The sequence below is a fragment of the Homalodisca vitripennis genome, unplaced genomic scaffold, assembly GCF_021130785.1.
Source record: "Homalodisca vitripennis isolate AUS2020 unplaced genomic scaffold, UT_GWSS_2.1 ScUCBcl_2878;HRSCAF=8015, whole genome shotgun sequence".
NCBI lineage: Eukaryota > Metazoa > Arthropoda > Insecta > Hemiptera > Cicadellidae > Homalodisca > Homalodisca vitripennis.
In genome coordinates, this window is record NW_025778992.1 from 1 (window position 1) to 61,099 (window position 61,099).

The 61,099-nt window shown below is 33.1% G+C and overlaps 1 protein-coding gene across 1 annotated transcript; it reads right to left on the bottom strand.

The window, feature by feature from the left end:
- Positions 1 to 17,725: 17,725 nt before the first annotated feature.
- Positions 17,726 to 48,706, bottom strand: LOC124372308 (putative neural-cadherin 2; the record flags this gene model as incomplete). Its single annotated transcript, XM_046830687.1, has 16 exons — positions 48,466 to 48,706; positions 45,537 to 45,770; positions 44,350 to 44,522; positions 43,966 to 44,115; positions 43,041 to 43,346; positions 39,948 to 40,221; positions 39,250 to 39,458; positions 37,943 to 38,260; positions 33,972 to 34,196; positions 32,986 to 33,170; positions 27,812 to 28,017; positions 27,234 to 27,370; positions 25,615 to 25,875; positions 20,842 to 20,935; positions 18,826 to 19,023; positions 17,726 to 17,899 (listed from the first exon to the last, which is right to left on the bottom strand). Coding segments are annotated over exons 1-16 (3,385 nt in total), but the record flags the coding sequence as incomplete, so codon positions are not given.
- Positions 48,707 to 61,099: the final 12,393 nt, after the last annotated feature.

Consider the following 61,099-nt stretch of genomic DNA (forward strand, 5'->3'; position numbering starts at 1 on the left):
AAGTCTGCAATATATCGTGTTTTAGTGTAGAAGGCAGATTTTTGAAAGTTGCCTAATTGGAATTTATTCACACTATGATAGTTATATAAACATCAAAATAATCTATACTAATATATTTTTAAAGTTATCGTAACTATTGGAATAAATCAGCAAAGTAACTCAATACCTACTTATTTCCAGTATCTCTTCATATCATATTCTAATAATCTATTAAATAATCATTCCACCACGAATCTAGGCAAGAAAAGGGAAGTATTTGTATGAAATATTAAATAGAATAAACATTATATTCTAAAATTTTTTTAATTTATTTACCAAAAAACTACTTAAAAACTTGTTTATTATTGGAATTACACCTTAACATTTGTAAACCATTTAACATAGTTAATTGATTATATTGAAAACAATATTTAAAGGTTGTTATTTAAAGCTATTTTTTTGTGAACAATAAAACTTCATAAGCCAAATTCCTTTTTTACCTAACGACTTTGGATATATAAAAATTTTATTATTATTTAATGAGTAGTATTAAAAATGTGTGTTTTTAAATATAACATAAAGCCGCAGTAACTCGGTAATAATAAACAAAATCTTATTTTGACACTAAATTTAAAAGAAGAATATTTATATATACCCTTCATATTTGGGTCTTGTTGTTGACCCTTATATATGGCATGAAAATTTATTCTATTGCTAGGGTAAGGACACACTCTTTTCAAGTAGCGGGGGGGGTTAAAAATTAAAAAAAAACACATTTTTTTAGGGTTGAGTTGTTACGATTGTCTATAGATCATCATCATTACGTTTAAAATGTTTTAACTAACATTACATCTGCAAAATTAAATAACAATTGTACTCGTCTCTTTCTTATAAAATTATATAATATGCAATGTTATACGTTGCAATCTATCTTAGTTATTCCAAAAAAGTCTTATCTCACTGAATCGGCGTACACGTACTCGTGTTCTATCCTAGAATTTTGTGTAAAACTGGTCCCTATGTAGGAAATGAAGTAATTTGCAAAATTTTAAAGTCTGAAGTTTAGTGTGGTTCTCTAGAAACAGAATGAAATACAGTTTCCCGCTAATCTCTTCTTGGTTCGCCGAAGTGATATATGTAACTTTAAATCGTGAGACATTAATTTTCATGAGACCCGTAAATGATAGGGCGTTGCTGCCCCGCTCAGTAGCGCCCATAATTAAAATGCTAATAAATGAGTATGTAATATATTAATAAAATGGGTTTATGGAATATAATTTATATTAAATTGATCATTTAATAAATTTAAACTATTATACATGTAAATAAAAATTATTTATATTATACAATAATTAGGTTTTTGCCTTGATTTCCTTTTTCCTCTTCCGCCTGTGGGTTTTAAAATTATTGCAGATACGTAACAAAATATATGACGATTGGAATTTTTCGATATTTGATTGCCCTGACCCTGGATAGTTTAGGCCACTATGCACCACTGTCCTAAGACGATATTTGTTTAGAAAAATAAGTGTAGTAGAATATTAAAAAATCGGTATTATCTAAACAGTTATATAATTAGTTTGTTGAGCTTTTAAATATTTAATTATTACGTCTGTTAAGGTAGAATTTCTTTTATAAAAATCTTAGTGACTCTATCACTGTGTTGGATAGTTTAGTTTATAGCTAGCGCTCCTTCAATTCTATCATACACAATATTATTAATCTAAATATTACAATTTAACGTAAACAAACCAAATTAAAAAACCATAAGAGTATAATTTTTTTTTAGGAACGGGCACACTTGTGGGTTGATTATTCAATGTCGAAAATAAAAAACTCCAAACAATGCTTTCATTGCCCCTTGGTTATGTAACTATTGAAAAATAGGTTTTAAATTTTTTTTTAAAATATCTCTCTCTAATCTAACTATACATTGATGATATTTAAATTAAATTAGGCCTATTGCCACAGGATACACAAATTTTATTAATGCAAACATGAACATTTCAACAGGTATTTTTTTATCTTCCGCATCATATGTTAGTTTTAGTTATTTTAAAAAAAAAAACACAATATGTAAAAGAAAAGAACTCAGGCCAAATACAAAATTTAATTTGGAAGCGGAACTATTAAGGGCTCTGTGGTTGTAAAAATGGTAGCACAATCACCCCCCGGCAAGTGGGAGATCCGGTTCGAGGTCCCGGCGAATATTTTTTGTGATTTCAATGTTTATTGAGAATTAAATTAAGCTAATTGCCACTCAACACTAAATTTTAATGAATAATGAATATATATATACTATATAATTATTTTATATGTAGTATATATATTTATTATATAATAATATATTATATATATAATATATAATATATATTTTCTTTTATCTTCCGTTTTTAAATTCAGTATATACAATGCTCGAGTTTATATTCAGGGACTGAATAAATTATTATGTCAACGAATAATAAATAATTTTAAATGAAAATGTTTCAGCACAGTGCTGAATTCGTTAAATCGATTATCCTTTTATAAACAAATGGAATGGCTAATAAAATTAATCATAATTAAAAACATCCTTAACCTTTATTGGAAGCCTGTAAAATCCATGTGTTTTAAATTTCGCAAGAAACTTATTTACTATTTTTATATATCGGATTTTTTTTTATATTGAAAAAGTTGTTATCTTAGAGGATCTTCTATATCTTATTAAATCAATCTTAGAAAGGATCCCGTTTGCATGACAGCTCCTTTTCCTGTTCAAAGTCACTTTTTTAAACACAGGAAGAACATTTGATATCAAATAAGGATCATAATTAATACTTCTTCCTCATGTATAACGATGTGCTTCCTTCATTGAGAAATGTTGTACGCCAGTGAAGTTCAATAAATACTTCAGCTGCTATGTAAGTTCCTATTTAATATATTTAATTCTTAAATATTACTTGGAATACCGACTAATATTTTGTGGTTGTTTTTTAATTGCCAAAATGAATTTATTTATAGCACAAACGTTTCCTCTAAAAATAATTTCAACCCCCACCTCTAAAAGGGTTTAAGCTTCATTTAACTTATATTAATAAGATTGTGCTATTCAAATCAATAGAAAAAAATTGTAAGCGAATCTTTAAAACAAATCTATTTTAAACAACAACACCACGTTTTCAATGTTTGAAAGCCTTTATATTTTTACCATCCCTTTTTATTATTAATCACACGAAACCCATTAAATTATAATTATACTAAATACTATATTTTACTTTATTACCAAACTAAACTAATAAAACCTATGTTATTTACGTGATATATTTACCACGCTAATAATGTTTAGTTTGTCCATCTTGTTTCTCGATAAGGTCATATATGGTTAGCGTGCGTAGGAACTGAGAACCTGTAAACGACGGCTCTTAAGGAAATCCTATCCTACTAATTATGCTATTTCCAGGAAAGTTTTTCCTATTAATGCGTTCGAGTTTAACTTTTCCCAACATAATCCGTTATTATTGTTTGTGTTTAAAAGTCTTTTTGTTGTTTTTTTTTTGGATTTAGGAGGAGTCGGTGAAAAAGCTTATATTTGGTTGAGGTATGTTAGTGTTTATTTCCCTGTTTCTCCCGTGTTACATTCACCTATTAAAAATAAAATGGCATATTTTAAATATCCAAGAAAGCCCACTGCTTTAGAGGACCTTGTGTAAGAAAACTTATCACTAATTTACTTATTTTATGTTGGTTTTATAAACAGTGTTAATATAGTTACTTACAATGAATTAGCTAATTTTAAATAAGGATATTGATGTAATGTGGGATAAAAAATTTAATATTAACGTTTGTATTTAATATCAAATTACAATCCTCTTACAGTATTGTATTCATTTATCCATATTATATATAACATTTATATGGTAAACAGATGTTACTTCCCCCCTACTTGTATAAGTTAATACTGAAATTGTTAAATAAGATGGATTATCTAACCACAACATACTACTCATTATTTTAGAGTATCAAAATATTTCAGGGTAACTTTTTTTATCTTTTTTTTCAAATTTTTTTTTAAATTATTTCCCTAATCAACTTTCCACCTCTAAACTTCAAACGAACTTATATTACAAATAACTGAATTGGTAGAGAGGTTTTCGAGATATTAGCACTTAGAGATATTAATGTTTGAAAATATTTCATTTTATTTATAATAAAATAATTGCAAGTATTATTAATTTATACATTATAACGTTTTGTTTACCCATACCATCAATGTTATAACTTTGGTAACTAGTGTTTGTTTGTTTAAAAAAAAAAAAAAAATGTTTCCAAATATTTGTATTGAAAGAATGAGAGAATTCCCTTAGACGAGTAACATCTGAAACATTCCAAAGAATAAGCTTGTGATTCATTACATGATAAGGCGAGCTTATACCTGAATACCAGTGTCGGATGAAAGAAAGAAAGTACCTCATGCTGTGGTTTTTTATTTTATTTTTCCCCCCTCGCCGAGCTCCTGCATTATAACCTTCGGTGTGACAAAATAGGCTGAAAAAGTCTGTCAAAAATGTTAGATAATAAAAATCATAAAGAATAATTGAGAGGTGAGACGGATATTACATACACTAGCGTATGAATTGTATTTAATCAATCACATGTCATGAAGTTCCATAATGAAACTTTTACTTTGTACTCCCAGTAGCAAGTATTTTATAATTTTTTTTAAATTATCCATAAATACATCCGTTTGTCTACACATACAAAACATTTATGTATAGTGGATTTTTGTCGAACGTAAAACACCACCCTTGATTTTTATTGCATTTTTACAAACCATGTCATCTTTATAATTTAATAATAACTATAAGAAATTGTTTTCTCCTCAGTATAACAGGGAGCCTGTAACAATGCTTGACATACAGGTATGTCATACCAAAACAATTGTCAAAATTGAAACATCACCCAATTGTCAGAAATTCGAAACATTTATAAATTCGTTTTAATTAAAATATAAATTAGTATTGGTATGTTAGAATAAATAATTTTATTTAATCTCTAAGTTGAAACAATTACTGTAAAATTCTCTAGGGAAGGCTAAACCTAATGGTGATTCGGGTTATGAGATTTTGTTTAAATTTTCTTAGGAGTTAGTTCCTGGTTGGCATGGCGCCTGCGTACTATGATTTACCTTTTATATAGACCCTTATTATTGTATCCCATATTAATAAAAAAAACTTTTGGCATAATAATATAATAATTTCTAAAAGATTTGGATATACTAATAAATATAATACACTTTCCATATCATAGAATGTTTACAATACTTTAAAAATCAAAAATAAATATTTAAAAATGTTGGTGAACATAAAAATTATAAAAAATAAAATATACAACCAAACTCCGTAATTCTATGTAGGTGTTGATTCGGACCTCTTTTTCACTTACGGAAACCTTCAAAAATTAACGTCTATTAGTGTACTTTGTTTTATGCAATTGCTTGGAAAGGGTTATCGCCCCAGCATTTCGTTGTTAATAAATTTAAATATTTGAGTTCTCCTAAATGACCGTTAATTATACGTTTGAGTTGGAGTTGAACAATTCTCTAACTGCGATTACTTATTTACCCTTGTCTTTCAAAATTTTTTTGGCAAGAAAATTTTAAATTTCTAATATATGACGGTGGATGTTTATAAATGAAAAATTTAAATAATTCATTACAGGTGGAGAATTCCGTTACGCAAGACAGTATTTTCAAAAAGTAACGATAAAAAGCAAGTTTGGATGAACTCCAGGGACTCAGTGAATATGTTGATTTATTTTAATCTCTAGGATCTTAATATTATACACTTCACACTCCTCAAAGGATACTAAAAAAGTCCTTTTATCATGGTTAATAATTTTCAGGCTCCTGTGTTTTGAATGCCAGAATTAATATCAGTAAAGATTTCTTTCTCATGGATAAATGAGGGTAGACAGATATTTGATTCCTGGAAAATCTGGAATTAAATCACCAATCTGAAGGAACTACAAAACAGTTTGAAAACGAATGAAGCTTCAAAATGAACTCTTCTTTGGTGTATTTTAGATGTCTCTCTGATGTCATTGCCAATGTAGAGAATTTGTTTTTGAGCTTCGTTTACCATCTTCTTTCATCCTTAGATGTACTTAATTTTTTTTCCAAATTCCAGGAGTCCAAATCTGTTCACAGACAGGGCAGTAGAACTTCAGTACGTTTGCTACTAAGTTAAAAAATTGAAATGGAAGCTGAACTTTAAAAACATTCCTTTCGAGTTTTTTTTGTTCGTAATTCTAACAATACGCTTTAAGACCTCGTGAATTTTTTAAGAAAAGATTATTTTTAAAAAAAACCCGCTAATACCGGCAACCGGTCTACACCCAGTTGTGTGTGTTTACCAATAAATTATTATCCAATAAGACAACAAAATGGATAAAACAAAAAAAAAATAGCACTTGTCGCCGGATGTAAGGCATTGGATGGCTAATAAAGTTAGTAAACATAATTTACCCTTGCTTTCTATATCTATTACCACTTTAACATCCATTATGTTTGCGTTCTCAAAAATACAGCTTTTAATACATTTAAGAGATCATCGTTATAAGGTTTTGTGTCGCATTCCTCCTTAACTACATCACAAACTGAGTAGCTAAATAAATCTACTTACAAATAGCCTAGAATAACTTGCCTCCTTCACAGGTTTAAATAGGCCCGTTTGAGTAGCTTCTTGTAGTGTTAAGTATATCAATCTCATTCACAAGCCCTCCCTCCCCCCCCCTCCCGGATTCACTGAGAACAGCAGGTTCTGATAGCTCAGCTCTCTCTAGTAATAATAAACAATAATTCTTAAATTAGCTTTTTATAGTGTATTAATCGTTTTTTTGTAAGCTTTAAATATATAGGCCTAGATTGTTTGTATTTATTGTAGGACAAAATCTGTGTTGATGGTGACTACGTTAAAATTTGAGTACACTAATTTATGAGGGAAAAATAAGAGCAACTACTCTATTAGATTAATAATAGGTGGTAATAAAAAAAGGCTAATAAATAAGTGAAGATATGTGAAGAAAAATAAAGTTAATCCTATAAAATATTCAAAGTATATAAGTTATAATAATATAACCTTGACACAAGATGTACCCCTCTATTGAAACTAATGAGTTAGTTTCTACAACAACGTTTCTAAACCTGTTTGTATTTTGTAAATAATAAATGTACACTGTATTAAAAATAATATATTAACCGGCACATGGTTACCTTGGTAGTGTATCAGATATAATAAAAATAATAACGTGTTATAAATTTTATTATTATAATATATAGGGCGGACTTTTTACAAGAAATGAATATATTATAATAAAAAAATTCCGTTTTTAATAGAGAGGATTTTTGGAAAATTTGCCAATCTTTACCCAAGATTCCAGGTTCAGCGCACTGTGTGATATCATTATATGTTGGACATTTTAGGTAAGTCCACCATTCTGATTTTTTTTATAAATTAATTTACAATATAAAAATAAAAACAAATTTAATAAATATTTCATCCAAATTAGAATCAAATTATTAATTCTTTTGGAAATGGTTTCTATGGGTATTAGGTGTATCGTGTAATAAAATAAGAATGTAATCCTACCTATTATAAATATATCTTGCTAATTTGAAAGCACATTTTTTCCTGGGCAGTATCTGAGGAGGACCATTGAAATATTATCGATTTTGATATTTTCTCTATAGGTAATTCGACCATACACAGCAATTTTTTTAAATCTTTAAAGAGCTTAAAATTAGTGATGGAAGTTCTCTGTGGATAGGAACACAGCTTACTTAGGAAGATCAAAAACAATTTTTTGACAAAGACCAATATTTCATTACATTTAAAAAAAAAAAAAACCCTCACACCCTAATATAATATTACAAACGTATTATAATATGTTACATTAATCGTACGTTTAGTAGAACATGATAGTGATTTGTAGGGGAGAATAATTCTTATACAAACACGCCATCCGGCTCGCCTTTCCAGGCCCCAAAAGTAAGTGCCCCTAAATAACATTTTGGTGATAAAAATGGATTTGGTAATTCCGTTTTAATTTAATTTCTTTTAATTATTATGTTCCCTGCTGTATTACTTCTCGAGAATTGTACAGGTGGTAATGGTCGCTACACTCGGCCTAATGATGTGTTAAAATAACAAAATATAATTAATATGGATTTCGTAAAAAAATAAAGTAACATGTTATCAAAATGAATAGAGAAAAAAAGCATTTTAGTGGTAACTAACGTCCAAGGAAGAGAAAAGTAGACCTTTGCTTGTTACTTTTTACCCAATTTTTTTTGAATTTGTATTCTGTTTGTGCTTAACCGTTTTAGAGATAACGCGCAAAAAACAAAACTGGACCATTAAATTGTCGGGAATTGAAAATTGAAAGAAGAAATCGTAAAAAAGATTTTCTTAACTACTGTTCGAATTTTGAGCTACAAACCACTGGTTTCAGCCGGAAAAGAGCGTTGGAAAAATGACTGCACTGTCAGAAGTCTTTCAAGTGTCTATTAGCACTTCTACAAACTAGGTTATAATTTGTATCCATATAGGCCTACGGCTGGCCAAAACGCACCTCTGTCCCTATCTATCTAATTTTCCAATTTACTGAAATTTCGAATTGTTTTGAGGGTATATCATAAAAAATTATGTTTTCAGACATTTGCTTGCTGGTGGCTTCACGGGGCGGTTGAGAAACCGCCAGCGGTCGTTCTTCATCGCTGGGTCTTCTTTCACTCTCTAGTAACACTTTTAACGTTGGGAATTCTGCCTTTTAAATCTTTCTTTTTATGACCAAGTGTTTATCTTAACAAAATCTGGGTGTCATTGACTCTTTTTGTATGTAACCTCATTTGAAATGTGCCTGAGATGCTTCGAAAGTCCTTTCATAAGTGTAAACACGTTAATTAATAATATAGAATGAAGGAAAAAACCCTTGAAACATATGTGCACCGCATGCAAATTTAGCGTGACTGATCCTTAGCCCATCTACGTATGGTCACCAGTCGACTCCCTGGAAAGCCTTGATCGAGCCAAGCTCTTCCTGTTTCGTGTCTTTGGTTTAAGGCGAGATCCAAACATTGGTGAGTTAACATCAATTCTGTTACATCCCCTACCGTAATGAATATTAACCTCTTCATTATTCTATCTACGTGTTTTTTAATCTGTAAGTTAATTTTTACTGTCAACTTTGTAACATCATAAAATCTTTTTCCAAAGAACGGTTTGTAACTTTATTTTATTTTATTCTTAATATTTACAATTTTACGAGCCAATATTTTGTTGCCCTGTTCGGATTGTCCAAATGATCTCAATTTTATTAATATTGATAATCACTAAATAAGTATGAAATTTCATGATAAGGTATTTATTGTTCCATTTAAAAATCATCTTTCTGTGAAATATCTTTTTACATATATAATGTGCCTGATAAAAACAATAATACTTGTGACTATTTTTAATAACAAAATTTAGGTATTCAGATTGTACTAAAAATAAAATTTAATTTGCTAGGTGTATATGGTTATTAGTATTCATGAGTAAATAAGTGTTAATTTAATATAATTATTCAATCACACACATAAAACGTAATATATATGAATCCACAGCAATTTTTTGTGCTGGATTTGACTAATACTATTTCCGAAAAATAATATTAAACGTAAAAAGGGTTTAGGTCATACAGACCCACAAAATATGTCACCAGGGTGTTTAATTATAAATTTTCAAACATTTTTTATCGGTTTTATGAAAGCTTTATTATCCTTTCACGAAAAAGGATATTTTTCCTATCATTAATATAATTGAATGAAAGTATATCACATATACAGACTACCAGAAATAAAAACCCAAATAATATCTACTTAAATTGACCTTATTTTATTGTTGTAAGTGCTACAATTACTTTTTAGGAAAACTGCAATAACAAAACCAGAGTCAAATGAACAAAAAATTAGTTTTATTCACTAATTAGGTACAAATTTATTTAACATTTTTAATACATAAATACAAAAAACAACTTTTACACATATGTACAATGTTTAATAAAACATATATGTTACAAAAAAAACATTTCAAATTAAAACATGTTTACAAGATGTAACATTCCAATCTTGTAAATATATGACGACCAAGAACTTTAAAAAAATTTCCTAAATTTTGAATATAAGTATTATAAAGGCAATGAAAATTGCATTACAGTGTAAGTATAAATCAAGACGTTATGTTTTTTTAAGTGGAGTTTCTAAAAGAAATGTAGACGAATAAATAATTTTGATATCGAATCGTATTATTCCGTCCAAAAAAAAATTTACATACATATTGTTTTAAACTTTATATTAAATATAAAATTTTATAATAATTTAATTATCTCCTTTTAATATATTTACCTGTAGACTTAAATTTTTTAATCAAAGTAAGAATATTTTTTCAATAATAAAACTTCACGTTCTGCAAATCTTTTATATTACAGAACCAGAGCATTATCGTAAAAGTTTTATCACAAATTCAATTGAACTAAAAAGAAAGATTTATTCATTTAAGTGTAGATGTATAGTCTCACTCTTAACCAAACTTAATACTTTTTATTATACTAAAAGTTTAAATTTCGACCTCAAATGTACAGTGTTTTGTAAAACACTTTATACTAAGTTACAAGTAACAATTATATAAAAACAAGTTTCTTCTAAACAGTAGCCTCTAGCGTTGAAGGTCATCAGACATTTCAGGTGAGCAGAGTAGATTTCTACGAGTCCTCGCAAACCGAGGGGCCCCGAGCACCACGTATCTCACTGCATCATCGGCAATCAGAACCTGCAAAAACCATCACAATCATCACTTGAAAAAATAAAATATTTAAGTAATAATGTTTAAAAACTTTAATACAAAACGTGGTGCAAAACTGAAATCGATAAGCAAGAGAAAATGTAAATAATACACTCAGCGGTTCTGACTAGGGTTAAATATTATTAAAAAATGTACGTACATTTGACTGCCTAATTGAATATGCAAAGTATAACCCTCAATGGGTAAACAGATTATAGACTTGTATAATAGAGAGCTAGGGTTTTTTAAAGCGTAATGTTTGTAAGAGCGAATTTATAATTTCCTTATAGCAAGTCCCCATATAATTTAGAAAGTTATAATTTTTATATTTGCCAAATACCAAACAACTATAATTCTTAAAGTTTTTTTGCTGCTCAAATAACCCAAATCCTAAGTTTTCTGCATGTAAATGTTAGTACTATAGGCAAAAGTAAAATAAAAAAAACGTATTATTTAATGTTTTTTTCTATTTTTATTTTTATTCCCAACTGTTCTCTGAATAGAAAAAATATACAACTAAGTGACACACAAAGGAGACAGATAAAAATCCAAGCATCTCTGAATTATGTTTGTGTTACAGTTCTGTTTATATTGTTCAAATGAAACAATTCATGTGCGTCATTCTGTGCATTGGTTAACATCCCTAAAGTTAAACATTCATCAGTCTACGTGTAACTAATTAACGAGATAATGTATTTGACAAATCACATCTTCAAGGAAAGGCATGTATTTATTAGAATAATAGAGCACCTACAAAGAACTACAAAAATAGTTTACATGCTTTCAACGAAAATTACTTGTTATATTCTTAATATTCTCAATTAAACTTATGCAAGGATCTAAACCCTTAAGTTATAAGAGTAGAGTCATTAGAAACTCATGGTTTTATTACTGGTAGAGATATAATTATTTCATAAAATGTATCAACTTGTGTTAGTTTGAACACCAAAAAGTCCTAAACCTCCGAAACCTACGGATCCGGCTATCGATAATATAAACGTTTAATCTGAAAGTGAGTGAAATAGAGAGTAAACTTATTTATCAACAAAACTTGAAATAAAAAATAGGACATCTTAAAAAAAAAGAAGGGGATATATGAAACATCTTTTGCTGATTCTAAAATATGTTTGTGGTACAACATAGATGGATGGTAGACAAAATTTAAAATAATAACTGATGTAATTGAAGCAGAACATGGTGTTGGACAAGGGTACAGTACATCACCCCCCAACTTAATAATAATTGAATTTAGAGATAAAAAAGTTGGTTAGGTTACTATAAAAGCAATAAACAACCTCTGAATAAAATCCTCTCTCTCTCTCTCTCTCCCTCTCTCATCACTCACACCCACACACACACACACACACACACCACACACAGTGCACACCAACACACACCACACAACACACCCACACAACAGCACACAAGACACACACACATAATAGAATATGGGAATTTCTTTAGTTTTAACTAAAAAACAATGCTTTATGCAGATTTACTTATAATTGTATATTTATTTCTTCTGTAAATATAATAATTTATGCTCTTAAGTACCTTTGAATTCAGATTTAAGTACACTTTTTTCAATGGTGCATTACCCATGGCTTAAAACTTAATATGGAAAGTGTAAAAACCAATAATCCTTGGGTACATGTAGATTATTAAAGGTTTTAAGAATAATAAATAATTTGCCATGGTCAGACAAGTAGAATTACATACAAAGTGTTCCAATGTTTATATCAGTTTAGACGTTTTATGTTTTAATTTCCAACGGAGCTCAAAATGCTTCTATAAAAGATTTTATTTTCAAACTAAGATTCAATCAACATGTAACTACTTATTTATAGGCAATATATATTTATGAAAATAAAAGAGAGATTAGAGTATAATACGCAGTCTTTAGATTACAAGACAAATTAAAAAAAGAGAAGAGTCCAGGATACCTATATGAGAGGTAATAAATTGATGAGAGACATTTACGCCCAAAACAAGATTTGGTGAAAACACCTTGCAATATCCTTTACATAGAACAGTAATATATAATTTTTTTTTTTTTCATACTCAATCAATTAGTTATTTAACTCATTGGAAGATAGTTTCGGAATTTTTAATATGGAAAAACTGTTTTAAAGAAAAATCAAAAGTATGTTGTTAAGAAGGTAGATGATTTATGTAGTTAAAAATAAACTTAGTAATATTTTAGTACATCAAAATCATGTAAAGTAGAAGTAGTTGACTTTGATTACAAGTGAATGTAGTTGTAGAAGTTAAACTTTTTAATAAGAATAATAATCATTATTCTAGAATTATCCCTTTGAGCAAAAAACTTTGATTGGAAATATTGTAAGCACAACTTATGTGTATTTGGTGGATGTATTTTGTACCTGTTATGATGTAGATTGGAATAATGGCCTAAGTCACAGCAGGAGGAAAATAAAACAAACTACTAGGGAGAATGCTGCCTGAGAAACTTATCTCGGACAGTTTTAAAAAAAGCCCAAATAAATGTAGCAAAACGCAGGAAAGAAACTAAACATTGAAGATGGAATAAGCTGTAAGTATCAAGCATATAAATGTATGAGAAAACAAGCTATATTGAAAAAATACTTGAAATGAATTAAATTTTAGCTTACAAGACTCCGAAAGATTGAAAGTGAACCGACTACGCTATCACAATTTCCCTCGAAAGGCGTAGTTACGAAGGGTCATCGTAAGGCGGTGCTGTGTGCTCGGAGATCAGCTCTTTTTCTGCGCGCCCATCTATCCTGGCCTCTAGCCCGTACCTTCAACGAAGTTCTGGGACTGAAAGGAAAGTTGCATACGGGTTATACAAACTATCCAATATTAATGAGTCCAACATATCCTAGATATGTTTCCTTTTAGTTTAGGATTAATGTTATACTTTGAAATCACTATTTATTTTAGTTGACAAATTTATGATTAATTTTTAATCCAATATAATCATAAAATAATCTAAACTCTGATAGATTTTAAAATTTTATGGAAATTTTATGAACAATAAGAACTTGCTATACAATGTCATTTAACAGTTACATTGATCATTAAACTTTGTATTAACAAACTATTTTAACAACAAAACCAGTCCATGGAAAGTGAACTTAAAAACGAGTCCGCGTTGCTCGGAAAAAGTACACAACCACTATAAATGAAGAAATCAATTCTCTTCAGTAAGAAACCTTTGAATCTCTGGACTTGCCCTGAAAAAGTTTTCCTTAATTACAACTTGCCTAAGCCACATTGTGTGTGCGGCTCAGATAACTAAACACACCTTGTTGTTTTTTGTTCTCTGAAGCTCAACCCCTTTAACAGGAACCTTAAGTGGTAGAAGATCAAAAGCGTTCAAGTCGTCCCTCCGTCCTCCCTTCCCCACTCATTATTAACTGATGATATTCTCCCTGACGTCATCGTCCGGTCCGGGCATCTTCATTGTAAGGTGCTTCCCTTCGTCTGTTGTACGCCACAATACCAGAGCGAACCACCACTGAAAAAAATAGAATAAAACTGAATAATACAAATTTTTGATAAATATTATGGAGGAATATCATTATAGTTCATTATTCTTAATATCATATTTTTCCAAAAGCCATAACACCTTAATTCAAATATTAATATAAGCTTTTTATATTAGGTTTCTAAGATACGTATATTATATATATATATTATGGAAAATTTTTCTTTATAACAAGAGAACAGTCTTCTTTACTAAAAACATTATTTGCTTTTACAGTTGGATCTTGGAAGACAATTTATCGCCATTGCGGTTAATTATGTCAGTTATTTTATACTACAGTGTAGTTCCCTTGTTAAAGAATGTAAAGGAATATTACTATCCAAAAACTTACTAAAAAAAAAATACAACAATGCGTACGTGAGCGCGTGCTCGGCCGGCGCGCTTGTGTGTGTGCGTGTATGGAATGATAGTAATAATAAATATCTATCGAAACTGACTCTCGAAAAAAATATAATAAATATTACATATAGAAAAACTTACTCCAAATATAAAATTTACATAATGTGTTATGTGTGCGTGTGTGAGAGAGAGAAATGCTTAAAAAAAACTAAGCAAATCTTGGGTTGTTGCCAATTAGAGAGGACATTTTCAAGGTGTCGATTATGTTGCATAAACATGTGCAGACACGTTTTTTTTTGGATGTCGAGACATTCAAGCCCAACAATTGTTTACCCCTTAGGGAAGTTGATGTATCTCCATTGAAGTCTTTTTAAGGGCCTGACTTGTTTAAAAAGGGTTAATTTACAAACTACATTTTCACTGTTACAAGTGATATGAACTAAACAACATATCATTATTTCTGGAAGTAAATCTCTGTAAAAATGTGTCATAATGGCATGTGTGATTTAAATTTTTGATAATCGTAAGTTATTTTGAAAATATTTTGGAATAAGTAAATATTTTTTTATTATTGTGAACTTTTAATTAAAGTTTACAAAAAGGTCTAGTTTTTAATGCTTTATTTCAAAAAATTTGTTTTAAAGTTGTGTTGGTGGTTTTATTTATTTCCATATAATTATGTTTAATCCAGAGATAACTGAATCAGAATTTTTTCGGCTTTTTTATTTTCCCAAAATTTAAAAAACATGGTTTTGGTTACTGGAATTAAGCAATTCAACTATTAATCAACTTTATATGGAGTATAGCTAATGTTTCTGTTAATTAATAAATTTTGTCATTAATGTAAGCTAATATGTAATATAAATTGTAAAAGTAAATTATAGTCTGTATATAGATACTCGGCTCTTAGAGCAAGATCCTTGTAGACAAATTTCTTGCACTAATGTCGATGGCAGAGTTGATATAATGGTCGGATATACTATACTAATTTTCACTTTGTCATGATTTTTTTATTTTTAAGAGTTCGTCTAATGATAAAAAAGCTAACATATTTTTGTGATAGTTTCCAGGTGAAATTGAGAAAAGAAACATAATTTTTATTCTTTTAAAAAAATAACTTTAAAGATTGAAATTATTTTAATTAAATTATTTTTTTATATAACAATTTTATAAAATTGCATCTTATGAGCTTCATAGCAGAGAGAATCATTGAATCTTACGAGATTTTTTTATATCATTTTGGTTTTATTTTTAAGTAACGTAACAGTTAGCACACGGTGAGAGTTAACGTAAAATTTTAGTCAAAAACCTGCAAATTTATAAATAGTTAGTTATGTACAAAACATACAATAGAGTTCCAGTATTTATTTTTAAATTTATCAGGTTATATTATCATAAGACTCTCAATATTGAATTTTAAATATTATAATCATTAATCTATAATTAGAAATAAAAAAATGGCTCTGTATTATAAAAAAAATGATTTGCAAAGATTTTTATATGTACATTATATAACAATATATGATCACCTAGTATAAAGAAAACTTGATGAAGCCAACAATGGTAAACAGTGCTCCGAAGCCAGACGCATGAGACTGGCGCTCCTGGGCCAGTTCGCACTTCTGACCCCAGAATCCCTCGGGGCACTCGCCAACGATACCGTATTCTGCTCTCTTGGTTTACACAGAAGCCACCGTCAAGCAAGGGTTGTCGAGGCATTCATCTCTATCTTCACATCCCTCTACTTGTCGACACTTTTCCCATCGCCACATCTAAGGCATTTGATAATTATTATTAGCTTTCCCATGCTTGTGGTTTTAATAGATATTATAGTTACGGTATAGACGTATGTTGTGGTTATCCAAGTATTAAGAAACGATTGGTTAGTACTGTTGGCGAGGAGAAAAGAAGAGACCTGGCCCATGCCGGCGCAGAGCTGTGTACTAGTGTGTTGCCGCGCGCGGTAATTTCAGGCGCTTCCGCCCCACAGGCCAACCCTACAAATTGTTTATCATAGCAATGGAACAGTGAAACAATAATGGAAATTACGAAACAAGGCGCGGGGAAACATACTAGTAGTAGCGCCTGCAAAATTTCAGATAGGCCAAAGAATCCAGGTCCTCTTCTTTTCTCTCTCGCACCGCGAATCAGTAGAATAAAAACCACACTATCTTATTACAAGCAATAGTATTGAGAGTAAAAGTATTTAGGAGTAAAATGTTTACTATCTTCTATTTATGTCATTCGTATTTATCAATAATAAGAGATAACTGTATAATATTTCCAATAATATCAGGTCATACATTCTTTACAGACATAAAAATTCAGTATGTTAGTCTTTTGTTAATTCACTGTGTACGACTTTCTATAAATTTACTCAATGTTCCATTTAAACAAACTTGCAACAATCTTTCCACTTGCCATTTACATACTAGAGTATATTTACATTTTGCAATGCTTGTATAAGGAAATAGCATACAATTTTCCGATAAGATGTGGTTATAGTCTATATAAATTATACTCATCTGTCATCTAAGAAGAAGCAACATGAACCTTTGTGGTAATGAGTAACGTAGTAGCATCTATAAGGTCCATTGCGAGTACCTAAGGAAAAGTTAGCTTAGTATGTAACCCCCAAGTTTGTAAATAAAATTGAGCCCCGCTAGGGAAATGGGGGCAAATCAATATAAACGCGTGAAAATGATACTGTAATTATTTTAATGATTCAATAAAAAAACTGGTTTTTAGTAGTGCAGGAACTAAAAAATATTGAGTCTTATAATTGCGTTATATTTAATTTTTAATTAAAAAAAAAACGGTCTCCTCAATATTTTTGTTTTAAGTTTCCCCCAATTGTATTAAACTAGTATTCATACGTTAGATCTTTACTATACTATAATTAAATAGATCTAATAGAAATAAAACTACAGAAAATTATTATACATTCCAAATTTATTTTTAAAATCGGTGGCTGCAAATAACTTAACGAGCAGATGTGATCATCTCCAGATATCCTGACATAGGAAAGTGTCTGGACATTTCACATCGCACAGACATTTCTGGGAATGGCAGTGTCGCTTGGGAGGCCGCGAGTTACAGAGGCTTGACCCCACTACTGGGTGTCTCCCAATTTGGTTCCTGGTGGAAGGGGGAGCAGACGGCCATTCCAGTCGGATATCGTCTATGACACAACCTGTCATCGAGATGTTGGGCCTTTAAATATCAATGAATTTTTTACAAAACTCTTTGTACTTTGAAAAGCATCTAACGTTTTATAAATCCTGTAGTTAAAAGTTTTTTTTTTAAAAAATCAAGCTACTTATCATTAAAAAGAAAACAAAATCTGAATATTTATGTTAGATTTTAGGTTAATAGAGTAACAGATTTTAAAAAAAATACCTATCAGAGAATCATTTGTATTTACCGATCTTGAAACAAATAACAAGTAGTATGTCCCAAATATATATAGTAAAAATTTAATATAAGGTTTAACATCATGACTTATCCACAGTTAATTTGCCACACTAAAAATATTCTTATAAAACAAGTTTAAAATGAGACTTAGCAAAAAGGGAATAATATATTCTGACGGAACAACAGATAAATGTGTAAGTAAATATTTTAAAAAAATTCTTGTTCTGATATTTCATTAAAACACTTTTTTTGAACGCCTCTTTTAAACCCCACGTTTTAAAATGAAACTAAGCAAAATTATAAATGATTGGTTTATGTATGAGTTTTTAAAAGAATAAATGTTTGTAACTATAAACTATGGTAAAAAAATAATATAATCATACAAGAAATAATTTAATAAATGTGAAATACCTTAAATCTAGATTGCCTTATACGGTAAATAAATTGTTATGCAATATATAAAAAATACAGAAACTAAAACCCCAAATTCTCAAAATATTGCAAAATGGTTTGGATCAGTCATAATAGTTTCTAATACATAAACAAACAAACGATACTAAATCATGTGATAAAAATTACATTATAAACATAACTCGAAATTTGTTTATCAGGCGTTTCATGATGCTGTTCATAAATAACGCTTAAATACCAAATAGAAAGGTTTAATGAATAGTATTTTTACATCGTTTGATAAACCGGCCTTACCTTGGTTGAATCCAGTCAGGGAACAGAGTTTAAAAACTTGGCGCCTAGCTGGTTCCTTTGGGTCCCCCAAGCGTACACCCCCTCCTGTTTGTCGAACTGTGAAGAGTTGATGTCCCCGGAAACGGCAGTCTCGTTGTACTTCCGTCCTTCCCCTTCCATCTAGCTGGAGCATCAGTGTAGATCCGTGGGCGACTGAACCTAGTAGAAAAATTACAAATTTTTTTTGAAATTCACAATATAACTTAGTAGTACTTTTTTCGTCGTTATGAGATTCAACTAGCCTTTGTTCCATTAATAAAGTAAAAGAAAATCAAGTATATTAAGCTGCACAGATATTTCAAACTTTTAACCTCTTTAAAAACTGCATGCCACGCTCCATCACTGACATTTTAACATGATCCAAAGCTGATCACATCCCTTCCTCTCTTGGTCCTTAAACCGTGTTGTAGATTCATCCTCACCTGGATTGTTTTGTCAATTATCTAAACACAATACATACCCCAAGATAAATTTACAATAATATATAAGTACTAATTATGAAACTTTCAATAATTTTTTGATTTTGTAGATATTTTTCCGTAATAAGCACGATGTTTTTATGACATTATAAGCAGTACTTGTATTTATAACCTATACCTGAAACTGAGATAATTGTCGGAAGAGGAGAGCATTCCGTGATATTTTTACCTGAGAAAAACTGCAGTACAGTGATTTGTAACTTTGTATGAAGAGGTGAAGCATAGACATCATTTAAAAAAAGTCGTCACCAACCGAAAAATAATAAATGATAGGGTGATAATCCCAAAGCAACTCCCAGTTTTACAGACGATAGACCGTAACGTAGTAACTCTTCATGTCAAACATGAACAATTATCTAACACGCTGTAATTGGTTAAGTGGTGTCAATTACTGTACCAGTAAACTATATCACTATTGACAACGCCTGTCTGCTGGGAGTGAGCGTTGGAGTCCAAAAGAAAGGATCAAGAGCTGAGGTTTAAAAACCACAACACGTGGCTGTTCAGATTACTTCTCAACTCACTGTGGAACAAGCTGTTGGTTAATTAGTACTCCACAGGGTTTATCCAGTTGGTTCTTAGACTTTAAAGTCCCTGTTTTCCTCATTATTTTAACTACTGACCCTGCACTAATTTATAATAAACAGCTAATTCTCGACTAATTATCATTTCTAGTATATAAGCAAAAAAATTTTCCTAGTTAACCAAATATTTGTTCCATTGAAAGCAGTAATTTTACGTGCTCTTGAATTATATTTACACCTGTTCTCTTTAATATTTTACATGTTTTATTTAAGATATTGTAAAAGTGTCTAGATATTTAAATATACATACAAAGTATACACTATAACCCTGCTTATCCGCGTGAATGGGACCGAAACTACCTCGGTTACGAAAAAACCTCGGATAATCCAGAGACATATAATTAATAATATATAATCCATAATATAATAATCCATTTGCTCCTAAAGTACTTATGAAATATATTTATTACTTCATATGGAATAACATATTATGTGATATGTAATACTTACAAGTAAATTTAACACGTCCAGGAAATAGAAATTTACTAGTTCAATCGATCTAGGAGTAAAACGAAACGTACGTGGTAGCCTGAATTATTAATCAACAACAAGGAATAGGAATATGTGTGGATTGCTCTTTTAACCTAAAAATTTTCTTAGATTAATTATTAATGAAAATATCAGAGGTAATAAAAAAACATAAAACTAGACAGACACTAACCTCTAGAATTATATACTTCGCGATGGTGTTTGATCCACCAGACGAAATAGTTCTCCAGTCTCTTCTCGCGTGCGGGAACGCAGCTGGAGGGTGGTTTGAGAACCGACGGGGCTCAAAGTTTAAGAGCAAACTTCACGAAGCTGTCCCTGAAGAAATGTTTGAAGGCAAGTAGGCGAGGAGCATGAAGGTTCCCGAATAGCCAGGGCGAACATCCTACACCGATGGCCGGAAACATAAGAGAAGCTTCGCATACGCGCACAAGGTGAGCATGTCCCGCATCGGGCTTGAGTGAGAGGACATCCGGCTGGAGCCTTTTGAACAAGAGCGGGTGCAGCCAAGTCCACTATCTGCAACAAGTTATTAGCTGATATAATAATAATAACAGTTTCCATTGATTTCTTTTTAAATACCCAATTTTCAGATAGATATTACTACAACGGCCAGAGAAACAACTATAAATAGTAACATTAAATTTTCGTTTGACAGGAATAAACATTTAGGAGAAAATGTCCTTAAGATTTTATTATTTTTTATTTTATCAATAATGCTGGCGTATTTCAACTAAATACACATTTGCATTAAATTATTGGAATATAACATTACATTTTATTTCTAAATACATAACATTTTGAATGATAATGTTTACCTTGCTTTACATTAGGTTTGTAGGTTTTAAATGTTGTGAATTTTAAAATAGTTTAAAGATAATCTTATATTAAATGTGTCTAAGGAGACAGTATAATATATACCTAACTTTCATTAGATCATGGTTAGCTCTTCACTTTTTCACTATAATTGTGTTATCGAGTTGGTGGGTTGGTGGTAGTGGTTGGTTGGTGGCATTTATATAAAATTAACTTTTCTCTGGGAAAACTTATTATAGAATTCATAATTTCTTGAAATATTATATTTGAATGACAGTATTAAATGTTTATATAATGGGATAGGTAAGCTAAGAAATTAAATTCTAGTCTTCACCCATCCTCTCTAACTTAAACACTGAAATAACACTAAATCAATTCCGAAAACTTGGTGTAGGCGAAAAATTATTTATCACTAACGTTTATTTATTTTATTGAAATTTGGAACAAAATTTTATTGTCTTTTAAAAGGTATGTTTTATTTTCAACACAGGCTATTAGTGTTTATTCCGTGAGTTCCATAAAAACCAAGCCCACGGAGAAATTAGGAAAAACTATTTCCCCATGGAACTCCGCAATTTATTTGTATTCTTTGTTTTACTATAAGATTCATTTATTTTATTTCCAACGTGTTACGAATTCCAATACTTTGCAACTGTTGTAACGTATACAAAGACACACTACGGAATTCCGTTGGTTTGTTTTAAAACAGTTTTTCGACAAAATCAGGATCGACAAGTATGCTTATTATATGTTATATAAAACTACTTTCATCACTTTGTAACAAGAGCACTAACGTTACAATCCTATTAGCTTGAAAAGACTTAATCTTCTAGAGAGGGCAACATATAGCGTCAATTCGCCTAATGAGAGCATCATCCGTTATATGGCAAATCTGAAATATAGATATGGGAATACAACCCTTATAAATTGTAGCCTGCACAGTTTTATTTATGCAAATGCCATTATTTGATCATCAGTTATATTGTTATATATTATCAGTAAGATATCAAAAGTTGTTCAATTATCGAGAGTTTTTGCAGCTGTGAAAAATACGGCAAACATAACTACTAATATTATCTAAGACTTAACATATGTTTCAAATTTTGTGTTCTGCATAAAGACGATATGATTTGTGTCTAAAATTGCAGTACGCGTAAAATATGTACACTAATACTTTATACGTTCTAAATTAAGGTGTGGCTTATTTCACACCTATCCTTATATAAATTAAGTTTAACGTTAATATATAGGATTGCACTTACTACTGGTCGGATATGCATAGCTACTAGCACACGCACGTATAATTTTCTCCCCATTCTCCGGTTGGACGGAGATCACCATATGTTTTGCACAAAATACTGCCAGGACCACCCAGGGGCTGTATTAGAGTCCCCTGTGGCCCCACCTGGCATTCTACTGCAGGCATTCCCTTTCTAAGTTCCGTAATGTTTACACGCCCCGGACTCCCTGGAGGTTTGTGTTTTTGTCCGTCTTGCTCCCACCACTGCACACGTTTACAACGTTTCATGACACGAACCCATTTTTTATTTACGTATGTGCCTAAAAACCATCGCTTTAACATTCCATTGAGAAGATGATTTGTCTGAGTGAATTCCTCATTTCAATACAATTAAGCAAATTTAGAAAACCAATAAGGGTTTTTGTTGAGGGAGAGGCAGGAAAAAATGCAATTACGCACGCAGGTGGCCAGCCTGTAGTGTGGGACTCCCCTAAAAACGGGTTTACCCACTAAAAAACCTCCTCTACTCTTTTAAATTCTAACCTGGGATTGTTTATCACATTACTTCAGGCTAGGCCTAAATTTGGCTTAAGCCCATGGGGCTCGCTCCTTATCCAGCCGCTCGGTCAAGGGATCTGGGCCACTTCGCGGTCCAGATCGGGTTTATTTTCCAGGAGAATGCCCCGGACGAACTGTGACAAACAATCCCAGTTCCCCTCATCCTCCATTAGGGGTTAGGCAAGGATCTTTAACTTCTGTAAATAGTTACTGTTACTGACACAACTTTCACTTTGTTGCTTCTAGTTAACAAAACTATATCAATATTTTTAATATTTTTTAATACTCCCGTATACAAGGATAAATTGTGAGTTCTCAAACGTGTTGTTTTTCACACAGTATACTTTCAACTATTCATTAAACATGTTTGTTTAAATCTGGCCCTGTTAAACATGTTTGTTTAAAAACAATGACTGTAAAATTCCAAAGGTACAATTTATCCACATTATGGTACTTATAAGCATAATCGATTTAGTAATTACTTACATTTACTATACCACTTTATATATCAAATTATGTAATGCTACCATATGATGTAAATTATGTATACGCATTCCGTAAAAAAAGGAAGAAACAAAATCAAAAGGTGCAAAAATATCATTAACACTATCTTTCTCAACACAAACAAATTTTTTAAGTTTATAGTGTTATGCGTAGCGTATTAAATACAAAAGCCTATAAGTACGGTAGCCACACGAAACACCGGAGTGTTGGGAGGGGAGTCAATGTGACCGGCCATGTGATATTCAGCCTTATTACCATCGGTCTGTGGCTTCGCCAAAACTCCGCCAACCAATATAATCCAGTTATATAGTACACAAACGATGTATAAATACGATTGTAATCTTTTGTAATACGTTTTTGTGATTACTCCGTGCTTGATGTATGATTAACTGTGTTAAAGCATTAATATTGTTTATATTTCATGTAATGGGACTACATGAATAATAAGTTAGTACAAGGAGTGAAGTATATTTGATCGAAAAGTTAAAGACCAGTTTAAATTACTTTTTTTTGCCTTACAATACATACAATTTAATATACCTATTTACTATTTAATGCATAGAGTATATAATATATATATATATATATATATATAATATATATATATATATATATATATATATTATATATAATGGCTTAAATGTTGCACCCATAAAAGCTGCACCACAGCTTCCTAAAATCAGTTTCTTGATATATATTCTAGATTTGCAATTAAATATTATAAACGAATAGTAATTATATTGATTTAATCAACGAGCATATAGGAAAAGCTCAGATAGAAATATCCAGGGTTATTTCTATTTGGGGGACATTAGAAAGCCATTCCAGTAATAATAATTTCTTCCAAATTTATTATAAGATACTAATGATATTCTCCTATGCAAAATGTTACCTGTAAGGTTTTAAAGTACACTAGGGATAACCTGTTGTTGCCATAAATTTAAATTCTGAATATAAGATTAAAAGACTGAAAAACCCGGATTTTGATACGAAAAAGTACAAAAAAACATCGCATACGGAGATGAAGGGTAGATTCTGTATACAAAAAATCCAATATCTGAAAACGTTTCTTTTATTTACAAAAACTTAAAAACGGTATTTTCAAGGACTAGGTTGTAAGGATCGAAGAATATATTAGATCTCCAGGGGCTAAATTATATCTGAAGTTGGCGGTTACGTATTTTGTACCAAAAAAACGTAAGCCTTTTTCATGAAAAAAGGATGAAAAATGATTTTAAGGGAATAATTCCCTTTCAATAACCGTCCTAGATCCACAGGCTTTCATATATCACAAGATTATAAAAGCACCCACTTTCAAGAAAGTGTTCATTAATGAAATTATCTAGAAGCCATTAGTATATGGGTATAACCTAATGCTAGGAATTGCAAAAGGGCAGATTATTTATTTGACCTAGGATTTACTTGACCTCAAAGAGGGAAACCCCAGATTGTGAAATGGATGAAGATATAGTATGAAATATTTATGAATAGTTTTTCGTTTGAAATATGTGTCATCATAATTAAACCTACAGCAATAACTTGTTAATATATACACAATGTATTCATGTCATAACAATTATAGGAACTGAAATATTATTGCACAAAATATAGGACCAAGTCTGTTAGAGAGGTAGCTAATGGAGTGAAATAATACTTGTTTCTTTGGTGTGATGGTAAAACATAGAAGGACATCTGTAGCTTTACATCATGTTACAGCTCATCGATGTATTATACAAGAAAACATCCACCAAATACGTTATCGTCTAAAACATATATTGCTGAGCAAAGAGTTACTACGTTACTAAAGTAAACTTAAATAAGTTAAACTGACATAGACGTCATACAACTCCTGAACAAGTATCCGTTTCCATCTTGGAAGTCATTTCAGAATATTTCAAAGAACATAAATATATTCCCCTTCACTTAATACTTACAGAATTAAACAACAAAGGATGATGAGAATAAAAGAACAATCATGTAATCTCACTAAGGAATGCAAGTGGGAAATCTACAAAAAGCTATACAACATTAAATTAAATAACGTACGTGCTTATTAATTATTGTAAATTCAAATACTTACTTGACCATTGTAGAATATATTCTTGATGCATCCATTAAATCCAATCCCTTTAGGCGCCGCGCTCCAACCATACTGTCCGGGGAGGAACGGTTGGATCCGCCAACCTCCGATCTGAAGCGGAGTGTGGACGTTGAGCTGACTGCTAAATGGTGGTAGGGCGGTGACAGCCTGGCACTCCGTAAGATCATCGTCTGTCACCTCCCGGTCCATTGCATCCGTAACGTTGCGGTTTCGACATTGGTCGACAATCAGACGCACCTCCTGTGTAACATATTTAGTGACTGATGCTTAAGTGTATACATATATTTCCTTCATATTTCAAGATAATTAATAACTATTGAGTTTTAAAAAGTGAAAGAATCCAATCCAATTTAAAACGAATAATATACATATATACATATATATATATATATATATATATATATATATATATATATATATATATATATATAAAATATTCTCCTTGCCATCAAAAACTTACGAAATCCAACATAGTATGACTTGCAGTAAATGTTACTAAATCAACACTTTTCCAATATTATTGTTTTATGCTAGTCCTCACGAAATGATACATTTTGTATTACATTTCGTAATTTATTTTTTATTATGTATTATTTACGTTGAATGTTTTATATAAATTTAAAAGTATTATATACAGTGCAGTAAGAATCTGTAAAATACATAAATATTTATTATCTCCTAGTTGAAACACATGTGTTTCTTTTTGTAAAAAATGTATTCCAAGTCAAAGACAAAAACAACAAACGAGCATTTTTCTAGTTAGTTTATAAAATAGCTTATAAGAATTCTGTTCAATTCTTGGCATAGAAAAAAGAAAATAATCCCCATTTACAGCGTATCCGTAAATTTTATATGATAATTGAAGGCTAGTTGCATTTTCAACATATAGAATTAAATTATATGAACGTAATATTATATTGGTTTCCAATACCTGTTGGTAGTCATATAAATTATGTATAAAAATTTCACTAAATCAGGTTATGATGATACATTAATATTATTCAGCATAAAAAAATTTTACAAATATATGTAAACGTTTTATTAAAACCCAGTTATATGTATCCAAACTTTAAAATTTTGTATAATAAGATATATGTTGAATGAAATGCAGTGTTGGAAGAGACTGATATTACCGGTGAACATGTATTTAATGATTGTGTAAGCTTTAAATCGACATCAATGAACCGACAAAGCATGATGTTTGCCCTGCAGAGTTCAATGTGTTTGATTATTTTATTATATTTGTCGGTGTATTAAATTTTTAGAACGTTTTTAATCAAGTAAAAGGATTAGTCTTAGCCAAAGTTATAAAAAGACATAGTAAATGTATAAAAAAAATAAATAACGAATATTATAAAATAATCATTATTTTATAAAGTGCTGACATGTATAGGTGAGTTACTGAAAAATATAAGAAGTTCAATTTATCGTTAATTTTCAGTTGCATGAAATATTTTATTTGAAATGGTTCTTAGAATTTGTTAATATTAACGAATTATTTCTAAACATGTTACAGGAATAGTAATAAAATAATATTAAATAGTAATAGGCTAACTAGTTAATAATAAATAAAAACTAGTTCAAATTAAAATGATTACCTCCGAATCCCACATAACGTCTATGCGGTGCCAGTCGCCATCGTCCAGACGTGATCCCAGTTTTAGCTTGACAGTCCCAGATCCGAGATCAAGCAAAAGTTGTGGCATCCCGTCCACTAGCTCCACTGAGATAAAATCTGGAAACGAGTACCCAAATCATGACTTACGAAATTCACAGTTAAAGAGTAGGGATTACATTTAAATAAATTTACAAAACTTTGAATACTAAAACAATGACAATGAAAAACATTGAAACTAACTATCTAACTATTCTTTTGGCTTAAACGCTATTCTAAGTAATAGTAAAACGAAATTAAAACCACAGTCAGTTCAAAACAATCTCCACGCACAGAGTAGCTTTGGTGGGAAGAGCTGGTTTAATATGATTTTTTTAATGCAACTCCTTTTAAAATTCCGCTATAAATATATTTCATTGAAGATAGCTACAATATGATGTGTTGAGAATAAAAAGTTTAAACACTAGATTCTTACTGACGTTGGTCAAATTTTAAACGTAAAATTAAGTCTACATATGCTTTTAAGAGAGCCTGAATAATGCAAATTCTAGGCATACGTACCAGTAACAAAAAAGCTGTTAGGGTTTGGAGGGCCCAAAGGCCCATTGTAGAGTAGCTGACCATGCGCTGCTGTTGTAAGAAACTCTAGGTTGAGATGTGACGACAAGCAAGCCTGTAGAGAAGGGTACCAAGCCCATCCATCACCCTGAAACCCTCTGGTCATCTGCTGGCACCGTGGACCATCGTGATACTCGGGGCAAGAACACCTACAGGTAGGTAGTCAAGATGGTTATTTGTCAGTTAAAGCCTACTTAATTAGAATTAAAAGTTATAACTAAATAATAAATTATGTATTCGTCAGACTTTTAAAGGTTTTGAAAAAAAAAACTAGTTTTATACATAATGGAACACAATATACAAACATATCTGTTGAATTTTAAGGTATTTTCTCACTCCTGTGCATTTGGGTGGATTTACCTCCGCTTGGCCGTATAGCTTACAACTGAAAAAGTTACAGGTTTTAATTTAATTGATGGTTTCAGCAATATTCAACATATGTAAAAGGAAATTGTGGCTGAGAATATAAGAAAGACAATCAGTTTAAGGGCTCAGTCTGAAAAAATATGCAATTTTGATCGAAAAATTAATGAACGGTACAAGGAGTGCCGCTTCTGAAAGTGAGATGTAACTATTATTCATACAACTATTTGGATAAGTACCCTACCACAGGTGAAACGGGAGCAGTCTACAGCTTTCACGTACTTACCTAAAATTAGCCAAAGAACACAACTTTTACATTGATTACTCACTGGGACAGCATTGCTGGAGGAGAGGACCACGTGACTAAAAATAATACGTTTTGGAAGTGGATTACTTTGCTTAATAAAACACAGAATCGATGAAGACATCATTCTTTTTAAGTATTGGGCATTTTCTTGACTTAATTTCCAAAAAGAAGATATTCGATTTAAATACAATTTAATAAAATAACTGTATTTATTAATATTTAGAATTAATCTAGAGCTGTACGTTTGATGTTAAAATCGCCTTTTAATTCCTCACAAATCCTAATATTAAGAGTAATTCTTTTTTGAACAGAACAGACTGGCCAGAATCCTGTTGACCATCTCTCACAATCGCTAAAAATATAAATTACTAAATCTTTTTGTGGGCTATAGATGTGTTTTGCACATGAGAAATATATTTGTTTTACGTCACGCTACATCACGCTTGTTTGCTCATAAGCTGCTAGGGGCGGGATTATCGAGGCCATTTTAATGTCAGGGCGTTTCTCCTTTAGTCAGGGGCTATCCAGACGTGCTAGAGAGAAGTTAATATTACTCATTTTTGAAGAGAACTTTTGGCGGTCTATAGAAGTATGTTTTGCACTGGGAAAAACTTTCGTTATACGTCATTCATGTTTATGTTTCCTACATCTTTTAAAGTAGAATGACAACTTGACCGAATCGTAAAAAAATCGATGCATAAACATCTAATCTGAAATAACAAAAGTTGACGTTCATGAAAAATCTGTTACGAGACATTAAAAGGGAAATATAATACACAATAACATAGAATATTATGTATAATAAGGGAAATAATGAAACTCTTCCCTAAGCCAGTAGAGTTTTAGAATGATTTGTTTTCTAACTGTTCGATAAGTTTTTCTCGTGTTATCACGGACGTAAATGTCGTCAGAAATATTTTATCATCTGGACCTATCACTGCGTCTGCAGAAACTTTCTTTTTATATAGATGTTTTTCAGGTTGCGTTACTTGAGCTCAAATTTAAAAGCTGTAAAAATTTACAAAATAAATTCATATTCTGCTATGAGTACCTATGTTGACTTTAACAACCCAAAAAAGTTTCAAACGCCAAATAATTATAGCAAAGAGACAAAAATATATAGTCAAATACTGATTTGAATAAATGCACGAACTAATCATTTATATAATAACGAAACCAACGCACAATTGATTAACTTATTGCGTTATTAAACGCAATTATTAACCTCATGGTACTCTTTATTAAATTTCAGCACGGCTAATATTAATTCATTTTCCACTTCACTACTAGTTTCAAAAAATATTTGTCCGTTAAATTCGCTTTAATTTCATGTATATAGTTTTTCTATTTTAAACAATATATATATATATATATATATATATATATATATATATATATATTTAATTTCAATAAACATTGAATCGCAAAAAGTACTTGCTCCGCCGGGAGTCGAACCCGGATCTCTCACTTGCCGGGTGAATGTGCTACCATTACACCACAGAGCGCTTACTTTTTCCGATTCTATTATTTTGTATTTGGCCGTATCTGTCACATATGCGTTTAAAATAAGCAAACTAACATATGATCGGAAGACCAAATACCTGTCAAACGACTTTTATTTACATTAAATTGTATAAATGGCAATAGCCTTATTTAATTTCAATAAAAATTGAATCGCACAATATACAATAAATATTATATATATATAAACGTGTCTATAGGAAGGTTAATTTCTATAAACCAATTACAACTATTTTTGTTTTAGTATATGAGCGATCAATTGGGTTGTAAACTAATAACCCTTTATTTTAACAAGTTCAAGTTCCAATGGAATTCAATGATTAAACTCAGTTTAAATTAATTGAAATTTTTAATTAAAAGTCAACACCCAAAAATAGATCAACGCCAAGCTATCTTTTTTACATTTAATTTATTCTCACTATTTATTATTTATAAGCCATCAATGTTCACATGTCCAGCTTAAAAATTAACAATGAATCAAATCATTCAATAATTGTGTCCTTCAAGTTCTCAGTGCTAATATTTTCAACACAGTCAAAATAAAAATCTTCATTAAAATTTCAAAATAAAATAATCTTCTTCAAATATAAAATGAAACAAATAATAAAATAAGACTTCTGCTCAAAATAAAAATTAAACAAATTAAGGTAATATTAATAATTAATATATAACAAAGACAGTGTCCAATCAGTTAAAATCAAGGTTGTATCAATTACAAAGTACTTATTTCCTGTAAATTTCCAATTTACAAGATTATTGAACTATCCAGAATGATCTGCTTGGCTTTGAATATTAAATTTAGGAACTTGTAAAAATATATATAGAATCTCAGAACATAAAATAAATTTTCTTTATCAGTTGGCTATTCCTGGTTTAACTAACTTGAACAGGAAAATATCATCATGCAAGTTTCTATTTAAATGTTAAATTCTAACTTTTCACAGTACACGGGTAGCACATTCACCCGGCAAGTGAGAGATCCGGGTTCGACTCCCGGCGGAGCAAGTACTTTTTGTGATTCAATGTTTATTGAAACTAAACAAGGCTATTGCCATTTATACAATTTAATGTAAATAAATAAATAAATATATATATATATATATATATATATATATATATATATATATATATATATATAAGGGTTGTGACTAAGCTGAAGACGTTATATAGATGTGTAAAAATACTGCCAATGTCTTCTAAGTTGGAAATTGTCCACTAAGAACTTGGTCTTACTGTTTAGTATGGTCCTCCATCTTTCGCTCGTTATTTTCCTTGGAAAATTGTATGATTTTCACTAGATTGCAAAAGAGAGTGTTAAGATTTGACTACAATTCCAACAGATTGTATGATATTAGTAAATTTAGAAAAAGTTCTAATCAGGGATGAATTTACATATGGGCTAAGGACCAAGGCGTCAGAATTCTGAAGGCGGCAAATTTTGGGATAAAAGAAAAAAAGCAATCATTCCAAAAGTTAAAGATATGTGAAAAAATTACTTGTAATACATTTGTGAACATAACAATTTGTAAATTAGAATTGTTTAAACAATCATTCGCTTAAACATTTATTATCATTTTAATTTATTATCATCATTTAATATTTATTATTATTATTATTTATTACCATTTATTATGATCGTTTATTATCATTCGTCTCCATTTATTTCGTAGTCGTAACAAAAAAATTATGAAATAAGGTATGTTCCATGACGCGACAGTATTCGCCCGCAAGAAGTCAGCTGATTGCTCTAGGTCTCTGGGACTTGAAGGTATCGTTTGAAGTTGCCGCATCCGCCGGCGCCATCATGACTGATTGCCGTCCCATACCCCACTGATCCGCGCCATGCGCCTCCGCTGTTCCGAAATCAGTAAGTTCAGTTTGAATTGGGGTTTAGCTCAGATTTTGTAGGTATTGTTTTCTTAATCACTTTTAACTGCAGATGAGATAGTTAAGTCAAAGCGTTTTGTACACAATAATTTTATATTTATCGATGATTGAATGTATTTATCCCTTTTCACTCGGTATTAATTTACACAATTATTGTATTTGCATCGTATTTATTTGAGTTTGTTTACTAGCGTGGAGTAGCTGCCTCGCTGCCGCCGACATTGCGTCGACCCAACGCGGTACTAATGGTTGGTGGTGAAGGGGAGGGTGGCTAATTGTGTATAGCACTGGGCGGCAAATCTTCAAATCCGCTTCTGGTTCTAATGTTTTATTGATTAAAAATTGGTGCAACTTTCAAGTGCTCAACTTATCTACAAAGTCCTTCAGACTGGCAAGCCTAAATATCTTAGGGCATTAGCTTATTTTTAGACATGAAAAACTCGCTGTACTCGCTAGGATGGCATAGTTAATTTGCCAAGGGTCAATCTAGAAATCTAGAAAAATCTAGATTTAGATACTTTTGACAGGAGATATAAACTGCTTTGCCACCTGCTTTGGAGAGCCTTAACTACCGTTCGTTTGGAACTCATTTAAAAATATTTTTATATAATTTTATTTAGTTTTACAATGATGATTATTTATCTGTTTGGTATGAAATTTGTTTTTTAAATCAGTATGTAATTTTGAAGAACGCTTGCTGAATAAAGCCATTATGTATTTATTTTTGAATAACTCGGTCATTTATGTAAGGAATTGTGAAATTCGTTTTATTTTGCTTTGTAATTACATATTTCTTAAATTTATTAAATTAATTAAATTTTTATATCTTATTAATATTCGATTTTTTTCTCTAAGCGTATTTATTATTAAAAGAATGATAATTTAAATTATATTTTATACAACTTTCATTATTTTTAACACAATAATCCACATGCTTGAGCCTTACCTCGGCCCTTGCCTCGTATCGTAGCACGTGCCGCGCCGTTTAGACAAGAGTGCGAACTGCAGCTCTCCGGGACACTGAAGTCCCTGGCGTCACAAACACACTCCGGCCGTCTCCTCAACCCTCGGACCCGCCAGGACGGTGGTGTTACCGTTCACTATGTGCAGAGCTGGCAGGATATTCCTCCTTGTTCTACATCCACTGTCTCCTTCACACCGCTCCTCGTCTTGACATTGCTCCTCTCCGATAGAAAATATGTTCGCAGAAAGTGCGCTTTCTATCTGTAATGATAATTTACACGTTTTAACGGGAGGATTTATTTATTATTAAAACAATCCAATAAAAAACGTCTACGTGAATAACACTGCCTTACATAAATGTCGCATTTGAAAACCAAAATTTTATAAAATTGTACATAATAATTCAAACATGTTCCTTTATAACATAAAAATATATAAACCAAATTTTTATTTTGAAACTAGAGATTCAAGAAGACGTAGCCTATTAATGGGTGGTAAAAATTTTAGAAAATGATTTCACGTATTGTTTGTGGTGTGTCATTTATACTAAATCATGAAATAAATAAAGTATGTTTTCAATAAAAGTACAAGTATAAACTAGTGCGTGTTATTAGTAATAAGGAATTTATTTATGACAAATTTCATGAAATGAAATATTTCTTTATTTGAGGCAAAAATTAGGGCCTCATGGCCCTTTCTTACATTTATTCTTACATGATGATTGATTTTTTCATGATGATTTCTGAATTTATTTTTATACAGAGTGTTCTTAGAATCTGCTAATGTAATACAGATTATATAAGAACGACATGCTGCATTATTGTAGGTGAGAACTTATCCTTCAATGTAAACTAAACACATCAATTATTTGTTACGAAATTACTTAAAATTAATAAGATAATTAAGTATGAAATTATTTACTGTGATTTCTACAAATGTATTAAAAGATATCGTACACTCTTCTCAACTCATAAACATCCAAACTATTAAAAAGTGCATGATATTTTATATTTGTTAAATATACGAGTTTGAGATATGTGAATTTAAATTTAAACGACTCACTGTGTTTCTGTTCAACAACATTTCCCCGAGTAGTCTGACAGGCTTAAAGTATTCTGAGTGCTCCTTGACACAGAAGCGGACTCCGGTGTATAGCTTGCCGCCTCTACTACTGTCCCCAGGGCTGGGCTGTACACTGAACACTAACACGTTATCTGTATCTGTCTCTAGTAACTGTCCGACTACCTCTCTGAATGTTTGCAGCCTGCTTACGGTGGAATTTCCTTTCTGAAAATCAATAACAGGATTTAAATATTTTCATTTTTGTATCATTAAACAGTTATTTAATAAAAAAAATATATTTCTAAACAGTTTTCAAATAAATGTTTTCTGGTAAAATATTTTTGAAGTAAACACATATTTTGGAATGATATATTTTGATTCTCGAGTCACACATGAACTAGTTAATATACAAAAATAAATATTGACTATTACACGTTGCCTTTATGTATAAAACAAAACTATGGTGTCTTTTAAATAACAGGAATCTTACAACTAATGTGGATCTAAAGAACGATTTTATGAAATGTAAAAAGTTATTTATATAATATTAGTTTTAACTCAGTACATTTATATTATATTTTATTTTAATATTCCGTAAATTTACTAAAACTATTATCCTCGTAAATAAGCACTGGAAACCTAAAAAAATACCCTCAAAACCAAAAGGTTGAGATTCTAATAATGAATTAAAAGTTTCTTTAAAATTCAATCATATAACCCAGGAATACTATTTTTTTTGAATACTATACACATTATAAACTTATTATTATCTATTTCACTTAGGTTATTAGGCTTTAAAATATGATAGAACTATATCTTTTCATATTGTAAATTTAATTTTAATTTTAAATATTAACAACTAACACTTTTCACTTTTGAATGCTAAACATTGTTTACTAAGTTATTAGACTTTTTAGAAAAAAATAAATTAACAAATAATATGTCCAATAATTACATTAAAAATTTAAACGTGTGTATAGGCTATTTTTACAAAAAAGGTAGAAAATTGTGAACCGAATTTGAACGCGTCGATAAAATTTTTTAAAATAAACGTTTAAATACATTTCATTTTATACATTTGTGTTTATTATTTTCTCTCATTAAATTGTTAACAAAGGCTAGAATTGCCTAGTTTCCTAGTTGAACGTATTTTATAGTTTTAAGTAACTGCGGGTTTTCAGTTAAATTATTTGTTAATCATCAGCAGTTAAATGGATTCAGAACTTGACCGCGTTTATCCTTCTGTGACGCAATTATTTTAAAGAATAAACGTTTATGTGCATTTTTTTATTATTGGAAATAATAATTATAGTTTATTTAAAATGGTAGTTTTGTTGATTTACATGTAAGAAAATAGTCTACTAGTTTTGGTTGGTTATGTAAATAATAGTTTTGTAAAAATATTGGATATATTATTGAAAAAATGCTTTTTGAGATAGTTAAATTATTCTTATACTCCTAAAACTGTTACCTTAAATTTCGCAAGATGTTTTTAAAAACAAAAGTCCGTAAAGTACTTTGTAAAAGCACTAATGATGTAATATAATGGTCCCCTGCGATATTTTTTAAATTAAAATAGGCATAAAATGAGTCACATATTTATCAGTGTTCATGGTGAGACGATCAAAGGTTAGACTTATTCTTATATAAGGTTTGGCGTATATCGGATAGTTTCGGTTTAAAAATAAATTATACGTGATTTCCGACGGCACATCTGAGTTTGCCTTGTTACCCTGATCAATATGTATCAAAATCCTATATTAACCACTCATATGTGTAATTGAAAATTTTAGACATTCAAAACATTTACAACATTAAAGCAACAAAACATTAACTATTAAATCTGTTATAAGTTTTTTGTCAAATTTATTATTGGGTCCAATCCTATATAAAGAGGCGAGGTGTTATACGTAAAAACATAAAAGGATTATCTAGAAACTGTGAACATGTAAGAGTTTAAAAGCCCTTAAAGGCTGAGATTGGTTTATCATGTTCCATATAATACACTAGCTTTATTCGTAAATCCTATTATCCTTTACCTCCAGTGACACCTTTAACGACTGTGAATGAAATAATCTTCATAAAGCTACAGAAGGATCGTTTAAATATATGGAATATACTATCCTGTATTTTTGAATAAGATAGATTTAATATATCTATGTAATCATGTGAGTTTCAATATTACGAATATTAAAATTACGATATCTATTAATTCGTTCTCTACAAAGCATAACTATACAATAAATCAAGAACTTTTGCAATCAAAATTATAATTTATGTGAAGAGGTTTATTAAATTTATTTAAATACATGCATATGCAATGTTGCAATGGCTGATAAATCTGAATAGGCAACATCGTGAAGATTAAAATATATTAAGATAAAAGCATATTTAGATACTCAAATCCAATACGCAAAGCACATTCATCAGCTATTTTCAACACTTTCTGAAACTAAGAAACATAAGAATTACAAAAACAAACAAAATATCATTTTGACGTGACAACGTCTTAAAATTAGTTTGCGGCTCGGAGTCACTCATGAAAAAGTGTAACGCCCGGTAACGTTACGATACCCGTTCCAGTGGGTCCGCCGCACGGGATCCGCACGGGATAAAGCAGATAACTGTGGGTCCGCCGCACGGGATAAAGCAGATAACTATGTTTATTCGTGAAAATGTGGAGTGCTTAGATTCGTCATTTACAACAACTACACAACAATAAAGGTAAATAATTGTACACTGATATTTCATTATCGTAAACTATGATTGATTGATTAATTGTTAGATTGACACAAAAGTTGAGCAACTGAGTTTATAGGTTATGTCATACTATTGACAAATGTTGATAGTGTTAAGTAAATTATTAGTTTAAATCAAATCAATCGTAATTCAGTCGATTGAGAAGAAACAGCGCGTATTGCTAGTCAAACATTTAAAATAACAAATTATAACCTCTAACCTGTCATAACAGTGCGACCAAACAAACGAACTAAACCGACCAATCACCACGCGCGGAGTTTGTGTTTTAGCAAGAATTTCAAATTCCAATTTTAGTAAATGTTTTATTCAACTATACCATTTACACAATAACAAATTTTAATTAATTTCAAATTATGTACAATGTTTTAGTAAACAAAATATATTTCTATAGTTAAAATTTGTGCAATTCTTATTTTCATTCAATTCCTTGTTCCTATTGTGCAATTTAATAATATTCATATCAATAAATATTCTACCGAGAAAAAGACGTTGTCACGTAAAATCTTCGCCCGTAAAACCGACTTTACAGGCAACCATCCATTTTTTTTTGACTAACAATAAAAACTTAAGGCCGAATGCATCTGCTTGTTATCCCTCCTCGCAATCATTGCATCACATTAATGTTTGTTTTATATGACGTGTATAGAGCAATTAGAATGATTTTCGTACAGTCTCTCACCTAATATGTTGTGTGCAGTACGTGTTATTTATCCTTATTTCTGGAGTGACGTAGTTGGATTAGTCTTGACGTGATATACATGCATAAGTAATTTAACAGGGACAGCTAAATGATCATACATTTATTATATATATTTTTTGACATTTTTATTTCACCTTAAGCATTTAGTTTTTATTGACAACTAAAGAAGAGGATTAATTTCAAACCATAATTCATAAAGCTCTCTTCTTGTTACATAAAACGATGGCACATATTAGTCCGTTTAATACTTCGTTACAACATCGTTCAACATTACTTTATCCCTTTGAAGACACTCGCAATTGCTTCGATTAAGCTTGATGCTATAACATAGGAGATTAACACAGTATTTGAATAATAAAATGATAGTACTATTCTACCCATTAGGTTTTTTTTTTAATAAGGAACTTCTACTATTTACATTAAGTATTGTACGTAAACATTGTTGTTCAAATATTTATGTACATTACAGTTATTATATTTATGTATTACAAATAATAATGTATCGCCTCACCACAATGAAATCCCGGTCCGTGACTCCCTGGAAGGTGACGACCTCTGAATGGTACCAGTCTGCCATTGTAATCTGTCTCACCATGACAGTGACTGAGGAAACGACTGTGTCCAAGGAGTGTCTGGAGTCCCGCACCCTGACCCTCAGCCGGTAATCCCCCTCCGCTGTATCACCGGATATCCTGAGGGTCCCAGTCTCCTGGTCCAAGTGGAACTGTGGAGACGGGCTCGACTCCCAGTAGAAACTCTTGTCTGGCAGGTCCCAATCATCCTTATCCTCTACGTACACTCGGCCCACTTCCATGTCTTCTATGCTTCCCTTGAATTCAGTTTATTTAGAAAATAATTATTAGAAAAGTGTATTATTTAGTTGTTAATAAACGTAAACCACCATAAGCTTATTTAATTTAATGGAAATACTAATAATTTCTCTTATATCATAATATCACTAAACTACTTTGTCGATTTCACTGAAATATATGCAAACATGTAAAATGTTTGAACTAAATGCTACGAACAGATCTAACCTAAACAAAACGATAAATGTTGATATACTCGGAGGCCGCTAATTCGGCTGAAACCTAAATCAAGCGCAGCTTTACTAGAGTCCCAGACTGTAGGTTTCTCAGCTGGCCAAGCCACAACAGTGAATGGCTGAGGTCTGTGAGAATATTCGGCGTTTTTGTAACCACGCACTTTTTATTAACTCAGATAAAATTGCCATTATTTTATCTTTGGATCTTTAACTGTGATTTAAGTTAAATGATCTATTAATAATAAACTTTTTAAGATTCAATGTTGAAACGTTGGTATTAGTCTTTTATATTTTTTATTTGGATGAAATTTAAGTTACAGGTCGATTTGTTTTAAAGTGGTTTTAGTGTTAGTTTTTTCATAGTAAAACTCAAGTAGGTCTTTAGTACTAACAGAAATCAAACTCATTCCAATAGTTTGAGCTCCGTCTCCACTAATTGCACTAAAATATTTAAACTAAATTATAACATACGCTATAGCAACTACAGCTATAGCGATATTCACATAAAACCTTATTTATGAGCGACTTTCTGTGGGCTGCAAGTAGTAGCCTTACAAACTGAAATGTAAATCAGTGAGGGCCTCAAGTTGTAGCCAACCTAGCTGAGGGCCAGAACGTGGTCTTAAATCGGTGACCTGATGAAGAGAACAGCCATAGTGATCCGGAGATCTGAGAGGGCAATCATATAAGCTTAATTCCGATGGCAAAGGTCTAATGCTCAATAGTATGCAATAATATAATTGATATATAATAATGTATAATGGCCTACTCACTTTTAACTTATATACAAGAATGTCCGTAGTCCCAGCAGCCATTCTGTTGTCATTCACATCACCGATGACGACAGTGAGAGTAGATGTGCCTATCATTAACGGATCTCCGGAGTCCTGTATGGTGATGGGTAAATGGTACTCTTTGTGGCGTTCACGATCAAAACTGACAAGAGATGACACAATTGCCACGCCATGGCCATTGTCTCCTCCTGAAATTTGTAAATACTAATACATAGCTTATAATAATTGAAAATCATAATTTTGCAAATACTTTTGTGTAATGATTTTATAAAGGTATATTAGGATGCACATGGTCCTCTATTATTAGAAAAGTATCTTAAATAAAACTTCTGTGGTGGAATAGACGATAAGTAGAGTTAAGAATCGTAAAATGTATCTAAGAATGCCTTTAACTGATAATTATGTGTTAAGGCCTTTAGCAAACTAACTTTTAAAGCTAATCAAAGTAATATTTTGTTACCAAATTATTTAAAAAATGTACTTATAAAATATGTAATAACCTTTAAGAACCTAGGTTTAGAATATAAATCTACAGCTATTACAAGTTAATGATATAGAGCTATTTTTCATGGTATAAAAATTGTGTAGCGGCTAATTGACACAATTTATGTAAATGGTTTATTTCATGCACTATATGTAATATTAATTCACTGATCAAAGCCAATTTTATGACTAACTCGGATTAGTATCGACAGAGAAGAGCCGGTTCAGGGAATGGTTAGCGGCAGGGTCCAAGTGAAATGTATAGGGAGGTCCGTTCCCTTTGGCATGGTCATCCATATCTTGAGCGAATAACTCCAGCAGTGTGCGAGGCGCTGTGTTCTCCAGGAGGATGGGACGATATTCTACGAGCAGACGAGGAGCATTGTCATTTACGTCCAAAACGTTCACGGTAAGAGTGGCTGTCGTCGTCCGCGGTGGGTCTCCATCATCCGAAGCCGTGAGAAGAATCTGAAAAATTATATTTTTTATAAATCTATACCTGTTGAATTTAAAAATAGCGGTGTAAATAAATTTATAAAATATTCGATTATCGGTTGTACTGATTTTCATGATTTTCAGACAGAGGCATAACACTAGAATGTAACGTTGATATTATATATTGGGATTATTTGTTGCCTCTTAATCATTTTTTATGTATATATCATAAAACCAAAATGGTGAATTCATATAAATTTTTGACCTTCCAGAATGATATTTTACATTTTGTATGATAATAGCAGTAACATTATTTACAGACACAATAACTAACGTATTATAAAATATTTAAATATAAATTGTATTCCACAAAAAATATTTGAGCATTTAAAAATGTGTTTTATAAAATTAAACCTTCGTATTATGTAATACGGAATATGTAAAATTTAAATCGAAAATTTTTTAAAGTTGTACAGCGCAAAGTCAGTATATCATTCAATTTAACATTGATTGCACGAAAATAAAAATAATTGATTAACTAGCCTGGAGGTTCGGTTCCAAAAGCTATATTGCCAAAATATATCACTCCATTATTAGTAAGAATGACCAATCATAAATTTAACGTTTTTTTTTGTAAGAATTATGAGAAACCATTATATGTTCATATGATCCAACACAATCAAAATGAACAACAAAATTGTTTCAGCCGTTTAGTTCTAAATTCCTTCAAAAGTACTATTTTTTAATTTAAGAAATATTGAAATTGCATACCAATAATTTAAAAATCAAGGTAACCAGACGGGTATAACCGTTATAAGATAATTCTCCTTCCCTGTTTTTTCTTAATTTTAGTTCTGTATATCATTTACTAATATTCCACAAATAACTGGCTAGAAAGCTTTTGCTTATAGTATAGTAAAAGATGTGCTCCTTCTATATAACTATATACTGCATCTATAAATATTTATCGAACACTACGTATACATATTGAACATCACACAAAGCTTTGAGAGAGCTGTTGTGGAATTAAAGTTCCGATAAGGTACCGGTCTGTTGTACAGTTTAAGCCCGTCACAGTAACATGTATGACAGACAAGGGAAAGCCTCCATAAGCTCACAAGAGCAGAAGGCTTACCGATGCAGAAGCTGATTACACGTTGACCTTTGGAGTTTAGTTTCTCATCAACCACAAGCGACCAATATCTTTACGTAAAAATGACCGTTCATATATTTCAGAAACTTAAGTTCCTAACATGACAGCTTAAATTGTGTGCTGCTATAATCAAAGTTAAGTAGTTATTCCTGAAATAACTATAAACATTTAACTGCTTCTGTAGTCTGACCCGGTTGGTTTACTATACATTTGTTAACAAAGAAATATATTTTTGTAGAACAGTCACCCAATCGAGACTAATAGTATGAATAAAACAATTCCAATTAAAATAATGCATTGGCAATATTATTTATAATTTGTCATAACCTTATTAATCAGACATTATTAGATTTTTCTTTCTTAAATTTCACACCTCAGCAATAGGCAAACTTATCTGTTCAGCGTATGTTGAATTTAATCATTTTTGTTGGTATTACAATTGCTTATTACATGTAATACTAGCCAGATTTATATAGCCGCCTTATTATTTTCCTTCATTGTGTTTTATTGTTTTGTATTACTGTTTTAAATATTGGCGACCATGCTACGTTATTTTAAATTTGTGACGCCATAAGTCAACTGACTGCATTTAGGGGTGACTAATAAAGACAGCTAGTCTGTGTCAAAGATTGAAGTCTCGCACCCGCAATTCTCTCAAGTTCCACTTCAAACAATTATGACTTACGATGCGAAAATCTTCAAAAGATGTAGATACTTAGAGACTATTTTGGCGCGTTTATCATTAATGTGACGAAAATGGAGCAGTTATCTCTTAGGACATGACCATACGAATGAATTATACGTCCAAGGATTGAGGGGAATCAGTGTTCATAAAAATAATGCTAAAAAAACTCCACGAATCAGCATGAGCTGACTGTTATATTCTGTTGTAATAATAAACTTAGGAAATTAAATCTAATATTCATTGACGGACGTCCAATACAATGTGTATCGTTCGTAAACGTTTTTGATTATCCCCTGGAACTCTAGTTTAACCATTGTCACAAATTTAGGCAGTATCCCACCTGATAAGGGCAGTATCTTTAGACTGTCTTAACAGAGTAGCTTCTTAATTTACTGAAATATATAAACAAAACTGCTCCCGCCTACTTAATAGTGTATAACTCATTGCCTGAAAGTTATCTTATATCTAGAGTCTTCACTACCCTGCATATGAATCACGAACTAGACCACCCTACTATGTACGATGGAGCTGTCAAGCCAATGCTTGTTTTTTTAACTCGTTCGAGGTAAAGATACCTCTAGTCTTAAAGTACTGCAGTGCGAAATTACTGCAAATAAACCTCTACTTTCTGAATATTTTTTGAATAAACTTTTTCACAGGTAGATAAAAAGCTTGAACGCTCTCGGCTCACGCCTACGTGATGAGTTTCAAACTTGAAACCTAAAAACTCTCTCTCTCTCTTCTTATAAAGAATCATGCAGTTCCGGAAAATTTAATACCCTCTCATTTATGATGCTAATCCTCACTTAATTCCTCATGATATCAAAGATTCCCATTCTGACCCTAAACCGCTTTTCAGCCACCGTGTGTTTACCATTTCTGTCGTCAGGAAATGTACCCCTAGCGAACGTCACAGTGTAGTTATAACCATTGTTTGTCATACCTGCGTTACACATTATCTCTCACTGTAGCTATAATAGTAAGATATTTTAGTAGAAACAACACCATGTCTACCTTATGAATAGCACTTCTCTCCCTGTCAAGCGGCCTCTGCACGGTGATTCTGCCGTCCTCACTGACATGGAAGTGTCGCCTCCTATCACTCTCGCGATGAATACTGTACATCACTCTCCCCTGCCCTCCTTGGTCCGGGTCTCTAGCAAGGAAGGTATCCACCAGGGTGCCCACCTCCACGTCCTCTTGAAGCGACACAGTCGAGCTCGTCTTGTCGAAACGTGGACTGTTATCGTTAATGTCACGGAGCCTCACAACCACCCAGGAGCTCGCCACGTGGTTCTTATCTTCCGTGCTGTTCGGTCCCTAGACCAGTTAATGTTTCTCAATGAACTTCATATTAGTCATATATGAGCCATAAAGTGTATAATGTTTATTAATATGCTATGGGTAACGGATAAGTTGTCGAGTTATGAGCAATAAATTAGATTTTCAATGTTGCTATAGTGTTATAATACAACAAACTTTATTGTATGTATAAAAATAAATTTCGTAAAAATAAACACATTTTACGGGTCGAAAAATAATAGTAAATATAGAATATGCTTATATAACAATTTACTACTAAGTTGATTTACTTATATTATACGTTTTTAAATTTGGCATACAGTACGTTTTACTTAAATGGACGTAAGTATAATATTGTTATCAATAATAAACATACTTTTTAAATAAAAAATTAGCAATATAATATGTTATACTAAAAGCCTAAATTTTCAATATACATGACTTTACTGACAAGTGCGTAGGTAACTTTTAACGTCATTATACTCCATTAAAACCACAAATAAAGTAAAATAAAGTTTTTAATATTGATTTAAACAAATTACTAGGTAATGTTTTAACTAATAATTCAGACATTATCAAAACCTTACAGTACAAACATTGATGTGGAAACACGATGAAAGTCAGAGAGGCAATTCACCTGGTCATTCACCTGTATTTTGAACCGGAAGCCCGAACTCTGCAACGGGTCCTCGTAATCCAGGGGGTTGGTAACCCTGAGAGAACCTGTACCATCAGGATTGCGCACCATCATGAACTTGTCTGTGCCCAGTCCACTGCCTTCAACCACCTGAGGTCATCTAACATTAGCGGTACGAACGTATGTTTTATTTTCATAAGTGTTTTCAATACACTATATACAAAACCAACTGTTCTAAAACTAATATATTTTATGGAATATTTAACATAAAATACCATTAAAACGTAATCATATTTGCATACTTAGTAGTCTGGAAACCTACACAAGTATTTTTTTGTACACTTTGATGTTAGATCAATACATTAAAACATTGTTATGACGGACCTTGTAATAGAAGTCGTTGGTCTCATCTTGATCGATAACATTAACTGTCAGGATGGCGTGGTCTGGTATCCTGCCGTCTTCTGATTCGCTGACCTCCGTTACCCACTCATCTTTGGTGAAGGCGGGCGGCATATCATTGATATCTGATACTATGATGGACACCGTTCCTGTACCTAATAACCGATTGTGAGGTTTAACTTAATACATATTTTAGTACTGATGATTTCCACATATTTTATTTCCAGTGGTTCTCGGTACATTTCTATTGAAATAAAATCGAGAAAACATAATAATTTACTTAATATGTTTTTGTAACAATACAAGGAATCTTAGGTATTCAAATTAAATTAATTATTCTGTTTATTGAGTCTGAAACTCCCCTACTTGTAGTGCCTAAGACCAAAACAATCCACTATAATCTGTTTATAAGTTTATAAAGTTCAGGCTACATATTAATAAACTTATTGAAACTTAATAAAAATTATTGTATCGAACTTAGTACCTAAAGTATTAGCTTAAAATTAAAAAAAAACGTGTAAATGTTTGACCCTAAGGGCTCGAGAGCCTTTTGAACTCATTTATATATTTCCGTACGTCTCATCGTACTTCTTCAGACCTAACATTTAATATTGTAGAAATATGTACAAAATTAAATTATTAAACTAACTAGAAATATTAACAAGAAAAAGAACTCAATTAGAATAATAAACCTATTAAAAAAAATCAATATATATATATATATATATATATATATATATATATATATATATATAAATCAACTAGTTGTTTCCCGCGCCTTTACACGGTTTTCTTAAGCTATGTCCGTGTATGAGAACTTCTGGTTTAAGTCAAGTATATTTCCAACGCCGATGTAGAGATTAAATTTTGGCCACGATCAAGGAACTCTGCCAAAAATGTACTTTTATAGTCTTTGTACACGTACATGCACTTTATTATAACATGGTATAACACTCAAGCATTAAGTTCAACCAGAAATTAATTTTAAAAACATATATATACATCGTAACTTAGCGCCTTCAAATAATCATTGGCTATGTAAATTTAAGTTTTTGTGCTCGAATTGTAGTTTGAAATGTGCAGGTGCTTTGGAACCTTATTATTTATAGCATAAAAAATTGAGAATAATATACAGTATATATTATAATAAATTAATATACAGAAGATACCTTTTAACCCTCCGCCGTCCATAGCCACCACTTGAAGGGAGTAATCTGGTGTCTTCTCCCGATCCAAGCAGCAAATATTAGTCCTAATCAGGCCCGAGTGAGGTTCTATGCTGAATATTGGCGTTCCCGTCTGCTCGTCTAAGACATTCTTCTCGATGTTGTAGACTAGCTGAGCATTGCCTCCTTCCAATGGATCATCTTGATCCGTAGCAGTCATCGTTACTACGACCATTCCTGGATCATAAACAAAAGAATGAATTAGTAATGGATACGTTATGTTATTTGACTAATAATTTCTTAAATATTTTATAACCATATTTTTCGTCCGAAATTTTGAACATTTTATGGAAACGTCCCTATAACTGTTTATATTTTACGCCATTACTTCACGAACACTTAGAGTTCTTACATGTCTACAATGGGATGAGGAACTGTTATGGAGTACCTATTTATTAATAAAATTTTATCTCATATATATTTATATGTATATGTACTATTTACAATATACATATATGTGTGTGTGTTTTTTTTGCACTGTGTTTACATATATGTTTTCTTCAATGTTGTTTACGTGTTTTATTAACGTTTATCTAAAACTTCCTGACGACGGTGGTATTAAATGCCCAGAAATATAGAAGTTAAAAATGCTTCTTTTGTTTTCTTCTATTCAACACAATGATTAGTATATATATATATATATATATATATATATATATAATATATATATATATATATATATATATATATATATCTCGTTTACAAGTGTACTTGACAAAGTTGTTAATTACAACGAAATATTGTACATTAAACAATTGTAGTTTTCTGTTGAAACTGCTCTAAGAGACTATATATTACTAAATCGTGTGAATATTTCCTTGTAAGCTGATACATTTTGAAACACCTCTGAAGAAACTTATTTCGTAAAAATAAACATGACGAGAAGGATAGAATGATTGGTTATAATTTTAAGTCAGGTATACGTATAAGATTTTACTTATTTCAGGTAGGATTTTATGAGAAAAATAGTTAAAATTTGATTAATTAATTACTCATGATAAATTGTCCAATCCTATTTCTTTTGCAAATTAAAAGAATATTACCCACGTTCTTTATTCTGTAGTTAATTTATTGCCATCACTGTAAGGTACTAAATTGTTTAGGTATTTTTAGTAGAACAGTAACATACAATTTTATTTTACGTTTCAATTATACAAACTAGAAGGAAAAAGGCTGTTTAATGCCATGGTTGTAATAAAACTAGGCCGGTGCGTTGCACTCGCGGGTCAGATTATCGTAGTCTCCACAAACAGCGCTTACAAGGATTGTTGCTACCGCCACTTAGAGCGCGATTATCAAATGATATATGAAGTAGGAGTTAAATTCTTTTTATTTTAAGGAAATATTAATTTCACTCTTTGTAGAACAAAATTAGAAATTAAATTTGGTTTGTTTACTTGGCTTGCTAAATTTTGTGTAAATTTCAAATAGCTACATTCTCACTATTAGCAGGCATTTACAAAAAGCATTATTGTTTTATAATTTAGTCATAATAACCATTAGTTTTGGCGAATAATAAAAAATAGTTTCACTATATATATAAATTGCGAGTAATTTATATTTACTTTTCGATTTAATAAACTTTTATTTTATTACTAAGCACTCAGTGTGCTGTGAAAATCTGTCCCTTCTATAATTACTGTAGGACTCACTTAATTTCTGATTTGTAAACAAAAGCAGGTAATAAATGTACACTACGAGTAAATAAAATTGTTATTCTATTAAATCAACATTTCTTTTATTGTTAGGCTATTGGACTGCTGTGAAAATCGGTCCTATATAAATTTAATTTTAGAATTCATAATTTTCGGTTCTGCTGCTAAAAGCGGGTAATAAAGATAAACAGCATTTAAAGTAAATAGTTTTCGATTAGATATGATTTTTTTCTATTGGCTGTTGTCATGCTATCTAAAGCAGTCCTGTCAAAATAAATCTATGTATCTCTAAATTCCCTTTATGAGGACATAAGTTGGTCACAACGAGTAATCACGAGTTTATTTGAACAATATTTTTGGATAAAATAAACCTCCGTTTACCTAATTAATAAAAGGGAATGATAATTCGACATTATAGAGTCTTTAAGATTACTGTTTCTTTGATTAAACTCATCCCACCGATTAGGTATACCAATAAAACGCAAATTTTCGGTACAATTTTCGTATCTATTATTCCTAAATTCGTTACTGATGATCATTCATTAGCATAGTTATTACGAGTGTAAAGTACTAGTTAAAATTTCACATATAATGACGATCGGGTATTTGTGAAGGGAAGGAACTGAGTTAAATATACTACTATATAGATAATATAGACTATTGGGAAATTTCTTTAAACCTCTGCTATTAAATGATTGAAAATTATCAAAATATTTTTTTTTAAGTGAAATTTTATTATAACGGCTGAATAATTTCTTAATGAAAATATACAGTATTTTTAGAAGAGAACATAGTATATTTGATCAAAGTTTCAGCTCAATCGAACCATTTTTGTAAAAGAAAAAAATTAAAAACCAAAAAAATGGTTTTTTTGAATTTTTTGGGGAAATTTTTAAAGTTAGGGAAAAAATGATTATAACATAAGTTGTAGATTTTTTCATTTCCAACAAATTTTATATTTGACATTTTTCAATAGGATGCATTGTTTACTCACAAATTGCAAAAAACCATTTTCACCCCCTAAAAAACCACCCCTCATATACCCCCTAATAGACGATTTTGGTTCGGAATGGTATTTTTTATTATTTATAATGTATTTGACTAAATTGGGCCATTAGTTTGCTGAAAGAAAACATTTATTTATTTGACCATTTTTAATTGCTATTTCTCCCGGACTAAAGTATGGATAGCGATTTTATAACAACGTATGCAAATACCAGCTGTTCCATTTTCCGTCAGATTGGTAGTACTGAGACTCTGGAGGAAAATCGGAGCATTATCATTGACATCCTGCAAGTTGACGTGGATATCTGCATACCCAACCAAACCTTCCCCTCCTTCATCTTGGGCGAACACCGTAAACCTCCACTGGGGTCGTCCATGAGGGAGGTCACGGTCTAGAGGCTGTAAGCAGAGGAAGATGAAGTACGTAAATATACGTTTTATCTTACAGCTCATTCAAGCCTTGGTAAGTTGGAAATTGCACATAAATATACCTAGAAATAACGTTAATTTTGATAATTCTTTTTTCATAATAAACCAATTAAACTTAATATTAAATTTAACTTATGATAAAAATTCCAATTAACTACTGTAACTAATAATTTTCCTTTTATGATTTTCATTAATACTTATTTCTATCGGTTTTTAAGCAATAACGTTTTATAAACATAATTTATTATGTTGAAACTTCAGTTACCCGTTACAGTTCAACACTTGAATTTACGTACTCGTACATTTATCAATAGGTAAATGAATATAACAAATCCGCAGACCAATTCCAGGATGAACAAATAATAAACATCACAGTTATTCCACTCAAAACAACAACGTACATTTTACTAACCTGCATGATATTTAAATCAATTAATGTACGTTTCAATATTCAAACTGATGAAATGGTTAGTGTTATTAAGTATGCACACACTGCTATTCCATATGTTGCATTGTGCCCTATGAGGTTTTAACAAGAAAATACAATTCCCAAAATTTGTTACCAATAACTTTTGGTTAAATCACAAATGTTAAGTATTTATTGCATTAAATAACTTGTTTTTTATTGCCAAATATGAAAAGGCTACTTTTATTGAATAATAATTATGTATATATTTTTTTGTGCAACTTGTACTCTCTAGCCACTGCTTACCATACTTACTCTCTCCCCCATGTGTTACTCTCTCACTTAAAATATTAGTTTTATTTCTATTTGTTGTACATTTACATTAACATTAAAGTCAGTGCTCTGGATTGGCAATCTCTACCAGAACGTCTCTGCTCCCGGACACCCGCGTCTACCGTGCTCTACAGGACTGGCCACAGTGTTATGAACTATTCGTTTGCGGTCGTATTGTGCGTGAGTGAATCCGTGAAGGACATCTTCCGTCCGTCTTCACGCCTGCCTACAAGACTGCTGCTGCAGCCTATTTCCACACTTACTGATCACAACCTGGCCCTCAACAACAGCAGACTACGGTTAGGTACCTCTCATGAAAACAAAAGTAACTGTTTAAATTTCTGCACTTTATTTGAATATGCACTGTTCATTAAACTCATTATGTGTAACCTGGTGAACTCTTGTTAAAATCAGTGTGTTCGGCGTCTTCACTGCCTAGTGTGAAGTGGTCCTTCTTAATCGAGCCTCTAAAATATTATTTCACGGTTCTCATAACCAAAATTCAATCTTTTCATGGTCCTTAGCGAGCCGGATAATAAGAACTTTAGTCCATTAATGAATATCAGTGCAATCTCAACTCTTATAAGGTATATATACAGTGTATATTTCAAAGTGTGGTTTCAGGTTCTTTCACGATTGGCAAAAGTCAGTGCATATCGATTTTCCAATCCCCTCTCCAGTCATATCAGCTGTGATCATATCAGCTGTGACGTCTGATCATATCAGCTGTGGTGCTCTGTCGACTGCATTGTTTTGTTGACAAACAAGCTTTCAGACTGTTACAGCACAGGTGAACTGATTACTGTGTTTAATGGTTACCGCTTCTCAATACTTGTTGGTTATCAGCCCTACTTGTAATACGCATTATTCTAAGCAGGTTAAATATAAACAATCTTGGTTATTGACACTTTACCTTGAGCAGGACTTGCACCCTTATTGCAAAATTAAATGTTTATTTTTGTCAACACTATATTCTAGTCTCAGCTTAAAAAGAAAAAAGCTACTTACTGCTCACAATTGTTTATTATAATTTCTATTTGAACATTGCTCACGCATATGTATGCATGGTTTATGGTTACTGTCACAACACTACCATACTTTACCACTGACAGTTTACATGTAGTACGTGCGCATAATGTTTCCAGAGCCTCTGCTACATTATAGCTGAATTTAGCTCAACAATAACCTTAATTGTTGATTATTATTTAATAACAACTTGTTCTTGTTTACGTTTTACGTTTTTTCCATAATAACAGTTTATTTTATTTTCTCAAAACAAAACTCTACTATAGGCCTATACGAGCCTACTCTACTTATTGCATTATTATTGAGTTTTTACCTCAAAAAAACTAAACAATTGGTACCTGAAGATGAAATCAATGATTTCGAAATGTACATAGTAACAAAAAATAAAAGTTTACAAAAAGTGTTAAAAGGTTTATTTATATTGTATCATAAATATTTTTTTAAATTGTGTTTCATTGTATTATATTGTTTAGATACTTCTTATTTCTTGGGGAAAATACTTCAGAGGAAAATAATTTAGTTTATATTTTTATCACTGTCTCAATTCAAGAGAACAATATTTTGTTTACTTTTCACCTTTGAAGTTTTACTCAAATTGATTAATTTTTACAAACACTTTCAACATGTCGAATGTCTCTTAAAGTGGCCAATGCAAAGCGAGAATACCTCTTTTCTCAGATACAAAGTATCTATGATTTAACTAAGAAGACTTCCGATCCAAATATACTTCAGCAGTTGCTTGTCAGAGCTAAATCTATTCAGAGACTTAGACAGGAATTTTCAGAAATATTAGACTTGTGCCACGAGTTGGAATTAAAAGTAGATGCCGACTATACACCTAACTATTTCCGCATTAGCGAGCATGGACGAGTTAGTTGATTACATTTCTGCTAACGTGCTTATGATTGAGACCAAGAGACAAGCTAAAGCTAATAAAAGCGAAACTATTCCGCCTGCCTCCCCTCAAGTCAACGTCCGGCTACCGAAATTGGAATTAAAAACTTTTGACGGAGCTGCCTTGGACTTCTGTACGTTCATCAACGTTTATGAACAAGCCGTACACAACAATGCGCACTTAAGCGATGTAATGAAATTTCAATATCTCTTGAGCGTGCTTTCAGGCGAACCACTCTCTCTGATAAAGTCGCTAAATATAACTGAGCAAAATTATGCAATCGCTTATCAGCTGCTGAAGGATCGCTACCATAATACTAGGCGTCTACTCACACTACATTTGAATCAAATATTAGACCTTCCTGTCATCTCCAGCACATCTGTGAAGAATATCCGTGCTTTCCTTAATCTTTTTCACGAACATACGCAATCACTTAAAGCACTAAACAATGACATCACTAGTAACAACACACTTCTCTCAGCCTTGTTATTACGCAAGATTGATAATCGGATGGTCACCCGCCTAGAACAGTTTCGAAAAAAGGAAGAGCTTCATTCTTTGCCCTCGGTTGAACAAATAATTGAGTTTTCTCAACCTGGAATGCAGCCACATTGAGGACAGTAGTCTACATGACAATATTGTGGACCCCAAGAACGCTTCAAGTTCTTATTTTGGGTCAAAACCCAAATTTGATAAACCCAAATCGTCTCTTAAAAACGTGAGCTTGTTAGCGGCTTCCTTTCCACCCTCCTCGGCCTATAAACAAGGCCCATCATGTTTTTATTGCCATCAGAGCGGTCATAAAATTTATGGCTGTCCCAGCTTCGGCCAAAAGACACCTCAAGAACGGCACGGGATTATTAAACAGCACAACCGCTGTTCTTCTTGTTTGGGGACGCACAGATTAAGTGAATGTCAGTCTAAATTCACGTGTCGAACATGTCGTGGTCGTCATCATACCTTGCTACAATTCACTGATCGGCCAACACGGTCCAGTGTTAGTACGTCGGACCGCGTTCGTCCCGTTGTGGAGAACGGCCGTGACGGCGGCCGGCCTGCAACACCTACACCTGCTGTCCGCCCTCCACCTGCGACCACAGCGCTCTCACCTCCTAGCCCGGCCGAACACTCCACACTACACACGCTCATGACACACTGCATCGAGACCTCGCCCCTAGTACCACGGTTCTTCTGGGTACTTCTCTTGTCAAGCTCACCGCCTCTAACGGGACAAGCTTATGTCTTTCGTGCGTTAATTGATTCAGGAAGCATGCTAAATTTTATTAGCGAGAAAGCCTCCCAACTGTCGGGTACACAGCGCCGTCCGGCCACTATTAATGTCGCCGGCCTTTCTCAAAACCCTCTGCTCACACACGCGGATTTTTAACTCTGGGCGTGGAGACTCTTGATTGCCACCCAGTTGTCGCCCCGCACTCATTCCACATATTGCCACAAATCACTGTAGACCTCCCACGAGTGCAAATATCTCAGGAGGTCATGAATAAGGTTAAAAATATTACACTGGCTGATCCAAACCTTCCACCTCCCTGGTGGCATTGACGTGCTTATTGGTGGAGCGCTATTTCCACATATTCTTACTCACGAGACCTACTCTCTTGGTCTCAATTTACCTCACGCCCTGGGTACCTGTTTTGGTTTTCGTGCTGATGGGGACGGCTCCCTGCACACCACTGACGCAGTCTGTCTCTACTATGGCTGTCTCTCTTCTCTCGACTGCTGAGGTGGACCTCCACGCCTCTCTGCAGCGTTTCTGGACACAAGAGGAACTGCCTGCTCCCAGTAAAAGGTCTGCAGAGGAAACTCAATGCGATGAATATTTTTCTACCACGCACTCCAGGGACCGTGAGGGTCGATATATGGTCCGCCTCCCTTTCAAGAACACCAGTACTCATCTGGGAAGTTCCAAAGTTCATGCTGAAAGTAGACTCTATTCACTCGAGCGCAAGCTCCACGCTCCCACTAATGTGGAGTATTATAATTTTATATTCTGATTTTATACATGAATATCTCTCTCTAGGCCATATGCAGGGCTGCCCTACTCCTGACTTAAGCACTCCCCACTACTTTCTGCCACACCACGGTGTTTTATAAGGCACAAAGTAGCACCACCAAACTACGCGTCGTCGTTTTGACGCCAGTGCCCAAAACCAGTTCCGGACTCTCTCTCAACGACACTCTGTTGACCGGGCCTAAACTGCAAAATTATATATGTGACATTCTTCTACGCTTCCGCCTTCAGAACGTAGTGTTCTCTTGTGACATCAGACAGATGTACCGCCAAATCAAGGTGCATCCTGACGATCAACATTTCCAACTGATCTTATGGCGTGATCACCCCCACCGACTTGATGTCCACGTTCAAGCTCACGACAGTTACCTACGGCCTGAACTGTTCACCCTACTTGGCCATTAAAACGCTACATCAATTGGCAGAAGACGAAGGTCACCGCTACCCCCATGCTGCTTAGATTCTCAAGCACCAGAGCTACGTCGACGACCTGATCTGCGGAGCTGAGACTGAAGAACTCGCCGCTGAACTTCAAGATCAACTCATCAAACTCCTTCGGCTCGGTGGCTTTGAGCTCCGGAAGTGGGTCTCGAACTCTCCGAGATTTCTGCAACACCTTCCTGAAGATCATCGGGAAATCCCAGTTTTTCTGCAACCCTCTCAGGAGCCTCATTTCTCTATTTTGGGCCTAAAATGGACCACTCTGACTGACACTTTTACGTTTAATTTTAATTTTTCTTGTGAAAACCCCACTAAGCGTAAAGTGTTAAGTCTCATTTCTCAAGTCTATGACCCCTGTGGTTTTTTGGCGCCTTGTATAATGCTCGCAAAAAATATCATGCAACTCGTATGGATTTCTGGCATAGATTGGGATGATCCGCTCCCTCCAGAAATATACAAAAAATGGCACGCCTTTTTATTTGAACTTAAGCACGTTGCTACTATTACAATTCCTCGTGCTATCCCCTACTCTGCTGCTACTCACTGGGACTTGCACGGTTTCTCTGACGCCTCAGAACTAGGCTTATGCTGCTGTAGTCTACATCCGCTCTACCTCCAATGACACGGTGCACGCAAGCCAAGTTATGGCTAAAACTCGCGTCGCTCCTCTCAAAAGAGTGACGCTGAACCGACTGGAGCTATGCGCAGCTCATCTCCTGGCCCAACTTGTGAAATATTGTGTTACTCAATTAGCTCCCACCCGCAAGTTTGGTTCTATTGTTTGCTGGTGCGACTCTACTGTGACCCTCGCGTGGATCAAAACACCTTCTTATCGCCTCAAAACCTATGTGGCTAATCGTGTGGCGCAAACTCAAGAGCTTGTGGCTGTGGAATGCTGGCGCTACATACCCAAGTGCTTCCAATCCTGCTGACTGCGCCTCCCGTGGGATCCTTCCCTCTCAATTGGTGGATCATCCCCTTTGGTGTCATGGACCCGACTGGTTGCGTCTCTCCTCCTCGGCCTGGCCAGGATCCTGATTCCAGCCTGGACTCGGTCTCTCTGGAGGAGCTAGGGGAGCTGAAGCATTCCACTCCTATCATTGCCTTGGCCACAGCACCGCCTACGTGGGACCTCCTTATCCAGTACTCTTCCTGGAGGAAATTGTTGCATGTGATGGACTACGTCTTGCGTTTTTATCCACAACTGTCGATCACCAAACCGCCACTTCGGACCTCTCTCCAAGACAGAACGGGACTTCCGCCCAGCTGCGAATTTTCCCAAAGACCGTGCAAGAGGAAGCTTTCACTGAAGATCTGTCTCTACTGCGGGACCGAAAGACGTGTTCTACCAGACTTCAACGCCTCGCCCCATTCCAGGGTCCAGATGGACTTCTCCGCGTCGGCGGCAGACTGCGCCACGCTGACCTCCCGCCGAACATGTCTCACCCGTGCATCCTACCCAAGAAGCACCCTGTCGTGGACCTCCTCATTGACCATGTCCATGTCAAACATCTCCACGCTGGCGCGCAGCTTACTCTCTCTCTGCTCTCCCAGCAAGTCTGGATCCTCTCTGCACGCAGCGTGGTGAGATCTCGCATTTTTAGATGCCTCACATGTTTTAAGAATCGGCCTAAAAATAACGCCCCTCTCATGGGCGACCTCACCAAAGCTCGCATTACTCCAGCCCGAGCTTTTCTCCCCACCGGCATGGACTAATGGTGGCCCCTTTTTCGCTCAAGGTCCATAATTTACGCTCTGTCCGCATTATTAAAGGCCTATATTTGTATTTTTGTTTGTATGGTTACGAAGGCCATTCACATTGAGGTGGTGACGGACCTGTCCACCGAAGCTTTCCTTGGTGCTCTCACTCGCTTCGTTTCTCGTCGTGGCCTGTGCACAGACCTTTATATTGACTGTAGCACAAACTTCGTAGGTGCTAAAAATGCCCTACACAAAATCCTCACGGCTGACCGTTCAATGCGATTCCACTTCAACCCTCCTGCTGCTCCCCCATCAAGGTGGAATTTGGGAAAGTGCCATCAAGAGTGCTAAAACACCATTTAAAACGTGTCATGGGACTCCACATACTAACTTTGTCTCAATTCATGACGCTCACAAGTCAGGTTGAAGCGATGCTCAACTCCCGCCCGCTCACCGCTCTCTCCAGTGATCCCAACGACCTTCTCCCACTGACGCCTGGACACTTTTTTGATCGGCTCTCCTCTGGTTTCCGTGCCTGAAGAGAACTTGCTGGACATACATACCCCACGAACCGCCTTTCTCACTGGCAGCTGGTTTCAAGCGCTGCACCAACGTATCTGGAAGCGTTGGCAGCGAGAATAACTTCCAGACTCTTCAGCAGCGCCTCAAAGTGGAGCACTCCTTCCCGCAACCTCAAACCTGGAGAACCTCGTCCTGGTGCATCAGGATACTCCCGCTCTCTCTTGGCCCCTTGCACGGGTCACTGATGTCACTCCAGGACAAGATGGTACAGTTCGAGTGGTACATCTCAAGACCTCAAGTGGAAATCTCACTCGTCCAGCAGTGAAGGTGTTTCTCTTACCTCACCTCTACAATTAATTAACTGTCTCTCTACCACCGCCTATAACCTTTGTAATTTGAGCCTATGTTGCTCTTTCTCTCATTGAATCCCAAGGTGATTCAAGGCGGCTGGTATGTTAAGTATTTATTGCATTAAATAACTTGTTTTTTTATTGCCTAATATGAAAAGGCTACTTTTATTGAATAATAATTATGTATATATTTTTTTGTGCAACTTATACTCTCGATCCCGCCTGGGGCACTTACGTACTCTCTTAGCCACTCACTGCTTACCATACTTTACTCTCTCCCCCATGTGTTACTCTCTCACTTAAAATATTAGTTTATTTCTATTTGTTGTACATTTACATTAACATTAAAGTCAGTGCTCTGGATTGGCAATCTCTACCAGAACGTCTCTGCTCCCGGACACACACCCCGCGTCTACCGTGCTCTACAGGACTGGCCACAGTGTTATGAACTATTCGTTTGCGGTCGTATTGTGCGTGAGTGAATCCGTGAAGGACATCTTCCGTCTTCACGCCTGCCTACAAGACTGCTGCAGCCTATTTCCACACTTACTGATCACAACCTGGCCCTCAACAACAGCAGACTACGGTTAGGTACCTCTCATGAAAACAAAGGTAACTGTTTAATTTCTGCACTTTATTTGAATATGCACTTTTCATAAACTCATTATGTGTAACCTGGTGAACTCTTGTTAAAATCAGTTGTGTTCGGCGTCTTCACTGCCTAGTGTGAAGTGGTCCTTCTTAATCGAGCCTCTAAAATATTATTTCACGGTTCTCATAACCAAAATTCATTCTTTTCAACAAATAAATACCTACCACAGATAGGTTTACATACAATACTACGAACAAATATAGGTTCCTAATTGTTAAATATAGGTAACATGTTTTTATATGAAACTAGTTTTTGATAGTTTTATTTAATTTTACTTCTAGATTAGACATTGCATGTATAAAATTTCATAAACTTATTTACGAAATAAAGAACGGGATTTTTTTTTTCAAAGGAGAAAACTGATCTCCTTTTATGCCTTATTCTGCCGGTCCTCATAATCCACTGGCTTGTGCGAGGATATTATCAAACAGAAGAAGTGGGAGAGTCGATACAGTACAAGGTCGATGGTACTGATAAAAAGTGCAACGGTCACAGACAGGATTCGAACCTGCGCTATCTCTAACTCAGAACTCAAATTCCAACGTCTTACAACACTCGGCCATCGGCACTCCCAAATAATTTACATAATTTAAGGGGTGATTTGATAAATGAGGTAGGTCACATTTACTTAAGAAAACGAGTTATCAACATGCATGAAGGAGGTGCCAACTTATATTTTTCCACTTACTCCCAGAATTATGTGAGTCAAAAATCAACTCTGATCACCAGTGTATGAATGAGGTTAGTGACTATGTTATGTTATATATCTACAGCACAATGGCGGTAAGTATAGTACTATAATACTTACTTACTTCATCCACAATACAGAGACAAAATTAACATATCTTCTTAATGCACTTGTTAGCTGCTAAATACTAGATGAGTAGAAAACCAATGTTTAACTGTTGGGTTATCAGTTTTTTCAATGCCAAAATAAGTAATAACTTTTAATACAATATCTTTTAGAAGGAGGATTTTAACATACTCGGCTGCAAAAGTTAAAAGTGATCTTGAAAGTATTGAAAGAATAAAACTAATGAGCAAAAAGCATGGAAATAAGAACCTGAATAATCATAAAAAATGTTTGTGCAAGTATATAAAAATGAACATGTTATTAAGAAGAAAAATTGTTTCAATAATATTAAAAGTAACAACAAAAAAGGGAAAAAATAGTGCATTGTCGAAATCAAGAAAACTGATTAAGCCTTTCACTACTGAAAAGGGCAAATTAAGACCCACTAAGCACAATTCATTCAGGAGTGTTTTTCTACAAGTGTTCTCAGTCAATAACTAAAAAAGCAAAGAGAAGGCAATATTTTTCTACTCCTAAAAACTAGGAATGTATTTCTTTTTAAGATAAACGAAACATTTAGCCAAATCGAGAGAAAATTGCAGATTAAAACATAAAAGCACCTCATACTAATTCAATTCAATCCGACTAGTTGTGGTAAACTAACAACCGTATGCTAACTCACTTTCCTTTCGTTGCTTGGAATAAGTATGAAATATTTGGATCTGATCCAAAAATCATTAGAATTATAGGAAAGTAGTAATGATCTGATAGAAGAACATATACCCACGATCAGACCCAATTAGATGACTGGTAAAATTGCCGGCTATTTATCGAGCACATTTCTAGTTTTCCAAATGAAGAATTACACTACCAAAAAATATTGAAATATACATTAAAAATATCTTTCATATCTACTTTAGATCAACAGAATTTATACAAATTTACATGGATATTTGCCAAAAAATCAAAATCAAAATCAAAATCTTTTTATTGCAGCGACATTTGTATATACATTGTATGGCAAACGTCAATACGGGGTTTTCTAAAATTCCAAGCATTCATACACACAATACACATTCATACTTACAATTTTACAATCACGCCTCTTTCATTCTTCGCCAAATGCAGCCCACTTGGCACAGAAGAGTCAGTCTTTTCTTATTGTGCGGTCTCCCAGTCAAAATGCCAAAAAAACTCACCCGCATTATAGAATGCCTGAGACACCAAGAAGCGTTTGAGGCGAGTCTTTAACGCCTTAGGCGTTGGGGCATGTTTTAATTGAATTGGGCAGTCTGTTGAGGAACTGCACACCCGCTTGCGAGGGTAGGCGTTCATAAACTACCGTTCTGTGTCTCCCCAGTCCGGTAGTTTTGCTCTGCCACGCGTCTCATACATGTGTATGTCTTGGCCTCTGGTTAAGGCACATTTACTCACAAAAAACAAAGTTGTTTCCAAAATGTAGAGGCACGGCAGAGTCAACAGCTGCAATTTCCTGAAAGCTTTCCCTGCACGACTATCTAAATTTGATTTTGGTTTGGCGATTACTCTAATTGCTTTTTTTTTGGAGTCTGAATGCTCTTTGAAACTGAGTGTTATTTGCGCAAGCTCTCCCCAAAGGAACCACTCCGTAGGCAAGATGGGGATAAATCAAGCCGTAATTACGCTGTAATTCAGTACCATGACTCGGACAGTATTTGGCTAAAGATCTCAAAACAAAAATGCCTGAGCAGATTTTTGCGCAAACATGGTCAATGTGCTCATTCCAAGTCCAGCCTCTTGATCGAGGTGCATTCCTAGGAATTTTTGAAGAGCAGACTTCTTCCAGTGTGGAGTCATCTAACAAAATGGCCGGCTCACACTGGTTGCTTGCAGTGCACAAGGCAAAATTTAAAACGTTGGTTTTTTGAAGAGTTTGTTGTTAGATTGAGGCTGTGGAAGTATTGGACACAGTTGTGTTGATGTTCAAAAAAAAGCCTGTTGTTTCCGCAACTTCGCTTGAAACATTGCATTGAAAAAAAGAGTCGGTAATCATCGGCAAACTGCACCAATTTTCCATGCAGAAGCGATGATTTTATATCGTTTCACGTAAAGCAGGAAAAGCACAGGACTGAGTATAGACCCTTGAGGGACTCCATATCTCAGGTCTATTGGTTTGGATGATTTATTTGATATTTGGACAACTTGGGATCTCTGACTTAGGAACGAGCTAAGCCATTTAAGAGGCACGCCTCGAATGCCGTAGGACTCAAGTTTGTCGAGCAGTGTACCGTGATCTACGCAGTCGAATTGCTTTGGACAGGTCTAAAAACACACACTCATTGTGTGGTTTCGACAGACATTCAATTCCCTCTACAATCATATCGACAAGACTCACAACTGCGTCTGTTGTCGATTTGGCCCTTTCTGAAACCAAATTGTTTACTTGAGAGCTGATTGTATTTGTCCAAAAAAATGAAGCATTCTTATAAGAAAATAGCTTTTCAAAAATTTTGCTTATCACTGGCCAAAATTGAGACAGGCCGATAGTTAGTAATTGAAGCTGGGTCGTCTTTCTTAAAAATAGGAATAACTTTAGCAATTTTCAGGAGAGAGGGAAACACTCCTTTTTGGAATGAATAATTTACTAATTGGGTTAAGGGTCTCACTAAATGCTTGCAGCATTTTTTTATGAGCCAAGGAGACATTATATTGAGGTCGTTTGATTTTTTGGGCTGGGAGCTGCTGAATAATTCGGTGCAGCTCAACCTCAACGACGGGCGCCAAACACCATTGACGATGTGGGGCTTTGTCTTTGCAAGGGGGCGTTACTTGAGGTTCAGATGGCCGGGGACCCCGCCCATCAGCAACGGATGCAAAAAAGTTATTAAACTGATCGGGCAATCTCCGTTTCATCGTCCACAAGCCTAGACCCAATTTTAATTTTGACTGATTTATGAGTTTTCGTTTTATTATTAATGATGCCCCAAGTTGTTTTTGAAACATTTTTGGAAGAGAGAATAGATTTTGAGACATCATATGCTTTTGCAGCTTGGATCACTTTCCTGTATATTTTTTTTGTAATTCTTGAAAAAAAGTTTTAAATTGTTCGTTTTGAAGTGGTTTTTGTAAATTTCGGAGTAAAATTTTAGTTTTTCTCTAGAAACTAAGATACCCGCTGTGTAAAAAAGACAGAAAAAATTAAACTATACCCAATGAAAGAGGCAACTTACATATTCATATTTTATTAATCATTCAATCTCACATATATTTATCCAAAAATTTTAATTGTA